General features: G+C 47.2%; 6 protein-coding genes across 8 annotated transcripts; 2 read left to right on the top strand and 4 right to left on the bottom strand.

Moving 5' to 3' along the window:
• Positions 1–33,426: 33,426 nt before the first annotated feature.
• LOC116453016 (dynein light chain 1, cytoplasmic-like) lies at positions 33,427–36,621 on the bottom strand. 2 transcript variants are annotated; one of them, XM_032128009.1, is made up of 3 exons: positions 36,486–36,621; positions 35,792–35,932; positions 33,427–34,033 (listed from the first exon to the last, which is right to left on the bottom strand). In XM_032128009.1, exons 2-3 carry the CDS (start codon positions 35,921–35,923, stop codon positions 33,896–33,898), a joined length of 270 nt encoding a protein of 89 aa, XP_031983900.1. In that variant the 5' UTR covers positions 35,924–35,932; positions 36,486–36,621; the 3' UTR covers positions 33,427–33,895. The 2 variants fall into 2 exon arrangements, with proteins under 2 accessions (XP_031983900.1, XP_031983899.1); XM_032128008.1 differs by having other exon boundaries at positions 35,792–35,929; positions 36,486–36,619.
• A 1,985-nt stretch (positions 36,622–38,606) lies between these two features.
• On the top strand, positions 38,607–43,577 carry COQ5 (coenzyme Q5, methyltransferase). The gene is made up of 7 exons (XM_032128005.1): positions 38,607–38,787; positions 39,155–39,304; positions 39,790–40,014; positions 40,748–40,854; positions 42,432–42,520; positions 42,728–42,839; positions 42,956–43,577. The coding sequence occupies exons 1-7, from the start codon at positions 38,640–38,642 to the stop codon at positions 43,055–43,057; spliced, it is 933 nt and encodes a 310-aa protein (XP_031983896.1). The 5' UTR covers positions 38,607–38,639; the 3' UTR covers positions 43,058–43,577.
• A 111-nt stretch (positions 43,578–43,688) lies between these two features.
• On the bottom strand, positions 43,689–45,959 carry DYNLL1 (dynein light chain LC8-type 1). 2 transcript variants are annotated; one of them, XM_032128007.1, is made up of 3 exons: positions 45,843–45,959; positions 45,162–45,299; positions 43,689–44,056 (listed from the first exon to the last, which is right to left on the bottom strand). In XM_032128007.1, exons 1-3 carry the CDS (start codon positions 45,951–45,953, stop codon positions 43,919–43,921), a joined length of 387 nt encoding a protein of 128 aa, XP_031983898.1. In that variant the 5' UTR covers positions 45,954–45,959; the 3' UTR covers positions 43,689–43,918. The 2 variants fall into 2 exon arrangements, with proteins under 2 accessions (XP_031983898.1, XP_031983897.1); XM_032128006.1 differs by having other exon boundaries at positions 45,162–45,302; positions 45,843–45,913.
• Positions 45,960–51,438: 5,479 nt separating this feature from the next.
• On the bottom strand, positions 51,439–54,680 carry GATC (glutamyl-tRNA amidotransferase subunit C). Its single transcript, XM_032127970.1, has 4 exons — positions 54,547–54,680; positions 54,107–54,273; positions 53,622–53,725; positions 51,439–53,243 (listed from the first exon to the last, which is right to left on the bottom strand). Exons 1-4 carry the CDS (start codon positions 54,643–54,645, stop codon positions 53,212–53,214), a joined length of 402 nt encoding a protein of 133 aa, XP_031983861.1. The 5' UTR covers positions 54,646–54,680; the 3' UTR covers positions 51,439–53,211.
• A 7-nt stretch (positions 54,681–54,687) lies between these two features.
• Positions 54,688–56,256, top strand: TRIAP1 (TP53 regulated inhibitor of apoptosis 1). Its single transcript, XM_032127972.1, has 2 exons — positions 54,688–54,897; positions 55,619–56,256. Exons 1-2 carry the CDS (start codon positions 54,751–54,753, stop codon positions 55,700–55,702), a joined length of 231 nt encoding a protein of 76 aa, XP_031983863.1. The 5' UTR covers positions 54,688–54,750; the 3' UTR covers positions 55,703–56,256.
• A 1,755-nt stretch (positions 56,257–58,011) lies between these two features.
• On the bottom strand, positions 58,012–59,702 carry LOC116452997 (cytochrome c oxidase subunit 6A1, mitochondrial). The gene is made up of 3 exons (XM_032127971.1): positions 59,557–59,702; positions 59,107–59,249; positions 58,012–58,279 (listed from the first exon to the last, which is right to left on the bottom strand). The coding sequence occupies exons 1-3, from the start codon at positions 59,657–59,659 to the stop codon at positions 58,199–58,201; spliced, it is 327 nt and encodes a 108-aa protein (XP_031983862.1). The 5' UTR covers positions 59,660–59,702; the 3' UTR covers positions 58,012–58,198.
• Positions 59,703–68,185: the final 8,483 nt, after the last annotated feature.

Below are 68,185 nucleotides of genomic sequence, written 5' to 3'. Positions count from 1 at the left end.
TTTCTCCTGTTTTGGTTGCTTTGGTTCACGACCAGAAGATGTGTGAACAGACTGCAGGAACACAGCCAAAGCAGACCTTTTCTGGTTCCCAGATCCCACCTTAGCACAGGCTTCGACCATGTCTGTTACCTCAGGATCCCCTGGTAAGGCATCTATGATTTTTCTGCACTCTTCATTTGCGTTATCTCTCACTAACTGCTTTAACAACATCTGTCTTAACCCGTCATCCTCAACCTGCTTCTCGAGAGAAGCAGCGACTTTCTCTACAAAAGAGAGGAATGACTCTGATTTCCCTTGAACTATTTCAGTATATCACTTTCTAGGCGCAGACAACTCTATGGTTTTCAACAGGGCAGCCATGCCAACCTGTTGAGCTTGCTGCAGGACGCTAGAGGACAAGGTACCCTGTAGACTGGGATCAGAGAAGGGACCAGTCCCCATCAAAGCATCCATTCCTGCTGTCTGTCTAGGATCAGCAGCAGGGAGCTGCATATTCCCTAATGCAGCCTTGTTGGCCAGCTTTCTCCAGGTTTTCTTAAAAACTGTAAATTGTACAGGTTGAAATAGAATTTGACCTAAGTGTCTGATATCAAATGGAGAAAGCAAATCTGTATTTATCACCCTTATTATCTGCATAACCTCAGCAGAACCTAGTCCATATTGTGCTATCTTGGATTGGAGGTCCTGGGCAACTTTCCAAGCAATTACCTCATGCTTATCACGCTCGCCAGAATCTGGGAGAGCCTTATACACTGGGAAAGCTTGGATCTCCCCTTTTGGAGAGTCACTACCATCCTGAACTTCTGGCACAGCCTGTGGAAGAAGTGTAAAAGCTCCCCGGTTATGCCCAGAATCCTCAGTTCTATTTGGCATTCCAAGTGTTTCCAATAACCTCCAGTCACCCTCCTCCAATGCTTGCATCTTAACTGACTCTAAGAAGCGACTGTAGTGGGTCGGACGCACTGTTACCGTGCAGTCCTGAAAGGTCCAGGGGTGAGACCGGCGCAGCCTTTTTCCTCGCCTGACAGCCTGGGGCCAGAACCTCATCTGCCTCACTGCCTGACGAGGAATCATCAGGCAAAGGCAACTCTGAGGTGCTGGGAGTGAAAAGAAATGGACGGGGAGAGGCACTTTGGCTAAGTTCGCTAGAGCCAGAACAGACAGTACAGACTGCAGTTGGCTGCGCTGCAGTTTGGACAGCAGCTTCTTTACAGGGTGCCGTCTTGGCCAGTTCCGACCGAGCCGGTACTGGAGCTGCTGCTGCCATCTCTGGGGCTACAGCCGCGCTCAGCGTCGCGCTTGTCTCTCACACCACAGCCGCATTTGGCGCGGTCGCTGCTGAAACCGCTCCTGTTTTGCGCTCCCTGGCTGCGTTCGGCGCCACTGCCGGCCCATGCTCCACGGCCGTGCCCGGCGCCGCTGCCCCCGGCCGCTGCTCCGCAGCTGCCGCCGCTTCCGGGTTTTCCCGTGGCAGTGCTGGTTCCGCGTTTGGAGCCGCGTCTCCCGCAGGCGGCGCAGGCGGCGCAGGCGGCGCTGGCGGTGCGGGCTTGGCGCACCCTGCGCGGTGGGATGCCTCAGGCATCTGCTGCAGTAGCAAGCTGAACAGGTCCTCCACCCTTCGGGATAGGTTCGGTAACTCTGTCAGCAAAGGCAGATGCTGTATTAAAAGGTCGATGGCTCGGTTCTGCGACTGCGCAGAACAGTCCAGCGCCAAGGAGGGCAGCGGACCACACCCAGGCAGTCTCAGGGCAGGCACGCCCAGCGCTACACCGGCTAAAAAGTTAGATCCAGGTGCATACGCAACCGAGCTAGGAGCTGCTCTGGGGATCCAGTTCGCTAAGCCGCTAATTCACGGCCCTGGATAAACCGTGGCCGCCGCCAAGCTGAGCGGTAAGGCAGGCTGTGCGCCCTCCTGCTGCCCCGACCCCCCCGCCTCTGCCGGCGCTGGGTCCCTGTGGGCCGCGGAGTCCTGCGATTGTGCAGGGTGAGGCAGTGCAGGCTCTGCCTGTGGAGCCGGGGGGGGTTTTTCCGAATCCACCATCATTTGCCCCGGAAGCCCAGTCAGCGGGGTCCCCCTGGACATTCTTCCGTCATTCATCACCGAAATAGGCGAGCCAGCCCTGCTATCACAGTCAAGGTCTGTCAGCAGGATAAATAACAAATGCCAGGTTTTGTATAGTTCTAACGCTGCTGGGTCCCCAGACGGGAGCTCGTGTCAGACAGCACAGCCGAGTTCCTGCCATAAGGCAAGGTCCAGGGCAGTATCTCTGTCCATGGAAATCCCTTTTAAGGTAGCCCAGTCTAATAATTCCCGAACTGAGTTTTCAGGAATGGAGGTGTGCAATATGCTAAACACACCTTTCCAGACCAGTACCACAGCGTCGGTTTGTGAGCTGCTGTTCGCCATTTCTCAGTCCTGTCGGACCTCCCGGTCCCGGGGGGGAAGGGGAACAGCGTACCTCTAGAGAAATTCAGCTTGGCTCACAGCGTGCAGGACACGTCAGAGAGTGCAGATGACGTCGGGCAGCACCAAATATTACCGCAGGCCTGGTTCCTACGGTATATCACCGTGTCCCGCAGCCATAGGGAGGAGGAGGAGAGAAGATCCAGCAGGCAGGAATTGTGCAGCAAGATTGATTTATTTAATTATTTTACAAACTCTTTTATAGACTTTTTTCTTCATAGTCTAATTGGACAAAGGATCAGACACCCCTTGGGGGTGATTGGCTAAAATCCTAAAACATCCATTGTCAAAATATTTTTCTACTATACCATAAACAAGACTTTTCAAGGTTGCAGGTGCCTTGGGTGTTTACATTCCCTGCTACCTCTTCTGTGAGAGAGAAAAGTTTCTCACAGACTTAGAAAATAGTAAGAAAATCCTTGCTAGCAGCATTTTTGTATCTACACGGATTCCCACTTTTGGACCGGTACATGGGTTATTTTTCTGATATTTTTGGCTATATCTAGGATGGCATCCCCATGGTCATCTATCTTCAAACAACAGTCTGATGTATTAAATTTTCCACAAACCCCTCCTTCTTCAGCCAATAGATAGTCTAAAGCCAGCCACCGCAGCTCTTGTTTGGCTTTGTTGGCTAGCTAGTAATTCCAATGCCTGACCAGTTTGGTTCATTATTATTTCTACAACTGCTTGGAGTCTTATAATCCGATTCAGCATGTAAATTGGGGTTCGATACCCCCAACTCCCATCTTGTGCCCAGGCGGCTGGCCCGTATGTTTCAATTATGCGCTCAGTGGGCCATCCCTCGTCTCCCCATTTTTGAGATCCTCCAATCAATTCTCTTTTATTCCTTTTCAGATCCTCGTACACTGGTATTCCTAGTTGATCTCCGTCTGGCTCTGGTAAAAAAAAGAATCCTGGGTGTATGATTCCCAGGGTATGATTCCCAACTCCCTTTCCACCGAGAGGGGAGCTTTGCATATGCCCTTTTTCCACATATCCAAAATAGGCCATCTGGTGCCTTCCAGTAATCAAATTTTTGTTGATTTATATTTTCTCAAAATTCTAAAGTCTGGGATCCCAAAAATAAGGATTTTTGTTTGTATCATTGCATTGAAAAAGTTTGACCTTATTATTGTACTTACAATTCTTTTCCTTTGTTTTTTCCCGAGTCCAGTACAGAGCTGGTTTCTCGGGGACGCACCATGTAAAAGTTCTATTACTGACCTTATATCTCCTACAGGGAGTATTTCCTACTTTGTTAAGGAAATTGTTTCCGGTACACCAGAGACACTCCTCTCCTATCACTGTTGAACTCAGTACCCACCCTTCTGGTCTGTTTTCTCCCCTTATCCTTGTCCGATTCCACTTAAGGAGTTCTGTTGGGTTTAAGCTACTGCCTTCCCATGGCCATTCCTCTGTCATCAGAGGCCCTCCACAGACCCAACAGTTGGTTACATTAAGCTCTTTACCTATCCTTTCCCCTAACTCCACAAACAGGCATGGCTGTGTCGGTATCCCCAGAGGGAAGAGACAAAAAAGGAGTGACAGATAAAGGAATAACAGAGGTCCGATATGGCTGATACCTCCACCTCCCATGCCTATGGGGTTGCTACCCACAGCAGGGGTATGTGATCTTCTTGGTGGCAGGTACAGTGGTCATTGGGCCTTGCCCTCTATTTCCTTGTCACTTCCTCTTCGTTAATTTCCAGGCAAATTGCTTTTGATCCTTCTTAATCGTAGCTTCCCACCATTCCTCAGGTATCTCCCATTCAACACTAGTAAGGCACTAGTAAGTCCCATCCACAAAGCAAGGTTACTATTTCAGCTGTTCTTTGCTCTACCTGGATGGGGAATATATTTGGCATTCGACACTTCATGCAATGAAAGTGTCATTTTAGTGAACTACAATACCAATTGTAGGTTCTGGGTGTGGGTTCGGTCTGGACCGGGCGTAGATGGTCGGTGACGAGAGATCTCTATAGGCAGATCTTGGAACATGCGGTTTATTGCAAAGGGCGTAGGTATAGGGGCACTGCTCAGAGCTGCAGCTGGCAGCTCTGAGCAGGCCCAAGAGAGCAAGAGAGTAAGCGGGTAAGTAAAGAGAGAGAGAGAGCGAGAGAGGAATGAGAGTGAAGAAGAAGTAGTAAGAGTGTGTAAGAGTGGAATGGTGAAGTCTTGGTTACAATACAATAAATCATCTTCTGTACTGAATATTCTAATTGTCACTAACCAATCTAATACAAGATACAAATCCTATAGCATTTACATACAGCCTGTAAGAGTTCTTATATTACCATAGAGTGTTACATCTTAACTTCTAAAAACTACTCTTTGGACCCCTTCTGCTGAGCTAGTAGGGTCTGCTCTGACCCTTGGACCTGCCTGCAAGCAGAGGGTATTGTTCAATCAAGAGGGGATTACCTTCAGTCGGCCATACCATTGTTTTCCAGTTGTTCAGTAACTAAGATTTGGTATTTCAAAAGTGGCTTTCATTTCGATGTCGCCTGTAGTTTTCATATTCCCAAAATCTTTTGTCAGGCAATTTCCTGTTTCATCTTCCCCAACATCTCCCCCTTTCTGATGAACAATTAAGATATTAGACATAGTCCTACTCGTTATTTTTTGCACACACTGAAGTATACAAGGTACTGCTACTAAAACTATAATTATTACTACTAGAATAATCAAGCCTATTTTACAGAGTTCCCTTAGCCAAGGTGCAAAGCTCCAACCATCAAACAAACTGTCTAGCCAAGACGGGTCATTTGTTGTAATTTGGTTAGCTAGGTCCCTTAGGTTTTGTAACTGTTTGTGAATGGAAACAGAATGATCGGATAAGTTCATACAGCATAATCCTTCAAAATCTTCACAGCCATGCCCATGTGCTAATAAAAGATAATCAATGGCAGCTCTATTTTGTAAAGTGGCATGTCTGACTGCCTCTTCATCGGTTAACAAGTCACTGATCATAGTAGAGGTGGCATTTACCTCCTTGCTGAGCCAACATCCCAACTTGTTTAACTGTTTTAATGCAATTGAGGAACTTAACTGAGGAAGAAAAATGCTCGCAACAATTGATTTTTCAGAGTTCCAAGGGTGAAAGTCACTATCACAGTCGCTCTCATACTGATGTCCCCAAGAAGATCTAATCTTTCTGTTTTTCTTTTTGATTACTTCTTTGACACTGGGAGCAATAATTGTAAGTTGTCCCAGAGCACAAGGGCCACCATCTATTTTTGAAGGTATACCTTGCCAGGCTCTGTCTCCACAGATGAGCCAAATTCCTCTAGGGAATCGAATAGGAAGTTTGTTAAAACGATCTGCATGAGGTTCGTCATATATAAGAAGCTTAGCTTGATTGCACCAAGAAGTTACATTGCTATAAGCTGGGTGATATGGAGTAACGTTTAAATGAGGACCGTTTTCTCCTAGAAAGTGAAAGAAATAGCAGGTATCCATAGTTAACAAGCCTAGGATTTCTAGCTCTGGAAGGTCAGATTTATCAATTTTAGAATTATCAATATAAGTTTGGTGTTTATGGCTGGTAGTTGGAGATACTTGATGATCGTCGTATGGCCAGTACTTATCAAGAGTAACATTATCAAAACCTTCTGGTAAAGGTATTCCAACTAAACAGGTTGAAAAAGGTTTGTCAGGGCTTGTGTCAGATAGACAGATGGTATCGGAGCCTGCAGATTTGGCTAAGGCAACCCAGACATTTGTCTTTGGTTGAATTACAGGTAAAGCTTCACTACAAAAACTAAAACATAAGAATAAAAGCAACATGCACGCGCGCAGATGAGAAAACTCCATTATTTTCTTGAGCTGTTTTTGGCAGATCACTTTCTTCTGGTGATTCTGCGCACTTCAGGTCTGGGTGCTTGCTTCCTGGCTTCCACTTGCAGGGTCACTGGCTGGTGTGGAGGCGTCGGCAGGCTTTGATGTGTGGTATGGCTTCATGTTTTTTGCTGGAACCCACTTGAGCTCTCCAACTGTGGAAACACACGCAAACCCCTTCCCCCATGTTATAAGATTGTATGGTCCTTCTATTTTTCCTGATTCTAGATTCTTAATTAAAACTGGGGGGTGCTCTTTCAGTTTTGCTTTTTTGTTGTTTAAGAAGTGTCTATAGATGGGGGGGTCAGGCTCTTCTGCAGAGCTATTCAAAAAATTATAAACATACAAAGCCTTGTTCAACCTCCTTTGAGGTGTATCCTGGGCTTCTCCCCCTTTCTGTTGATCTAAAATGCGTTTTAGAGTTTGATGTGTTCTTTCTATTATTCCTTGACTTGTGGGGGAGTAGGGAATGCCAAATGTATGGCGGACACCCCAGTCATTTAAGAATGCAGCTAATTCTTGTGAAACATACGAAGGACCGTTATCAGTTTTAATTTCTTGTGGGATACCCAAATAGGAAAAAGCTTGTGAAAAATGATGGCAAACATGCTTAGCTGTTTCTCCTGTATGCACAGAAGCGAAGACTGCATTTGAGAATGTATCGACAGAGACATGGATATTTTTAAGTTTTCCAAAAGAGGGGTACTTAGTGACATCTGTTTGCCATTTCTGTAAGCTCTCCAACCCCCGTGGGTTGGTGGCTCCTGAGGAGGGGACAGGTTAAACAAGCTGACAGTTTGGGGAAGCTCGTACAATATTTTGAGCTTGCTCTAGGGTAATGTGAAAATCTCGTTTGATTGCCTGTGCATTTTGGTGAAAGAACGCATGACTTAATTTGGCTTGTTCAATAGTGTTAGGCAAGGTAGTTGCAGCAAACACCAAGGTAGGATTTTCGATGTCTGCTGCAATTTCTCCATCAGATGCTGCTGATGCCAATGCATCAGCTCGTGCGTTTCCTTCTGCCATAAATCCTGGAAGACCAGAATGAGCTCTAATGTGGCAAACGAAATAAGGATTAGTTCTGTGTGATAAAATTTGGTAGAGACAGGTGAGCCAAAGACACAATTTGTCGTTGTTCACATCCTTTAAAACAGATCCTTCAATCCTCTTAATAATACCAGCAACATATGCTGAGTCAGTGATTAGGTTGAAAGGTTCTGGAAAGAGCTGAAAAGCTCTTACAACAGCCGCCAATTCAACAATTTGAGGAGAACCTTCAACTTTTTGAACATCTTGCTTCCAGACTTTAGTATCTTTATTTTGCCGTGTGACCACAGAATTGTGTGTTCGCCCTGACCCATCAGTGAAGATAGTGACCGCATCTAAAGGCTCTTCACTGATTAGGGGTTTTTCTTTGTAGCACAATTTAGCTTTCATTATTCTGTGTGCTGGGTAATGAATAGAGCAAACGCCTGGAAAATCAAGCAAGGCATACATCAAGTCCTCTGATTTTTGCATTGCCCAATCAAAATAGGATTTAATCATGGGCAAATAGATAATTGCAAATTCACAACCTGCTATTGAAAGAAGCCTTGCTCTGCCTTTGATGATGATTTGAGACATCATTTCTAAAGGTGTGAGGATTGTCTTTGGCGACCTGTAAGGAAGAAAAACCCATTCAGTTATTAACAGCGGTTCTGTTTGAGAGGAATCCCATTGAAAAATGAGGCCGTACAGTCTCAACTTTTCTCCTAAAACCGCAAGGAAAAAGGGTTTGTTAGGAATACAGCGATGTGCCTGCCTGTTCTGCAGAGCATCAGTAATTTTTTCCAGGGCCTTGCAAGCTTCAGGAGTGAGAGATTTAGGGGATTTAATGTCACTGTCTCCTCTCAACAAATCAAAGAGTGGAGCAAGTTCATCATTAGTGATTCCTAGCACAGGCCTGACCCAATTGATTTCTCCTAAGAGCCGATGCAAGTCCTGCAAGGTACGAACATCAGTTCGAATTTGTATTTTTTGAGGTGTAATAGACTGTTCTGTTAGTTTCCATCCTAGATATTTCCAGGGAGCAGTCTCTTGTATTTTTGATTCAGAGATCACCAGTCCAGCTTTTTTGATTTCAGCAACAACACTGTTACGAGTTTCTTCCATTTGTTTTTGTGTTGGCGCTGCGATGAGCAAATCATCCATGTAGTGGAGAATAACTGATTGCGGGAATTGCTCACAGACTGGGGACAAAGTACGGGCTACAAAATGTTGGCAAATGGTCGGTGAGTTCTTCATGCCTTGAGGCAAGACTAGCCAATGATACCTTTGAAGCAGTTCTTGCAGGTTTGTATTTGGAACGGAAAAGGCAAAACGAGGAGCATCGTCTGGATGCAGTGGGATGTTGAAGAAACAGTCTTTTAGATCGATAATTACAAGCGGCCAATTTCTTGGGATCATGGAAAGGTTGGGCAGGCCAGGTTGGAGAGGGCCCATGTCTTCAATTACTGCATTGATTTTTCTGAGATCATGTAACAATCGCCACGTGTCAGAAGTTTTCTTATGGATTACAAACACAGGTGAGTTCCAGGGACTGTTAGTAGGTTTAATGTGGCCTTTTTGCAGTTGTTCAGCCACTAGTTTTTTGAGGGCACTCAGCTTATGAGCTGGCAGGGACCACTGGTCGACCCAGACAGGGGTGTCAGTTTTCCAGGTCAGTTTTAAAGTACTGAGTGCTTTAGTGGCCCCTATGAAAAATCCAGTTCAATTTTGGCTCCCCATTCAGAGAGCAAATCTCTTCCCCACACTGTGATGGGTTTTTGTACTACATAGGGACGGATCAATGCCTTTTTCCCTTGTGGTCCTGTAATACTGATTACAGATTCGCTCCGCAGGCATGGAGTGACACCTCCAATGCCTGTGAGAGCGCCTGGGGGGGTTATTAATTTCCAATCTGTTGGCCAATGATAATAAGAGATAACAGAAACATCTGCCCCCGTATCAATCATCCCCTTGATGTTAACTTGAATCTCATCATTTGACAATTCACAAGTTAGCATTGGTCGTTGTTGACTTATGTGTTGAACCCATAGAACCTCAGGACTTTCAGGAGCAACTGAGAAACGGCGCGGTGGTATTTGTTCCGCAGTTCCCATGGGCAGTGCTATGGCAATAGCTATAGGGGTTCTAGGTGGGATATACAATGGGGGATGGCAGGCATTTGCTAGCACTAGCAGTTCTTCATTGCAGCTAGCAGATATTACACAAGGCAAAACCAGCAGTCCCAGGATGCCATTCCTCTCTTTACCAACAACCAAAAAGTCTTGTCTAGTTTGTGAAGTCCCTGTAATTCTTGTTGAAATATAGTCATAGCCATTATCCTTTAAAAAGGTTGTTGGCTTGGAGGTTGCCAAAGTGCACTGGGACCCTGGGGGTAGCAGGCCTGGGTCATTACTTGGGATTGCGCTGATGGTTAAGCGAAGTGGTTCTGAGTTGGGGTATTCATAAATTTTACCTTGGGTGTTTGGGGTGCCACTACTTGTTTCGTCACGCGATGGCATTGCGCGCTCGTATTGGAGTTTTTTGGACTGTGTTTTCCACTTGTATCTTGTCTGGATCGACACTGCCAGGCAAAATGCTTTCCCTTCTTGCAGATAGGGCAGCGATCTGGTGCTTGTGCACCCTTTTTGAGTTCTGGGCAGTTCTTCATGATATGGCCGGGTTTTTTACAAGAATAGTAAGGTCCTGAAGTTACAGCAGCTTGCATAACAGCTATGGTGTTGCCTTGTTGCTGGAAGTTTAGATGCAAGGCAGCCAGGATTTCAGTAAGTTTTTGGTCTTGTGCTTCTGCTTGTGCTGCCTGTGCAGCTGTTTGTACTGTTTGAGCTGTCAGAGCCCTCTCAATTTTTTCTCCTAGAGCTTTTCCAAGTTCATTTGCTTGGATAGTTGCCACCTGCTGTGGACCTCCTATTTTGTTACAGGCATCAATCATCTCAGGCACTGTGGGTCTTTCTTTTCCCAGAGTTTTGATAACTTTTTTTACATTCTGCATTGGCATTATTTTCAATAATGTCCCGTATCATTATTGGGCGAGCTATGTTGTCGCTGCATTGCCGTTCTGCTGCTTGGATGACCCGGTCCACAAATGTGGTGAATGGTTCAGACAACTCTTGGCTAATGAGATTATAGGCTTTCTCAAAACTTCCTGCAGGCTGAATTTGCAAGAAGGCTTTGCGAGCCATCTTTTTGATGTCATCTAATGCTGTTTTGGGTAAATTTATTTGATTGTCATTTTGATCATCAGGATGGTCACCAGTCAGCTTAGATATGACAAGGGTACGAAGGTCTGCGTCAGTACTTTGTTTATAAGTGGCTAGTACCCCTGCAAGCAGTCTCTTCCATTTGAGTTCCCATAGCATATATTGTGAGTCTGTGAGAATTATACTAGCAAGATTTTTACAGTCATTTGGTGTAAGTGTATGTCCTTCTAGGGTACTTTTCAGCAGTTGCTTAAAGTATGGAGAGCAGATACCACTGTCCTTTATTGCTTTCCGCAACTCTTTAATCTCATGGTGTGGGATAGCTTGCCATGTTCTAGGACCACCAGCTTGCTGGCTGAATAGTACAAGCATAGCTAAAGGATTTAGATTTTCCTCTTTGCAAATTTGGCGTCTGACTTCATGCCAGTCTGTTAATTGAAAATTATTAAAACTTTTTTGGGAGTTTTCTACTTTTGGGATTAATGCGGGCGAATTTTCAGGGTTTAGTGTCTCTTTTTGGGTTGAGAAGTCTGTCCCAAATGCTGGGGGGACACTGGAGCTGTTTGGGAACAGACTTAATTCTTTTTCGGAATTGTTTTGTATTGGGATTAAGCTGTTGGCATTTGCAGGGGCACAATAGTTCTCAGTCTGTCCTGTATTTATAAAAGCAGGTGTCATATTCCACCCTCCCCCTCCTCGTTGCACGGCTTGTGTGCCTGGCTGTGGCTGTGCGATCGATTGGTGATACGAAGTAGTCCCATTCGGTGTCAGGAGCGCAGAGGGCAATAGCGCAGCTGGGTGTTCGAGGGAGTTCGGGCGTGATTCGGTGCTGCTTGAGTTGGCTCTGGGATACGGCGGCGGAGGCAGGGAGGCAGGCGACGGAGCCGCGGGAAGATGTGCGGCTGGTCCCGGGAGCGGTGCTGTGGTTGGAGGAGTGTGAGCGGAGTGATATCGCTGATCCGGGAGTTGCAGCAATTGCGCATGTGTGGGTTGCGGCAATTGCGCATGCGTGTGTTGCAGCGATTGCGCATGCGTGGGTTGCAGCATTTGCGCATGCGTGGGTTGCAGCATTTGCGCGTGCGTGGGTTGCGTCATCAGGTCAACGCGGCAGGCTGTGATGGCGGCAGTCCGTGTGGCAGATGGTTTGGGCAGAGCGGGAGATGGCAGGACTGCAGAACCAGGGGCTGGGGCTGCGGCCACGGTCGAGGGAGGGGGCGATGGGACGATCATGGATGCCGGTGGCGGTGGGACCGCACTATTCAGCAGCTGAGAAGCGGGAGGCTGCGGTGGAGACAGCAGGGTGCGGTCTAGGGCTACGGAGGCGGGCGGCGGCGGCAGGGTTGCCCTGTCGGCAGGAGATGATCTCGAGGCGGCGGGAGGCAGGAGGGCTGGCGGCTGGATCACGGCGTGCTGCTGCTGGGAGCTTGAAGGCTGGGCTGGGGTGGGTGGTGGTGCGGCGGGCAGGAACGGCGCTGCCGGAGCGGCGGTGCCGGGAGACGGGGCTGGAGCAGCAGCAGGCACGGAGGGGGCTGCAGCCATCCGTGCAGACGCTGCGGCACCGGCACCAAGTGGCTTGCTGGGCTGGGGCGCTCCGCGTCCCAGCGCAAGCGATGGTGTGCCGGGATCGGGGAATTGCGCAGGAACGCTAGCAGGGATGGGAGTAGACACAGATGTCTGTGCTGCCGCGGGGCCGGGGGACAGCTCGGGGCATGCTGTGTGTGCTTGAACGGCAGGGTGGGGGGGTAGGATTCCTGCGGTAACGTGCACAGGGGTGCCGGGGACACCAGCGCGGCCGTGACAGGCGCTGTAGGCACCGGTGGTTCGGGAGCGGCAGGAGACTGTGAAGACGCAGCAGCAACGGACGCGGATGGAACATTGGCTACCACCGGCGCCGTGTCGGGGGGGGGGACCTGGGGGGCTGGAAGAAGGGTCGCCGCTTGGCTTTGCGGGGGGCCAGCTATAACGGCAGCCATGGCCATAACAGGCGCGGCTGGTGGAGCGGCAGCACCCGTAGGTAGCAGGGGTGTAGCCGCCGGCCCCGCAGGGGTATCGCCGGGGGGCAGGGCCACGATGATGCCAGCAGCGGGGGGTGGGGTAACAATGACAGCAGCAGTGGGGGGTGGAGCCGTGATGACGGAAACGGGGGGGGGGGGGGGGGCAGGTGGGGGCAGGGGCAAGGGGCGGGGCCGCGATGACGCTGGCAGATGGGGTGGTAGAAGCGAGGGGCGGGGCCGCAAAGACGCTGGAACCAAGGGCGGGGACCGCGGGGACGAGCGGGATGGCGGGGGCGGGGATGGTGGGAGCTGTGGGAGGGGCCGTAGGGTCCGGTGGGGTGGCTGGGGCCGGGGTAACGGGTGCCAGGACCGCGAGCGCGGGGGGCAGGGCGGCGCGAGTCAGCCGGACCGCGGGTACTGGAGCCACAAGGTCCGGCAGAGGGGCGGGGGCCGTGCCCCGTTGCAGGCTCGCGGCGGCAAGGGGCGGGCTCGCAGCAGGAGCCGGGCTCGGCGGGGTGACTGCTGCGGGCAGCGCCTTCGCAGCAAACAGCTCCACTAGCGCTCTGCAAGCTGGGATCAGCTGCGCGGCAGCCATATCTCGGTAGGAGACATTATTAAAGAGCTTAACCCCAACTGTGTCCCAAAAGTCTCTTGTAAAGACGGCTGAACGGTCAGCATTTGGGAAATTAACTCAAGTCCATTCTAAAAGATTTTTTAGCTCCTGTTTAGGTAATTGACTTGGACCGGAGCTTCTAAGTAAATGCTTAAGTTGCTTATAGAGATCTCTGTCATGGGCAGAGTGGATTTGTCCCATTATTAGACCAGTATGATACTCACTTAGATGATGTCTCAGGAGCAGTGTCCTTAGTCAGAGGTCCGTCGTGGGGGGCTGGCCAGGCACTCCACTCGGCGCTCAGGACGCTGCTTTTGGGTCCTTTCTCAGAGCTCCGGTTTTAGGCGTCGCGTGGCAATGGCTTTCCGTGCTCAGGACCTCACGGGTGGGTCCGCACTGAGCTCCAGTGCGGGCGGTGCTGAGCACTACTCGCCTGTGCTCGGGGCGCGCGGCAGGGTCCCTCCGTAGAGCTCCGGTAGGCACTGCTTAGCAGCGTGTCCGTGCTCGAGGGGTGCCACGGCAAACTTCCTCAAAGAGCTCCAGGTAGCCGCTGCGCGGCAGTGGCGGCCCGTGCTCGAGGACTGCCAGGCAATTCCCTCCAAGAGCTCCAGGTAATCCCCGTGCTCGAGGGCTGCTTCGGCAGAATTATAGAGCTCCGCCTTTTACGATGCGCAGCATCGGTATGCCGTGCTCACGACACGTTCTAGGTGGCTATAACTGGTCTTTTAGTTACCGTCCATGGAGAAGTCTCCCACAGATGGAGAAAGCTGAATCGGGCCTTCAATCACGTTGTGCGCCAGACTGCAGGTGCTGGGTGTGGGTTCGGCAATCACGATGGGCGCCAGACTGTAGGTCAGCGGGGTGGTTCGGACGGTCGGGACGGACGGTGACGAGAGATCTCTATAGTCTGATCTTGGAACATGCGGTTTATTGCAAAGGGCGTAGGTATAGGGGCACTGCTCAGAGCTGCAGCTGGCAGCTCTGAGCAGGCCCAAGAGAGCAAGAGAGTAAGCGGGTAAGTAAAGAGAGAGAGAGAGCGAGAGAGGAATGAGAGTGAAGAAGAAGTAGTAAGAGTGTGTAAGAGTGGAATGGTGAAGTCCTGGTTACAATACAATAAATCATCTTCTGTACTGAATATTCTAATTGTCACTAACCAATCTAATACAAGATACAAATCCTATAGCATTTACATACAGCCTGTAAGAGTTCTTATATTACCATAGAGTGTTACATCTTAACTTCTGAAAACTACTCTTTGGACCCCTTCTGCTGAGCTAGTAGGGTCTGCTCTGACCCTTGGACCTACCTGCAAGCAGAGGGTATTGTTCAATCAAGAGGGGATTACCTTCAGTCGGCCATACCATTGTTTTCCAGTTGTTCAGTAACTAAGATTTGGTATTTCAAAAGTGGCTTTCATTTCGATGTCGCCTGTAGTTTTCATATTCCCAAAATCTTTTGTCAGGCAATCATATTTATAAAGCTTTCCTGTTTCATCTTCCCCAACAACCAATAATTTTTACAGTCTAGACATTTACATTTAAACCAGCTAGCATGTCCAGTATTGGGACGAATTACACAGGGTATATGGTATGGCACTGTTGGAAGTGGCAATTCCTCCTTCTTTTAATAAGGATCACAGGCTAAGGCCAGAATATGAGAACTCTCAGACCGAAATAGTCCTGATCCTCCTGTTTGGAGTGGAAGGATTCCTCCCCAAGGAGGGTATTGGAGGTGTCTCAGGACTTGTCCAGGCAACACTTGAAACTACTGATATAAGCTTGACCTTATTTCCCAGTCAGGTGTGATTCTTGGTGTATCTCTTGGATCATTTGGGTCTTCCCAGTGCATTACCACCCATTCCCTTTTAAGAGTTAACTTGGTATCACCAGGCTTAGATGTTATAGTCCACTCCTTAGGTTCTTCCATGGGTCCTTTGATTCTGCTGGCATGGATCCACCCTCGCTCCTTGGTCTGGATCGCTGCTTCAGTTGTCAGTAGCACCTGAAAAGGACCTTCCCCTTGTGGAGTTCATATTTCTTTGAAAGTTACTTTCTCTCATAGTGGCTACCATAATTTTTTTGCTTCTACTTTGGCTTTTTCTTCATCTCTCCTGACATAAACTTTTTGAGCCTCTTTTAAGAAGTCATTTAATGATCTTTCATGCCAGTCTTCCAATTTTTCTAATTTCTTCCTAATATCTGGCCAAGCATGAGTGCCAAAATTGACTCTTAGTAAAGCCTGCCCAGCTACTGTCTCAGGATCTATCCCAGAACATTGTTTCATATTTCTCCTAAGTCTCTCTCTAACCATTCAGTTGGAGACTCTTCCTTTCCCTGTTGCCCTTCAAAAGCCCTTTTTAAATTCTGCTCTCGAGGTGCTGCCTCTTTTATTCCTTTGATTATTAAATTACAGTAATCATTCATATTCCTTCACCCAGCCCCTTCATTGTGATTCCAAGCAGGAGGTGTCAATGGCATCTTCTGGTCTCCTGGCAGTCCCTGTTGGTTCTCTCTTTCCCAAATTCTCATACCTGTAACTCTAATCATTTCTCATTCCTCTTCAGAAAATAATATTTTCATTATTGCTTGCATCTCTTCCCAAGTGAAAATGTTTGGGCCTAAAAAGTGATCTAATTATTCAGCTGTACCCATAGGATTGCTAATAATCCTTTGATCTCCTTTTAAAAATTTCTGACCTCTGAAGAAGTGAGGGGAACGTTTACAAATCCTGTTCCACCAGCCCCTATTGGAACTTCTCTTAAAGGGAACAAACAGACCTCCCCATCCTAGTTCTTGTGTCCTTTCTCTGTTATGATACTTCTTTCCTGTCTTGGGGGGGTGTCGGGAGATGGCTGTTTTGTAACTGAGCTCTCCGTACTTTGGTGTTTCGCTTCTCGTTTAAGAGGAACAGCAGAAGCAGTCGTTGCCAGGGGAACGGTGCAGGCGAGGGAGGGGGGGGTAGGAGGTGGGAATCCTCTCGGAGGCCGATTCCTCCAGGAGCGGGGGAGCAAAGGCGGAGACTGCTGCCGGAACCGCCAAGGGGACAAGCTCTGCCGGCCGATACCAGAGACTGGCGTGGACCCTCTGCACGCAGTCCGCAGCAGCCGCGGCGACAGGACTCCGAGCTGCCGGCGGGCCCAGCGCGGCCCGCGGGGCCGAAGCCGGGTTCAATGGAGCCGCGGCAGAGAACGCAGCGGGGGCAGGGGCTGCTGGAACGGCCGCGGACAGCGGGAGCGGGGCTGGAGCCGGGACTGGGGCCGGGGCGGGGCCGGGGCGGGCCCCAAAAGCGGCGGGCTGGGCTGGTGTGGAGCGGAGAGCCGGGCTGGGGCCGGGCACAGGGACACCGAAAGCGGCGGGCTGGGCTGGTGTGGAGCGGAGAGCCGGGCTGGGGACGGGCACAGGGACACCGAAAGCGGCGGGCTGGGCTGGTGTGGAGCGGAGAGCCGGGCTGGGGCCGGGCACAGGGACACCGAAAGCGGCGGGCTGGGCTGGTGTGGAGCGGAGAGCCGGGCTGGGGACGGGCACAGGGACACCGAAAGCGGCGGGCTGGGCTGGTGTGGAGCGGAGAGCCGGGCTGGGGACGGGCACAGGGACACCGAAAGCGGCGGGCTGGGCTGGTGTGGAGCGGAGAGCCGGGCTGGGGCCGGGCACAGGGACACCGAAAGCGGCGGGCTGGGCTGGTGTGGAGCGGAGAGCCGGGCTGGGGCCGGGCACAGGGACACCGAAAGCGGCGGGCTGGGCTACCGCTGGAGCCGCAGGGGCTGGAGGGGGTGGCGGGAACAGCGGGGCTACCGGCGGAGCCGCCGCCGCTGGGACAAGCGGTGGAGCCGCGGGCGGTGCCTGAGAGCCGGCACAGGCGGGACCTCGGGCTCCGGGAGCGGCGCTGCAGCTGCGAGCGGCGCCACAGGAGCCTGGGCTTGGGGCGAGGCAGGCGGGAATGGAGGGAGCGATGCTTCCAGGGGCTCCCAGCCCTTCTCTTTCTTGCTTTCCCTTTGCTCCTTTCTTTGGGTCTCTGACAACTTAAAAATTCTTATTCCCTTAGACTCTATGTTTCCCACCCAGCATGAAGCGTTCTTGCCTTCTTCTGTGTTAAAGGGTTTTTTTGAATTTACAGATACTTTTAAAGCCTGACAGATCCAAACTTCAAAAGAGCCATATCTGGGCCAGAAAACATGGTCAGATCTTATTTCCTTCTCGGCCCAATCAAACATACAAAACTGTATCATTTTGACTTTGCTTTTTTTCTTTGTATTTGGGTTAGTATTCCAGTTAGCTAACATAACTCCCAAAGGGCTTTCCTGGGGTATCTCCGCTGGCACGCCTCTATTCCATTTTTATTTCCTGACTCTTGCTTACTAGTTTTATGTCCCATTTTCTCAGAATCTTATCTATCCGTCCCAGGCCTTCGTTTCCCACTTTTTTTTTATAAAACCCAACAAAACAAACAAGTATTCAAACCCTACCACCTCCTTCCCCTTTCTTTTCCTAGAATACAAAAGTTCCCTCCTCTTAATAAAATACGCCTCCCTCCAGAAAATAAAGTTATATTTCAAGGTTTAACATTTCTATCACATACATTTTCATTCATTCTCACTCACTCCTTTTTATTGTTCCAATTTCTCTTTCTCAAGTGCTATCAGTCACAACCGCACAAGATTAAGGTACCTTTTAATTTCAAATTGTTGGCCAATATTCACCCCTGAGCCCAAAGTTCCAGGTTTCTTGGAGTAATCCTCAATTTGGCAGAATTAAGCCTGGAGTTCTTGAATTTTGAGCCCTCAATCCGGCAGTCTTAAAACCTAAATTTCTCGGATCCAATACTAGGAAACTCTTCACTCCCCTCCTTCAAGGAGTCCAATCCCTCCCCTGAAACCCAGTCCCAGTTAACCTGGGGCTTCTCTCACTCCTTTTTTCTTTGGCTTCGCCTCTTTACTGACTGCTTCCCTCGCGGGAGAGCAGAACTGCAGCCTCAGAGGCTCCACACTCGCTTCGCAGGTCTGGGGTAACCAGCCCACGTCTCATGCACACACTTTCATCCCCCGTATCCCCCAAAAAGAGGAAAGAAAAGATACTCGCCTTTCTTGGAGTTTTCGTGCACAAGATTTTACGTGTATTGTTACCACGGTATCTTAGGGAGCCTATTCTTTCCTTTCTTTTTGCTTTGTCTCCTCTCGTGTCCTCCGGGTGTTTGACCTGCAAATCCCCTGACCACACCGGGAAACACAAAGTGAGGCCGCCAAAAGCGGGCAGGGGCACCCCCCCGCTCTGGGTTCCCCAGGAGATCTCAGAGGTGAGGCCTTTTCCCCATACAGGCCACCAAATTGTGAAAAACGAGGTTCACTCTTAGTAAAATTTTAAGGAAAGTTTAATAAAAGGGACAATTAGGAGACAATAGCAAAAAGGGTATTACAGTTGGGTGCTTTGGCAGAGATCCAAAGGCACACCTCTACAGCCAAAAGATCGTCTTTAAAAGTACATCTCTTATTCCATATTCATCACAATCATGCATGATTCATAAATTCTTTGGAGTTTCTGTGTATCATCCATCAGCCTTATCTTCCTCCTTGGCTCCATTCCGTCTCTGCTCCCTCCATAAATTCTTCTCTCTGGTTTCGGGTCTTCTTCTTCTCTGATAAGATACTCCAGGAATGTGAAGGCTTTCTCTGTCTATCTTTTCTAAATTGACTACATAAACAATGGACATTCTATGTCATGTATTACATTACAGAACCTAGGTAAAGTTTTTCTAACATTAAGGAACATGAAAAAGACCAACATCACGATACATTCATAACAATTATGTAACGTGAAAAGCCAACATCACAATACATTCATAACAAAACAAATCCTCTATAAATATTAAGAAAAGCCTCATAAAGGCCTTATTTTAACACCTGATTGTTCCCTATTAAGGTCTATTATTCTTAGAATTACTGACCAAACTGTGAGTGTAGTTACCACAGTGTTTAGATCTTCTGGATTTGAGGGGGAAAAACCCTCAACTTATTGGAGTGAAGGCTCCCCTGGACTCAGGCCCAGAGGGAAGCCAAAGCACAGGGGTTGAATTAAAACCTTTGGATAAGCTGAGATACATGAAGCCACACCAAAGTGAAATAGAAATATAGATTTTTTACTTTTAGTAGAAATATATCCTAAGTGCCTTAAACATTAAAAAGCTGTAGCAGAGACCTTAAACACAGTTCTTGCTGCAGCAGTGTTACCTTTTCACAGAATTCTTTACTTTAGACAAAATATACATAGAATTATACTGTTCACTTTTTTAAAATTGAGTGTTCACATAAATAATAAGAACTGATAGAAACTGTATACGCAAATCTGTGTAATACCTATGTAACACTTGTGTAAGACTTACGATTGTTAGAATTAGACCAGGACAGGTTAAGAAAACTAGAATTGCGTGTTAATCTTATTGGTCAATTAACAAATATAATCCACACTTCTGTAAGAAAAAATATATGGAGCATATAGAGCACATAGAAGAAGAAGAAAGTGTTTTTGCCTGTTGTTGCTGTTGCTGCTTGGCTTTATCATGTAACCTCCTTCGAAGTCTGCCTTCAAGAAAGCTATGAGCAGAACAGCAGCCTTGTCTGCTCTTTTTACCCTGGTCCGAGAAGGAAGGGTACCCCGTCAAAAGCTCAACAAATGATGCTTCTATTTTAAATAATTTCCGGTTGAAGCATCTTCAAAGTAGGAAGAAAAAGGCTGTTTGGAGGAAACAGAAAAATCCCGGGAACAAGTGGACCTTGAAACGAAAGGTGACATGTGCTCTAATGAATGCTGAAATGAAGCATAAATCCCGAGTGGCAGGACGAATCGGAGAGAGACACGTTGAAGCTTGCCTTACAGGAGTTAAGGTAAGCATCCTTTGAAGTAATCTAGATGGGGAACAATATATCAAAAGAGCAGAGGCAGATTTATGAACTTCTAAAGTATTTATTAATATGTAATGATTATGAGGTCCCAAGCAAAGATTTGAAAGATCTTTTAATATATGCTCAAAAAAACTTTCCAGAAGTTAAAGCAGGCTCTGCATTAAATAAAAAATTATGGGACCAAATTGGTATAAAATTATTTGATTATTCCACCTGTGGAAATAAATCTGTATCAAATATATTGCCCATATGGCGAATAATTGTTGAAATAGTGAATAATCCCTTCTCTAAATTCATAATTACAGTTCCTGCAATAGAATCTGATAATGAAATATTGCAAACTCCAGTTTCAAACTCTGTATCGCAGCTGGACATTAACGTGGGCGGAGAGGGCTCTCAGCCAGACACAGCACATACGGGAGACACAAATGCGCGCGTAGTGATTCGAACGAGGGTGGCCCTACCCCGAAACCTCTGCATTCTTTCACTGCTCCTAGCCAGCAACCGCGGGAACACTCAGGTGTTGCAGTGGGGATACTGCAACATACACATATCAAACCAGGAGTCCCGTGGAAAGGAAATATATATGGACAGACAGATTCTTGATAGCTGTTTCAGAGAGATGTTTATTTCTCCAGCCGCATGGCCGGAGCTCTGCCCAGGAACTGTTCCAGTCACGGGACCAAGGGTCCTTCTGCCCGCGCAGGGAACACAAACCAACCAATGGGAACGAGGCTGAGCAGGGGCAGGGACGCCCCGTGTCTGTGCCCTCAGGGCCCCTCTCCCAGGGCTACACGGCGGGGGAGGAGACCCCAACACTCGGGACCAGAGGACAGGGCACAGGCGTGTTCTCTGCTTGCACAGCTAGTTCAAACAGCATCGTGTGCAGCCCCGGTGCCTCCCCACGTTCCCCCGAGCGACGCAGGCGGCATCCCTGCGGACGCTTTGGAGGTCCCCGCTCGCGAAGCGGCTCCCCCCCGCTCCTAGACGCTGCAAACTCCGCCCCGTCAACTACGGGCAACGGAGCGGCCTTCTGCAGGCGCTGCCCTTACTTTTTCATCAGGTTTCCCATCCCCCTCCCGAGCCGTGAAAACAGGAGGGGTTCTGCCTTACTTTTCTGAAAAGGTTTTACCTTTTGCTTCTACGGCTGAGTCAATCCTGCAGCCCGATCCAGGCGCCGGACGCGGCTCAGGCAGGCTCTCTGCTGCTGCCGTTCGCGTCTGCCCCCCTGCTCGCCGCGGCGCAGGGAGACTCCGCTGCTGCATTCGGCACCTCCTCCCCCATGCGGTGTGGTGCGGGCAGGCTCCTCTCAGCTGCCAGGCACGGCTTTCCCCGTGCCTGGTGCGGCTCGGGCAGACTCTCAGACTCCGAAGCTCGCGTATTCCCTCCCCTGCGGATCTGCTGTGGGATCCGGCTTGCAGCCCGTGCCGGAGCGGTGCTCGGCACCCGCCTTGGCTTCGCAGTCATCCGTGCGGCCGCTGCCTGCGCTGGCCAGCCAGTGGCAGGACCACCCTGACTACAGCCCTCCGCCCATGGCTCCTAATGCAGATTAAACCTCCTTTGTTCGGGCCGGTGCCAGGCCGAAAGACAATTTCACCACAAAACTTTGACCATGCTGTCCTGAAGAACTACAACAACATGGCGGCCTCTCGTCACTTCCGTAAACAATTCTACGTACTTCCGCCAGCGCCATCTTGCAACCAAAGAGAGGCTCATCCTCTAGCTGCAGCGCCACCTGTGGCTGCTTCTGTTATTGCACCCTCAAATACTTAAAATACACAGACACGGATACAGCCTGCTTTGCAACAACGCATTCTATTTCACAGAGAAGGGGGAGATGGACCAGAAGGAAACAGCTGCTGGAATAATAAAGACAGAAGAATGGACAATGATTGTTCTGCTTCTGATGAAGAAGAAAACCTATCTCTCCTTCAATCAAGACACCCTCCAAGGGAAAGTCAAAAGCCAGTGACAACAGATTGGGCAGAAGTTAGATGAAAAACATTAAAAGAAAAAGATTTTGATTTAGCCCAAGAGCCACTTCTAGCTCTGCCAGTCAGATACGGCCGAGGGAATGCCAAACCAAGATGGGTGAAGGTAGACCATGATGACATCAAGGATTTGAGAAAAGCAATTTGAGAAAATGGGATAGGCTCACCGTATTTTAAGTCATTTCTAAAAGCAGTAATTGATAATGCAGATTTAATACCTCTTGATTGCAGATACATTGCTTCCTCAATTTTAACAGAATCACAATACATCTTATGGGACATGAAATGGAGGAAATTCTTGAACAAAAAATTGCAACATATGCGGGAGGTCCTCACGCAGCACTTACAATAGCACAGTTAGCAGGCGATTCTCCCAACGATAAGCCTGAAGAACAAATAGATTTACCGAGAGCAGTATTAAAGGACATAAAAAAAGCAGCCTGCAAAGCTCTTTTATTGACATAACTGGTGGGGACCCCAGAAGGGACTTATATATCAGTAAAGCAGGGGCCATTAGAGCCCTATACAGCATTCATCAATCGTCTGACACAAGCCTTGGAAAGGCAGTGTGAAGATGATGAAGCCCGATCACTTCTGCTTCGCAACCTTGCATATGTGAACGCCAATGAAGAATGCAGAAAAGTCATTCTAAGTCTACCTGAACAGGAACCTACTTTATCACAAATGATAGAAGCCTGCAGCAAAATAGGCAGCCCTCAACAAATAGCTACCATACAAGCAGCTACCTTGGGAGAGTCACTTGAAAAGGCTCTCAAAAGCCAGTCAGAAGTAATAGACCAGAGACTTGCAAAAACTCTCGATGCTCTCAATTTAACAATTCAACAGAACAACAAGGCTATGCAAGAAGAGCAGGATAAAAAAGAGTGCTATCATTGTGGAAAGCCTGGACATGTGAAGAAAAATTGCCCAGAATTGACAGGAAACTCAAAGCCATTCAGTCGTTGTCCAAGATGTAGAAAAGGAAGACATCACGCTAGCCAGTGCCGCTCCAAGTATAATGTAGATGGAAACCTCATATCGGGAAACTACAAAAGGAGCACGAATGGTCACCGTGTGGGGAAACAAAAAGTGCCATTTCAACAGCCAGGGAATTTCCAAGGGGCTGAATTTGTGAATTACTTGGGCCAAACCCCATTTAACGGATTGCCACCTACTTACCAGGTGATCCCGAACTACTACCACCAGGGGCCCAATGCGAATTTGCAGCATTGAAACTAGTTTATTTCCTACGTGATTGTCATGCTGTGATATCCACAGGGGTGACAGGAACATCACAAAAGAGACACAAGATTTCCTGATTATAGGCAAAGAAAGAAATCATATTTTGGGACTTGTGGTTTTTCTTTCCATTGTTTCTGCTAATTGCAATGAAGAATTAACAGTTTTAGCACAAACATGGAACCCTCCGCTTGTCATTCCAGCAAAAACTCCAATAGCCACAGCTATTGCTTTGCCAGCCAACATAATAGAACATCTCACAGAATGCCAGGTCTCATCTGGAAGCTCAGGTGTGACTCCAGAAATCTTTTGGGTACAACATATAGGTCACAGTTGACCACAACTGACCTGCAGTTTAACATGTAATAACAAAACGGTCCAAATTACAGGCCTTCTGGATACAGGCGTAGATGTTACAGTGATTTCTCATATGTTCTGGCCAAAAGAATGGACTCTAGTAGCACCTTTGGACTCTCTCTCAGGTATTGGAGGAGCCACTGTTTGTCTCCAGAACATGATTACAGTTAAAGGACCTGAAGGGAAGATAGCAACTATTTGTCCCTTTGTTGTGCAGAAACCAATCACAGTATGGGGAAGAGACTTGCTGTCCCAATGGGGAGCAAAATTAGAAGAGGAGAAAGCTTCTGGCTCCTGGAGATTGCTTCATGATCTCAGAAGGATCAACGAAGTGACAGAGGACATGGGACCTTTGCAACCTGGACTTCCATCTCTTTCAATGGTTCCAAGAGATTGGCCTCTTGTTATCATAGACTTGAAATACTGTTTTATCAATATTCCACTTCACCCAAAAGATGCCCCGTGGTTGCATTTTCAGTTCCAAACATCAATAGGTGAGAGCCACTGCAAAGATATCATTGGTTGACTCTTCCTCAAGGCATGAAGAACTCACCAACTATCTGTCAGTGGTTCGTGGCTCAGGCCCTTTCTCCAGCTCAACAGAAGCATCCACAAGCAATGATTCTACATTATATGGATGATTTGCTTATCGCAGCAGCAACTCAAAAGGAAGTGGAAGAGGCCCGTGACAGTGTTATCACAGCAGTCCAAGATGCTGGGCTTGAAGTTTCTACTTCAAAAGTACAAGAGACTTCTCCATGGACGTATTTAGGATGGAGAATGACAGAGCAATCAATCAGACCGCAAAAGATACAGCTATGAACCAAGATCAACACTTTGCAAGATCTGCAACAACTATTGGGAGAAATAAACTGGGTCAGATCCACTTTAGGGATCACCAGTGATGAACTTGCTCCAGTCTTTAACCTACTCAGAGGGGACTGTGACATTACTTCTCCGAGATCTCTAACACCTGAAGCTCAGAAAGCTCTCAAGAAGGTCACTGAAGCTTTCCAACAAAGACAAGCTCATTGACGTGTAGAATCCCTACCCTTTTTTCTTGCAGTCCTAGGAGAGAAGATGCAGCTGTATGGTCTCGTATTCCAATGGGACACTTCTAAAAGAGAGCCTTTGTTGATAATAGAATGGATCTTCTTGCCTTACAGGTTGCCGAAAACAGAATTTACGACCATGGAAATGCTGGCTCAAATTATAATCCGAGCCAGAGAAAGGCTGTTGACCATGACAGGTCAAGACTTTGCAATAATTTATATGCCTTTAAAAAGAGAGTATTTTGATTGGGCTTTACAAAAATCAGAAGATTTACAAATTGCATTGTTAAACTACTCAAGTGCCTGCTCTATCCACTTTCCAAGTCACAAGCTGTTGCAAGCAAAATTAAGCTTCAGGGAAAAACCTATTTTAAGTGAAGTGCCTTTAGAAGCTGTCACGGTGTTTACTGATGGTTCAGGCAAGACCAATAAATCAGTAATAATGTGGCAAAACCAAACAACCAAAAGATGGGAATCAGATATTCAAATAGTGGAAGGTTCTCCTCAAGTGGTAGAGCTGGCAGCTGTGGTCAGAGCATTTCAGCTCTTTCCAGAACCTTTTAATCTGATTACAGATTCTGCATATGTTGCAAATATAGTTAAGAGAATTGAAGGGTCAGTTTTAAAGGATGTTAGTAAGGACAGTTTATATCGTTATCTTACATGTCTTTATTCAATTTTACAAAACAGAAAAAGTCAGTATTTTGTTTCTCATATCAGAGCACATTTTTCGCTTCCAGGATTTTTGGCAGAAGGAAATGCGAGAGCTGACGAATTGACAGTAGCTGTTGTTAATACTCTGAATAACATTTTTGAACAAGCAAAACTGAGTCATGCTTTTTTCCATCAAAATGCGCAAGCACTTATGCAAATGTTTCATCTTTCTAGGGATCAGGAAAAAGCAATCATAAGTGCCTGTCCTGACTGCCAACGTGTACAGCCTTCTGTCTCAACAGGAGCAGTCAATCTACAAGGATTGCAAAGCTTGCAGTTATGGCAGACAGATATAACCAAATACCCCTCTTTTGGGAAATTTAAAAATATCCATGTATCAGTGGATGTTGCAGTGACTGCTACTGACCACAGCCCAAGCTAGCTCCAGCGGTGTGTGGCAAGAGTGGGGAGCAGCCGAAGGCTCGTGGCTTTAAAGCTGCTCCTCTGGAGTTCAGCCCTGCCCAGGGGAGCTGAAGCCTCAGGTGCTGTGGCTGTCAGCAGCCCCAATGAGGGAGAAGATAAGAAGTTGTGGGGAGGCTTGCCTCTGGATACAATTTCAGGTTTACTGCCCAAAGTAAGTCCAGGGAGCACAAGCACAGAGCAAGGGCATGCAACAACTTATAAACGGGGTGTTACAAGGGGGAATGGCCCAACTATGGGCCAGTAGGGATTTCTGGGGGAGGGATATGGATAGGGATGGACATTCACACGGATCAATGGTCTTAAGGGGTGGAGGGAAAGGGATCACATGCCCCAATGGGGCATCGAGGTTTAGGGGACTTCCAGAGGGGAGGTATCAGAAGGGGCAGGATCTCAGGGGAATTGACAAGGGCCATATAAGGATAAACAGGGAGGGCTTAGGTGATGGACACCGAACTTTCAGGAATAACAGGAGGGGCGTCTTGGTTTGAAAGACAGGTGTCTGCTAAGGAAGGCAGAAGCCTCCCTTGGAATGGCAGATGTAACCCCTTTCCCTCCGAGTTATTATGATTTTGAAATCAAGGGCTTTTAGGCAAAGACGTGGGAAATAGGAATAACAGTTCTTTACTATTATATATATAACAGGGCAAACAAAACAACAACAACTATGGCAGTAACAGCAAACACAAACCCAGTCCCAGCCTTCTCGGCTGTCAGGCCCTTTCCCCTCGGGTGCAGTTCCGCTCGCAGCCGGCAGGGGCGCTGGCGGCTCCCGGTGAGCAGGGCAGGTGCGATGGTTCCCCCGCGGCTGCAGGGGGCGCTCCGGAGCGAGCTCGGGAAGCACGTGGCACTGGTGCCCTGGGATCCCGGGGAGGGATGGAACAAAGGCTTCACAAACCCCTGGGCAGCCGATCTCGGTGCCCCAGCTGGACCCTCGGGAACGGCAGGCTGGAACAGCAGGGATGAGCACAAATCCCGGGTGGCAGACGTGATGTATCCAAATGGGGAACCCCCCAGAGGTCTGGGCAGGCAGGGCGAGCACGGCTACAACGTAGTGAAGGCTCGAAGCAGCAGCGGGGCAGGGCAGCCACGGCCTGGCTCCGAGCGGGGCAGGGAAAGTGGGCTTGGGATCCCGGTGTTTTTTCCAGCAGAAAGAAAAAGTGGCCATAGGAAAAACAGCTTCCTCTCTCTCTGGACCAGAGACCCAACTGCCCACACCCCCAGCTGAAACAAAAAGAGCAGCTAGGTCCTTTGTTTTCCTTAAGTACTCAGCAATTTGCTCCCCTAGCAACATGTATGGGGGGGAAAATTCCTTTAACAGAAAAAAAAACTAGGACTAAACTAAAACCCCAACAAGGGGTTTGGGTGATGGATGGAGAACCAACTAGAACAAGGGGAGGAGAACAACCATGTAGGGAGCATTGGGGGAGCGGCTAGGATTTGCGGTATACCAACTGGGAATGGAGGTTAGGGGAGGGATAGGGATAAACCATTTGGGGTACAGAGAGCATACAAAAACATAATAAAACCTCACACCACTACAAGTGGATACTTTTTCAGGTGCAGTCTTTGTTTCAATACATACAGGTGAGACAGCCAACCACGCCTGTCAGCATTTTTTGCAAGCATTTGCTTCATTAGGGGTACTTCAAGAGATAAGAACAGACAATGGCCCTGCATACACAGCAAAGAAATTGGCTGATTTTCTAATGGATTGGGAAGCGCGGCATGCTTCTGGTGTTCCTTACTATCCCACCAGTCAAGCCATTATTGAAAGAACACATCACTCTTTAAAAAGGAGGGTTGGCACAGCCAGCACCACAGAGGAGGTAGAGCAAAGCTCTGTATGTCTTTAATTTTTTAAACAGCTCTTTTGTAGAGCCTGATCCACCAATTTTCAGACATTTCTCTAACAGTACAATAGAAAAGTTACAAGAGAATCCTCTAGTGTTAATTAGAAACCCAGAAACAGGGCAGATTGAAGGTCCATTTCCTTTAATGACATGGAGCAAAGGGTTTGCTTGTGTTTCCACAGGCAGTCAACTCAGATGGCTTCCAGCGAAGAACGTGAAACCGTATCAAGTGTGAAGAAACGCTGACAACCCCACAAGTAAAGAAGCAGGCACACAGACGTGAGCTGAACAGAGATTGGAATGTCTGTCTGAAGTATTGCACTCTATCTACAGAAGATTGTGAACTTTGGGTGTGGGAATCAATAGTATTATAGAATTCTTTGTTAGATGATGGTATAAGAAAAATATAGAACTTAATCGAAAATTATGCTTATGCTTTTTTCTTTGCTTGCTTTTAGCTATGCAGATTTACCAGTTAAGCAACATAAAGCTAATGTGACTTTAGCTAATGCATCAGGTTTAGATACTATATGTTTGTCCAACATGACCCCTGAGAAACCATTTTCCACCTGCTTGGTTGGCATGCCAATGGATGCTTGGCCAATCCCAATAGAAATTGATGAAGTTATTCAAGGTCCTTTCGTTAAGACAAATGTGTGGAACTACTACAATTGAGTAGATGCATGGGATTGATGGGTTCCTCACCTTCCCAAGTGTCATAGGTTAGCAAGCTGAGCCTCAGAAGTGACGTTCTTCTCACAGCTTCCTCTATGACCTAACAGAACCTATCAGCTGGCCAGTTTGAATATGGACAATTCTTTGAGCCACTTAAAATTGTGACCGCCTCTGTGATAAACACTTAAGAATAGACAACCCCCCCCTACAGCTCTCTCTCTTGTTTCCGGTGCTGGGACAGGTGGCTGCGGGCCCCATGCGGGGGCCAGTGGGCCCGGCCCAGGCCCTGCTCAGGCTGGGCTGGGCCACGGCCATCCTGGAGCCGATGGGCCCTGTACCACCCACAGACCCCCCCACCCCCCAGCCTTGCTGTGGGCAGCCGGAGCGGCTCGGCTCCCCCCCCTCTCTGCTGTGATAAGCAACATTCCAGCTGCAAGGCCGAGGTGAGATTAACCCTTTTATTGCTGTGAAGAGCTGAAAACCTGAGGGAAGAGAAAGAGGAGATGCTTAAAGCTGAAATTCTGTTGAGAAGCTATGATATATCAGAGTATCCTGTTGTAATTTCATGAAGATATGGGGGGTGGAGTGTTCAACTCATAAGCAAAAGCACCTGCGCTGAGATAGGCGGATGCTGATGCAGCTGTAATTTCATGAGAAGTTTGGACAGGGAGAGATGGAAGCGATGAGGACTTTTGCTCCAAATGGGAAAGGAGAAAACCTCAGTTCCTAGAGATGCTCTCAGAGATAGTCCTAAAGATAAAGATGAGGAAGACCCTTTGCTCCCAGGGAAGGAGAAGGGCCTCTGTTCTTAGAGATGAAATGCTCCCAGAGATGGGTGAAGAGAACTTTTGTTTCTGAACGGCTCAACCTTAAAATTGTACCCCAAAAAACTTCAAGAGTGGACCCTCGAAAGCAGTTGCGGGAAAAGCTGCGAGTCGGGGGAAGGGACTCACACGCAGGCAGAGAGACTCCTCTTCCTAAATGGACTGAACAATATTTGGAAGTGGGCGGCTGTCTCGTTGTGATAATGTTTTCATAGCACGAGCAAGAAGAGACTTCTCTTTCTAAATGGATGAACAAGGTTATTATGGAAGTGGTAAACAGACTGAACATCTTAAGGGTTGTCTTTTTACATTGTCAGTGGGAAAAGGAGGAAGGTGGGGGGGAGAAGAAGAGTTCTGAAGGTGTGGTATAATTTTTTTTCCTTCTTTTAGGTCTGTTAATAAACTTCTTTATATTCTTTCAAAGTTGGTGCCTGCTTTGTGTTTCTCCTAATTCTTATCTCACAGAAAGTAAATAGTAATTAGTATCTTAGACCAAACCTCTACACCAAGGCATCTTCTGAACCTCAGGAATTAGAGATCCTTGGTTCTACATATATGACCTTTTGTGTCAAATTTAATTATACAAACAAGGCTCAATCTTTAATTAAAGATGTCACTCCTTATCACAATTTATATAAAAATCAGACCTCATGGTGTAATTATACTTCTCTAATTCATTCTCCCTTTTGATTACCACGTGGAGTATTTTTTATTTGTGGAGATCGAGTTTGGCCTGCTATCCCAGCATACATCACTGGTGGACCAAGTAGCGCAGGAAAATTTACTCTGCTAACACCCAGTGCAAAACTGCTTGCTTTTATGAGACATAAAAAGTCTATTCTTCCGTACAAGCCAGATTGTAATGATGGTTTTGTACCCTGGGGTCCTGTAAAAAGGCTCTCAGAAGCTCTTCTTTTACCACAACTTGCTTCAGGAGTTGCACTGAAACAATTAGGCCGACTAGGGTGTTGGCTGAGTAAGGAATTCAATGCTACTTCCCTTGCATTAAGTGATATGCTAACAGACAGCAAAGACGTCAGACGTGCTACCTTGCAGAACAGAGCTGCGATTTCCTTTTATTAGCACATGGACATGGGTTTAAAGACTTTGAAGGAATGTGTTGTATGAATTTATCTGATCATTCAGAATCTATTCATAAGAGTATTCCACAACTAAAAGAAAGTGTGTCAAAGATTAGAGTTGATGATGGAACTTAGATAATCTGCTTGATGGATAGAACTTAACAACATCGGTGAAAGAGCTTTTAAAGATGGGTTTTTACATATTAGTTGTAATTATAGTTGTGTTAATAATGGTGCCTTGTTTGCTTCAATGTATCAGGCAAATGATCAACAAAGCTATTAAAGGAGTCTTCATGGTTCAAACAGGAGGGGGAGATGCTGGAGTGAAGGCTTCTCTGGACTCAGGCCCAGAGGGAAGCCAAAGCACAGGGGTTGAATTAAAACCTTTGGACAAGCTGAGATACATGAAGCCACACCAAAGTGAAATGGAGATTTTTAACTTTTAGTAGAAATATATGCTAAGTGCCTTAAACATTAAAAAGCTGTAGCAGAGACCTTAAACACAGTTCTTGCTGCAGCAGTGTTACCTTTTCACAGAATTCTTTACTTTAGACAAAATATACATAGAATTATACTGTTCACTTTTTTAAAATTGAGTGTTCACATAAACAATAAGAACTGACAGAAACTGTACACGCAAATCTGTGTAATACCTATGTAACACTTGTGTAAGACTTACGATTGTTAGAATTAGACCAGGACAGGTTAAGAAAAGAAAAATCAGAATTGTGTGTTAATCTTATTGGTCAATTAACAAATATAATCCACACTTCTGTAAGAAAAAATATATGGACCATATAGAGCATATAGAAGAAGATGTTTTTGCCTGCGGTTGCTGCTGTGCTTGGCTTTATTATGTAACCCCCTTTGAACACTGCCTTCAAAAAAGCTATGAGACTATGAAATAGAGAGCTTAGCAGAACAGCAGCCTCGTCTGCTCTTTTAACCTGGTCCGAGAAGGAAGGGTACCCCATCAAAAGCTCAACATCCACTTTCTAACAAAGTTGCTCCTCCATATTTCCACATTTGAAAGGAAATAAGAAATAGCACATGCAATACTAGAAAAAGACTATAGGGACACAATACTTTTAAAAGCAAAATACGACATTTTTATTAGCAAATTAGCTGGCTGTGGAAAGAAATTAAATACAAGGAAGTCTTCTCCCCCACCCAGCACCGAAATAAAAACAACCATATAGTCCAAATAGTGTTTAATAGCAAGATATTAGGAGCAAACAATTGTCCTCATTATAGGACCTGCAGTGCCACACTCAACACTGCATTCCTCCAGAGACCGACTGGCACCCTGCAGAGCATCTCTTTAGACAGGTCCATATCCTTTATCACAGTCCTTTATCACACATGGTCACCTATAATAAAAAAGCATTCAAAGTTGCAGGAGCACCTGCCAGAACCACCTGCCAAGCAGCCCCACAGGTATCGTCATTCCCAGCGCGCTCTCGGGCGCTGCGCGGTACCACCGCCGTGGCCGGGCAGCGTCGGCCGGGTGTGCCGGGTGCGGGAAGGGCGTGGTTGTGGAAGGACCCGCAGCTCCTCTCACGCCCCGGCCGCGCTCCGCCATCCCCGCCCCACGGATCCGGCCCCTCTCGCTCCGCCGCCATTGCTCCGGAGCGCCTCGACCACACCCGCTGCGGGCCGACCGCCAGCCATTGGTCACCGCCAGGAGTTCGCCGGGAGCTCATTGGCTGCGGCGCGGGAAGATGGGCGGGGCGCTCTCCCAGCCCGGCGTGCCGCGCGCCCGCTCCCGTTTCCATGGTGACGGGAACGCCGCCGGCTCTGCGGCCGCTGCAGCCACGGTGACCGGGGATACCAGGGAGATCGGCTGCTGCCTAACTCTGCCTGAAGCAATTCTAATGCTGTGGACGCTGCAATGAACAGGGAGGCGATTAGGCTAAAAGCTTCCTAGAAACACTGTTTGCTGTACAAGAGCAAGAGCCTGGCTGGGTGCTCTCCAGTTCGTCAAGGAGCTTTGAGCCCACACTGGGAAGAGTTTCTGAGTTTTTTCTCAAAAAACTATCGGAGAGTCTGCTATCAGCAGAGTCTGTGGTTAGTGGAAAAACACAGAGGAGACTGGGCTTGTCTTCAAGGCTCCACATATTTTCCTTGCCTGCAGCAAATCACCAGGAGTAGGGCATGGGATAGACAGATGGCCTTCAACCCAGGCCAAGGGCTGCTGTAGCTCCTACTTGTCCCTGACAGAGGACAAGCCTGTCTAACCACAGTGCTCCTTGGTGCTGCTTTGGGTTACTGACTTACGTATTTAGCTCAGCATTCAGGTATTCCAGAGTTCAGAAGAGATTTCTTTAACAGGTAACACCAGGCCCCAGGAAAAGTCCAAAGTATCTTGTGAACATGGTATTTCACTTTTCTGAAGCGTTGTAGCACCTATCCCGCTTGATGTCTGGTGTGGATAGTGTTCAATGAAAGGATATTACAATCAAACATTTACCATCTTTATAATGGCTATGATTTCTCCACAGCCCAAATGGACATTGCAGAGACTGCTGCTGCATCTCTTTGGACACATCTGTATCCGCTACCATAGCTGCTTGATCATACATGGATGTCTGTATCAAGGAATGAAGAGGGTTTAGTTGCAGGAGCAGCCCCCTGCCAGAATCACCTGCTAAGCAGCCCCACAGGTATCACCATTCCCAGCACGCCCTCAGCACCACACAATGTGGTTGGGCAGCAGTGGCCAGGTGTGCCAGGCACTGGCACAGCCCTGGGCACAGCCCAAGCAGAGGTGGCTCAAATGCACGTTAAGCACCCGCTCTCCGGCCGGCAGCCCGTCTCACGGCTCTGGGGCTCCCCCTCCCCTGTACCAGCCTAGGCCAGTCAGAGTGCAGCTGTTGCTCTTCGGTGTCGGCCCGCAGGGGGGGTGGCTCTGCTCCATCTCCAGGACCACGACTGATGCCTGGTAATGGTGACGAGTTGCCTGCAGCCATGGCCAGATCCGGATGGAGCTGATCCCAGGGGACCCCCAGGCACAGTGGGAACTCATAGTCATCGGCTACAACAGGAACACCTCGAGCCCGGCATACCCCTTTAGGCAGCATATGCCCTGAGACAGCACTCCCCACAGCTCACTTGGACTGAGTCATCCACCATCACCACAACATTACAAATCAGCCAGAAATAACAACCTGGCTGGGGCAGAACTCAGCTTTTATTCTCCAGCACATTTCTCCAGAGACAACAGAAAAAGAAACAGCTCAGGTTTTGGGACAGCACATCCAGCAAAACAAGAGGGGGAAAATTATTTTATAAAAGTAAAATCAGAGGAGTAAGAGAAGTTTGGAACATAGAGAACTAAACACTGTCAGTACTTGCATAGCACTAGCAGTAATCGGGAAATACAGTAGATGGCTATAAAACTCTCAAAAGCAAAACTGCTCCAACAGCTCTAGTAGCAAAGGATGAGCCTTCTGAAAAAAAAATAAATACACGGAAGACGTTTTTGGTACTTTTCCTTTTTATATCCACAATGTAATGTCATCTGTTACAACATAATCCCTGCCATTGCCCTTGAAGATCAAGGCCTGTGTCCTCAGGAAGGCTGCAGTAACTAGTCAGAGAGTCCTGTAACTGGATGCAAGTTTCAGTAACAGTCCATGGTTCTAGCCAGACTTGAAAAGAAGAATAGCAACTTGGCCGAGGTAGAAGTAGATGAAGTGCTTGGTCTCATGAGTCACGTAGCTGCCAAAGTTCCTTCCCACGATGCAGTGCCAAGTGGGATTGTATTTCTTGTCAAACTCCTGCAAAACAGATCACTACAAATTAAGAACTCTTCTAATAGGTATTCACTTTCTGAGCAAGGCAGTCAGAGGAAGAACAGATGCTCTTAAGTACTAGAATTATCTTATTTACATCTTATTGTTCACCTGCTGCTTAGTCAGACACACAAAAACCCCACAGTGCTTCCCAACTAAGCAGTAGCAGGTTTAAAACATTACTTTTGTTGAAAGCAGTCTTTAATCCCCATAATTCATAACATGACTGAATATACAATCCTCAAGTAAAAGATTCACCATTAGTTTTGTACCCACAGAGCCGTAATTTAGACTTCATTGTTTATCAGCAGCACAGCTGCTAAACAGAAAATTCTCTGCCACATGCTCTGTAACACCAGTATGATCAACGCATCTTAGTAGTTGTGTTTTACATATTTTCAAACAAATCCTCTATAATTTCTCAGTAGTTGCTGCAAAGAATATCTGAAAAGTATTAAACTTTCTTTTTAACTTTCTTAGGTACTTTCTGCATCTGGAGAAAAAAGCCTTTCTGTATTGTGGTCATAGCAAACAAGTATTTCTTTAGCAGAGGCAATCATTCTGCATAGCTGAATTACTTCTCATGGTAGAGAAGCTTCTCCACCCCAAGTATCCTGTATTTGAAAGTTATCTCCACCCCAGGTGTCCTGGAGCAGAGCCTCAGGCTTTGAGTGGTACAGCGGTAGAACAGCTCGAGCTGGGTACCTTCAGAAGGACCTCAACGAAGAAATTGCCACGCAATTATACCCTCCCAATCTCAGCTCCCCACCATTCACGGTTCAGACCAATAAGAACATTAGGGTCTGGGGACTTCTTTATCGGGTCTTTTCATTGTCTCTGGACAGTCTTTATTATCTCTTACTGTGGCTTCTGCTGACAGTTATAGCTTCCTTATTTTTCAGCCTGAACTAGGTCTTGAGGCCCTTTTTCACAGTGCTAGGTAAAAGTTAATGTATCTATGTGAAAATTCTCAGCTTGTGGCCTAAAGCTTTATCACTTTAGCTCCTCATGCCAAGCAGTTAAATCTAGACAGTTTCAGTCCAAGTGGCCTTAACATTTCAACAGCTCTTCCACTCAGATCAGTATAACTTCTACTAACGCACTTTGATTTCTCCGTTCTCCCAATCTGACAAAGCAGGAAATATAATCTGAACTAGATCTTTCTGATGTATTGTTAATCCTACATAAAGGACGACACAGATGTTGCAAACAACAGATAATCAGTGCCACCAGAATTTTTTTTCTTTTGTGCTTGTATCACTACATAAGAAGAGGTGTGATTACAGAGAATTGCAGAAAACTGCTTTTCCCTGCTATTTTTGATCCAGCTGGCAAGAACTGTAAAGAGATCCTTAAGATTAAGTTAAATACAATTGAAACAAAGGAGAACAGGGTTCCTGTCAGACAAAAGCCACAGGAGAGCTCAACAGAGTCCCTGTGTTTTGTAACAGCTCATCAGTCACAGGGAAAGTCAGCTGCCACTCTGTCCTCACGTGGACAATGGGACAGTGGCAAAAAAGGGCTTAAACTGAACGTACTGTAAGAAAAAAGCAGGACCTAGAAAGGTCCACATAAAGGGTGGGGAAAGGAACACATGGACACCAGCCTAAAGAGAAAGTCCAACTTGATTATCTAGTGCCTCTAGAACTTGTTTTTCTAGAGCTACTTGACTAGCAGCGTTCTCCCCAATTGATTTTTCATGCGCATAGAGATATCATGAGTACATTACAAGCCAACATCTACCTTCTTTATGTGAGCAGCGATGTCCTTCTCAATGTTGTATTTCTCCAAGGCCTGAGTAGCACATTCCACAGCATCTTGCTGCATTTCCTCTGACATGTCCGCATTTTTGATCACTGCCTTTCGATCACTCATGATTGCCTGCTTGGAGAAAAGAAGAAGGAAATTCAAAGTTGCAGGAGCGCCTGCCAGAACCACCTGCCAAGCAGCCCCAAAGCTCATTCCCAGCGCGCTCTCGGGCGCCGCGCGGTGCCACCGCCGTGGCCGGGGAGCGTCGGCCGAGTGTGCTGGGCACGGGCACAGCCCGAGCAGCGGCGGCTCAAACGCCGGCTCATGTTAAGCACTCGCTCTCCGGCCGGCAGCGACACAAGCACCGCCGCAATCTCCGCCCTCCCCAGTCCCGCTCCGGCCGGGAGCTCCGCGAGAGAGCGCGGGCGCTCCATCGCCCGGCCCCGACGGCCCTTCCCTCCTCTGAGGGAGGCGAAGAAAGCCCGGCACGCGCGGCCAAGGGCTCGGAGCCCCGCGTGGCTGCAGGGTCCCGCCGGCAGCTGCCGGGGATGCGGAAAAATCGGAGGCGGCGGCCGGGGTAGAGCCCAGGCACGGGGCTACCCAGTCCCAGACGTCCCAGTACCCGAAACGGACCCAGCCCCTCTCGGCAGCTGTCCCTGCCCAACGTTCAAGGCCATCAACACCTTACCCTCACCGTCGAGCGGGCGCCGCGGTATCGGCGCGGTGCGGATGCAGAGCCGCTGAAGGTGCGCGACGTGCGGAAGGATCCACACACTCGGCTCCGGCGCCGCGGCTGTTTAACCGACCCGCGCGGGCCGCCGGCGCCCCCGAGCGCCCCCAGCCCCGCCCCCTCAGCCCCGGCGGCCAGCCATTGGTCATGGCCACCATCACCCCGAGATCTTATTGGCCCCGGTTCGGCGCTCTTGCAGGGTTTTGCCGCAGCAATTTCTTTCAGCCCGGCATGCCTTGCGGCCGTTACCACAGCGACCGGCGGCCGCGGTGATGCGCGGCGGGGCAGCACGGCCTTGGCGCAACCCCGGAGCCCCGCCGGGCCAGCGCAGGGCAGGCCAGGACTGGTGGCCCTCAGGCCGTGCTCAGCCCTTCCCTGTCGCTTTCTTTCTTGCTTCACGGCAGAGCTGCTTGAACGGAGGAAGGAGGGAGGGGAAGGAATAACCCCAAGCACCGGTACAGGTTGGGGGCTGACTGGCTGGAAAGCAGCACTGTGGAGATGGAACTTGGGGTCCTGGTGGACAACAAGCTGTCCCTGAGCCAGCTCTGGGGCACAGAGCCAGTAGTCTGCCTTGGGGGCCAAGAAAGCCAATGGAATCGTGGGGAGCATTAGGAAGAGCATTGCCAGCAGGTCAGGGAGATGATCCTGCCCCTCTCCTCAGCCCTTGTCAGGTGTATCTGGAGTGCTGTGTCCAATTCTGGGCTCCTCAGCACAAGAGAGACATGGAGCACCTGGAGTGGGTCCAGTGGAGGGCAACAAGGATGATTGAGGGACCAGAGCATCTCTCTTATGAGGGAAGCCTGAGGAAGCTGGGCCTGTTCAGCTTTGAGAAGAGATGGCTGACAGGGGACCTTATTAATGTATATAAATACCTAAAGGGTAGGTGTGAGAGGGTGGACCAAGTTCTTCTCGGTGGTGCTGAGAAATAGGACAAGAGGCAGACAATGAGCAGAAACTGATGCACAGGAAGTTCCACCTGAGCACGAGGAAGAACTTCACTTTGCAGGTGACTGTGCACTGGAACAGGTTGCCCAAAGAGGTTGTGGAATCTCTCTCAGTGGAGATATTCCAGAACCGTCTGGACACAATCCTGTGCCATGTGCTCTGGGATGACCCTGCTGGAGCAGGGAGGTTGGACCATATGACCCACAGTGGTCCCTTCCAGCCTCCCCCATTCTGTGACTCTGTGCATGCAGCTGGTCACTGGTGTCTGTGCAGTGTCTGTGACTACAGTGTGAGAGGGACTCTCCCAGTCACTGCTCTGGTAGGCAAAGATCATCTGTCACTACAGCTGAGGCTGAGAAAAATACCCAACAAAATCAAATATGATGCTTTGGAGGGCATCCTGCTGCAAGGAACATAGAATTAAAAAATATTATATGAGAAAAATAGGGGAAAATCATGGTGTGGTCTGATGACGGTGCTAAAAGTCTCAATATGGCAGGAAGATCCTGGTGAGGGACCCCAGCTCATGCCCTGGGAATGCAGTCCCTGGGCTGATCTTAACAGCATGATGTCATCTCTCCTGAGAATAGGTTAAGTAGCTTCTTTGTATCTACAAGTTGGCAGAACTCCTGAATGATTCAAAAAAAAGTGATAAGCAGGCCGGGGGGGGGGGGGGGGGGAAGGGTAGAAAAGGTTTCTAATGTGTCCTAATGCTCTTGACAGGAATCAAGGCACCTTTCACTCCTTGCAATTCATCAGAAGCCACAAACTCTCCCTCCTGCTCCCCACGAGGCTTCACTTTAAGTGAAGGAAAGTCCAAAATTAGAAATCTAAAGAAAAACTAAATAAAGTTAAAGAAAATAAAGAAAAGTTAAAGAAAACGATTTACAAAATTAGTCAAGTACACCGTGAGGATTGTGTTCGGTTTGGGTTTTGGGGGTTTTTTTCCCTGTCATGTTAGTCCTCGCAGCACAGGTTCCGTCGTGCCGTAAGCAGCGGTGGGACCGAGGGGGGTTCGGTGACCGTGTCCGGCAGAACTGGCGTCCCGTGGGGCTGCGGAGAACGCGCCGCTCCCCGGTACGTCCCCGGTAGGAGCAGACACTCGCCGGAGCGCGGCTCCCGCCCTGCGCTGGCCCGCGCCGCCCCCGCCCCGCCGGTGCCCCGAAGATGGCGGCGGTGCGGCTGTGGCGGTGCCGCTGCTGGGCGCTGCTCTCCCGGCCCGCCGGGAGATTGCGGGCGCGCCGCGGTTTGGCTGCGGGGCCGGAGATGCACTTCGGCTTCCAGACCGTGACGGAGGAGGAGAGGAGGGAGAAAAGTGAGGGCGGCGGCGGGGGCGGGAGAGGGGAGGCTGGGCCTAGAGCCGAGCTGGGCTCCCGGGCAGCCGGTGATCGTTCTCCAGGGTGCTAGGGACGTGTTTGGGGCTGGGCCCTTGTTTGAGGCATTACCGGGAGTCAATATCACTGTTACTCCCTTCAGCTCGGGAAGGCTGTGTTTCTCCAGAGACCTTTGTCAGGCAACAGGTTCAGTAGGATTCAGTCATATTATTTTGTAATGAGTTTTCGTGTGGTATTTTTCAGCTCCACGTAGCGACAGACTTCTGCAAGGCAATGAAGGATACATTTTACTTCGACATGAGCATTTTTAAGTAAATTGCATCTCATTCCCATGTCCTTTCTTTGCAGTTTATCAGGTCTTTGAAAGTGTGGCCAAGAAATATGATGTCATGAATGATTCAATGACTTTAGGAATTCATCGGGTATGGAAAGATATCCTCATGCATAAAATGAACCCTTCCCCGGGAACACTTCTCCTAGATGTTGCTGGGGGAACAGGTAAATAATTTTGGTGAGTTCCACATGACAATGCCACACTGTTTTTCAGCTGTTTGAGTCTGCTCAGAATTATGTTGCCTGTTGGGGTTTCCCCCCCCCCCCCCCTTAGCTCCCTGTCTTTAAAACTAGTGAAGCATCTACTTGACTCTACTTGACTTTCCCAGAGAAGGGTTGAGAGCTATTATTTTAGTGTTTTTTAATATCTTGCTTTAAGGGTCTGAGAGTGTTATAGTACTGCAATGATATGTTGTGGAACACTGTGTGAATTTGTAGAAAGTCATGGACTCTGATTTTAATAAGTTCCCTTATATACATGTACACACAGTCTTTCTGTGTCTATGCAGTGTGTCTGAGGGGGTGTTTTTATAAATATATATGACTGAAAAGAAATATTAACTCAGTTGGATGTTCAAAGCCTTATGTTTCAACTTCCTGGAGTCAGAAAACATTCCAAAATGTGTTTCTTTCCTTTTAAACAATTGCAGGTGATATTGCCTTTCGATTCATTAACTATGTTCGCTCTGTACGAGAACGCCAGCTCCAGAGGAAGCTCAAGCACCGTCAGAATTTGTCATGGCAGGAAATTTTTGAGAGTTACCAGAAAGACAAATTTAACTCACTAGGAGATTCCCAAGTGGTGGTCTGTGACATCAACAGAGAAATGTTAAAAGTTGGGAAGCAGAAAGCACAGCATCTTGGCTACTCTGAAGGTAAGTAATGCATTGTACCGTGGCAGTAACATTCCTGATAGCAAGAAATTTTAAGTGGCAGAGTTTTTTTTTCGCTGTTTCCCTGTGTACATTCACCAAGAGTGGGAACTGTGCATGGGGAGAAGGAACATGAGTTACACAGTCAGTGATTGTGCATTTTGTCTACATGAGTGGTGGGCTTATCAGTAACCTGGACATCCATGTCCCACAGATAGACATGGTCTTGATCCTTTGGAGACTGGGAAGCAACACAGCTGCAACTGCATCACATACTGATAGTCCTTATGGAGGGAGTGTGGCTTTTCATGTTCCTCAGACTTTGGAAGCTTTCTAGCAAAATGTATTAAGTGTTTGGTCAGTGTTGCATGGCAAAACATTAGTAGTTGTCTATAGTTACACTTTGAGCTGAGATTTTCTTTTTACAACTTTGCCACAAACAAATGGCAGCCAACAATGCTTTCCACTATAATGCAAGTTTTGGGTAAAATCTTTCTGGCACATACATACTATGTGTTTATGTGGAACAGTGTTTTGGCTGATCTGCAGAATTAACTACTCTGTCTTGAAAGATTTGTGAGTATAGGTCAAGGTGTCTTTGCTCCAACAAAAGTGCAAAATGGAAACATTTGGTTTAAATATCACTTTAAAACTAATGAATTCCTTCTAGAATGGGTAAGTTCTAGCCTTTCTGGAGCAGTCTGAGTTCAATTCTGGGACTTGTCTTTCACTACAGGCTTGTCCTGGGTACTTGGGAATGCCGAAGAGTTGCCCTTTGATAATGATAAGTTTGATGTTTACACAATTGCCTTTGGAATCCGAAATGTAACTCGTATTGATTTGGTAAGTTACTAGAATGTATCCTGACATATGGTCCTTATGATTTTTTATTCTACAAAGGAAGCAAAGTAGGAACTCCTTTGGATAAAGGAAGGTCCTAGTCTACTCCTGAAACATTTAAAATAAGTGGCATGTAGTATGCAACTTCTTTGAATAGAGAATGCAATCAACTGCCCCACCTTTGCCATAAAAATGTAGATTTATACCAGTTGCACCCAATCCTTACAGCTTGGCAAGCCACACAGTCTCTTCCTAAGGCAAAGGGCTGGATGCTACAGTCATTCCCCACCTTCTCCTGACCTATGGCATGGCTGGATATACACATGCACAGTGCAGTAGTGTGTATATCTCAAATCTTCCTGAAGCACCTGATCTATATCCCACTGACAGTGGGTCCAATGCTTCCTGTCCCCTTCTGTTTCCCTGCCTGAGCCAACAGAACTGCCAGAGCAGAGTGGGAAGGAGGCTGCTGCCCCCACTGCTGGTGAACTAACCTGTTCAGCCCACTTCTGCTCAGTGTCTTTACACTGGCTGGTGGCAGAGCTCACTATAAAGAACAAGTATGGTTTTAATTAAGATAAGTCTTACCCTATAAACCATCTCTGTCCTTTGAGAAGGACTGGCTGTGGAGGTGACACCTGACTGGATATGCTAGTTGTCTGTTTTGGAGGAGTGTGTTACAAACTTGGCAGAGCTCCTGTGGAAGGTGTAGCATTTGGATCCAAACCACCTTGAACCATATGCATTTGAACTTAATGTGGATGGCTTCTCCTGGTGCTTTGTCTGCACCCTTCCAAAGCAAAGGCTCTTTGCCTTCATGCATACAGCAGTCTGGTAGCAGAGCTCCTGTGTAGTGTTTATATTTTATCCTGTAGGAACAGGACAGTTGAAGTCAAGCAGATGTACAGCCTTCAGAGGTTCTGGAATACAACTCTGCTCTGCTCTTGTATGAAAGAATATACAGTTTTAAACAGAATTTTGTCCAGATTCTTGTTAGGTATTCTATTTCAATGCAGGATGGAATTTTCAAAGTAGCCAAAGATTTTCTTCTTCCTTCTCCTTCTTCCTGTTCTTGCACATTGCTCATCCGAAACCCAGTATCATTCCTTCTTTGAACCTTTGGGTGTGCCTCACAGTAAAATCCTTTCTTTTGATTAAAAAAAACCTATCATGCCCTTTTTTCATTTTCAGTTTCTTGTAGGTGAGTCACCTTCTCCCTTTTCTGTTTGGTATGTAATTAGAAGAGCTCTGCCAACAAACTTTCATCAGATGGGAGTAGGGAAAGAAAAGAAAAATTGCAAACCTGACATCACAGTTTTGACACAAAGCCTTGTAAAAGTCTATTTATGTAGCAGCAAGAGTATTTGTGCTTTGGGTTTGTGTCATGTTTGGTTTTTTGTTTTGTTTTTTTTTTTTTTACTTGTCTTGAGATCCTTCTCTACATTAAATATTGTAGATTGCCGGTCAGGATACTCTTAATTCCCCTCAGTTCATCAGAGCTGCATGATAATATCACGTGGCATGATAATAGGCAGGTGCTGTTCTATAGAAACAAACTTATCTCATCTGCTTTGTCTCAGGCACTTCAAGAGGCCTATCGTGTGCTGAAACCAGGAGGAAGATTTCTCTGCCTTGAATTCAGTCATGTCAGCAACCCTCTTCTTTCCAGGTAGGAACATGGTGACACTTTGTGCTGTGTCACAAGGCTCTCTTATTTGTACTCAGAATAAGACATGGAGACACTTTGAGGCTACATCTTGGTGCACTTTTAAAATCAGCTACAGACTGCATAGCATAGTGGCAGAGAGACCAGCTCATGTTGGAGAGGGTTTAAAATTTGTTTCTATTGATCTGTATTTGTTGTCTCTCTCTGCAGGCTCTATGATCTCTACAGTTTCCAGGTTATCCCTGTCCTGGGTGAGGTTATTGCTGGTGACTGGAAGTCTTACCAGTATCTTGTGGAGAGCATCCGACAGTTCCCCCCTCAGGTAAGGTAGTATTTCCCCGAATTCATTAACACACAAAACACAATTCCAGCATAATCTTGTGGCCAGCTGGTTTACAGGCCTTCAGGTTGTTAATAATTATGGCACTTATTTTTCAGGAGGAGCTGAAGGCAATGATAGAAGATGTAGGCTTTTTCAAAGTGGATTATGAGAATTTAAACTTTGGCATTGTTGCCATTCACTCAGGTTTCAAACTGTGAGTCTGTGTAGCAAAACACCAAAAGTATTATTTTCATGAAGGTTATGAAAGCTGTGGAATTTTAATGGCATCAAGAGGAGTTCCAAGAACTTGTGCAGCAGATACTTGCTCACCAGCCAAACTCAGAAGAACACAAGTTACCTATCCCCACCAAGAAACCTGTGGAGTGACTCCAGTGGTGTTTCTTACACTTGCATTTCCCTTCAAGTGCAATGTAAAAGACATGGCCAAAACTGAGCAATGCTAACAAGTGAAGCAAGTTGGCAGTGGGTGTGGATACAGAAATAGACAGATTAGTCTTCAAATACGATGCCTTTCTTTTTACTAAGCTTTAAGGAGGATATTATACTTGCGAAAAGTAACTTGGATTTATGAAGTAACTATGGACTTCTATGAAGCTGTTATTATCTTTGTCATGTGGAGTTTAGGGATTTTTTCCTATGACTCCTCTACTTCTTTCAAAGGCAAATGGAAAGTCTTATGAAATAAAAGGGCTCTGCATCAACTTTTTTCCACTTAAATCAGTCTTGTAAGAAGGTTTGCTAAGAAAGGATGGATTTGGGAATAGAGTTGGGGATGTTCATCCGTCATTCACAAGGTAATAAAGAGAGTAATGCAAGAGGGCAAAGGGATAAACTTGTTCCAACAGTTTTATTAGCAAAGAAGCCGTCTTTTGAAAGAAAATAAATACAAGGAAGACATTTTTGCTTTTTTTTATAGCCACAATGAAAATACCAGCTGCTACAGCAAAATCCCTGACTATTAACGATACAACAAAAGACCTGAAGATCAGGAAGGCTGAAGGTGGGAGTCAGTGTGCAGTCCTGTACCCAGGTGCAAGTTTCAGTAACAGTCCACGGTTCTAGCCAGACTTGAAAAGAAGAATAGCAACTTGGCCGAGGTAGAAGTAGATGAAGTGCTTGGTCTCATGAGTCACGTAGCTGCCAAAGTTCCTTCCCACGATGCAGTGCCAAGTGGGATTGTATTTCTTGTCAAATTCCTACAGAAGAGAGAATTAGAAACTCAGCATTTTCATGGTAATTATTCTAATATTGTCTAACAGTTGGGGGGGTTTTTTGGCAATGATTTGTCACTTGTTAACAAGTATCACTTTGGTAAGAAGGCAATTAAGGAGCAGCATATGTTCTTAAGTACAAGGATCATCTGTCACTTTATAACTCATTTGCTGCTTAGTCATATTAAAAAAAAATAGTGCTTCCAAGAAGAGCAGGAATAAGCTTAAAACATATGGTTGGGGAAGTAGCTTTTCCCCTAAAGTCATGCCATGATCTCAAACCATAACTTCTAAGAACTTCACTGCTTGTTCAGAATCTCCAACAAAACTGGTATTTTGACTTCATTAGCTGTTTTTTGCAATAAGGATGTTGAAAGGACACTTAATGGCAAATTCTCTGCCACAACCTTGACACCTGGTCATCAGATGATGCTGTGACACACTGTTGTCAGGAGCCTGCTACAACTTATAAATAAACTCCTGTTTACAGGTCTACAGTGAGCAAACCCATGCAGTCAGTAGATTTATACTCCAGTACCTAAGAGCTGTCATCTGAAGATATTTTTGTGAGGACATGGGAGTTTCTGTTCTGCTCAACCAAACCCTTCAGTTACTTGCAGCTCAGTCAGGCTCTCAGTAGGAGTGAAGAGAGAAAATGTGACGAACTGTAAGCTATGAACCATCTGTTCAGCGTTAGCATGAACAGCTTGTCTTACATGTGGTGGGAAAGGGAAAAAACCAAACGCACTTATTACATGGTTGGCAAACCACCACTCTTTAAATAGGCTGCACAGAGCCTATGTCTTGTTACCAGCTCATCAGTCACAGGGAAAGTCAGCTGCCACTCTGTCCTCACGTGGACAATGGGACAGTGGCAGAGAAGGTGTAAGGCACTACAAGAGAAAAGCAGAAGGACCTAGAAAGGTCCACATAAAGGGTGGGGAAAGGAACAGAAAGAGAGAAAGTCTAAGTTGATTATCTAGTGCCTCTAGAACTCGTTTCTCTGGAGCTACTTGCCTAGCAGCCTTCTCCCCAATTGATTTTTCATGCGCATAGAGATATCATGAGTACATTACAAGCCAACATCTACCTTCTTTATGTGAGCAGCGATGTCCTTCTCAATGTTGTATTTCTCCAAGGCCTGAGTAGCACATTCTACGGAGTCTTGCTGCATTTCCTCTGACATGTCCGCATTTTTGATCACTGCCTTTCGATCACTCATGATTGCCTGCTTGGAGAAAAGAAGAAGGAAATTCAAAGTTGCAGGAGCGCCTGCCAGAACCACCTGCCAAGCAGCCCCAAAGCTCATTCCCAGCGCGCTCTCGGGCGCCGCGCGGTGCCACCGCCGTGGCCGGGGAGCGTCGGCCGAGTGTGCTGGGCACGGGCACAGCCCGAGCAGCGGCGGCTCAAACGCCGGCTCATGTTAAGCACTCGCTCTCCGGCCGGCAGCGACACAAGCACCGCCGCAATCTCCGCCCTCCCCAGTCCCGCTCCGGCCGGGAGCTCCGCGAGAGAGCGCGGGCGCTCCATCGCCCGGCCCCGACGGCCCTTCCCTCCTCTGAGGGAGGCGAAGAAAGCCCGGCACGCGCGGCCAAGGGCTCGGAGCCCCGCGTGGCTGCAGGGTCCCGCCGGCAGCTGCCGGGGATGCGGAAAAATCGGAGGCGGCGGCCGGGGTAGAGCCCAGGCACGGGGGAGCCGCCAGGACACGCGGGGTCCCCGGGTTCCGGAATGGTTGAGTCTCTCTCGGAGCCGTGCGCGCCCCGTCCCTCACCGTTCGGGCGCTGCGGGACCGGCGCGGTGCGGAGCGAACAGCGCTGCGCTCTGGTCCGTGCGCGCCTCGCAGCGCCTCAACCCCGCCCCCTGCGCGCCGGCCGCCAGCCATTGGCTATCGTCACCGCCCCCCGAGCGCCCATTGGCCGCCGCTGCCGGCCCCCGAGCGCCCATTGGCTGCGGCGCGGCGCCCGGCAGGCCTTTACTGCAGCGTTGTCTTGCGGCCCGGGATGCCTCGCGCCGCGTCCATTCCCTTAGCGACCGGCGGGATGCGGGGAGGTAACGGGAGCACAGGGCGCATGTTTTGGGATGATCACGTAGATTTGGGCTGTGTATGCAAAGCTTCAGTCCTGGCTCCCGTGCTACTCGTCTGCTGCGCCAGGGGAGGGTTAGGTTGGACATTAGGAGGAATTTCTTCACAGAAAGGGTGATTAGACACTGGAAGGGGCTGCCCAGGGAGGTGGTGGAGTCACTGTCCCTGGAGGTGTTTAAGGAAAGACTGGACATGACACTGAGTGCCGTGGTCTGGTTGACATGGTGGTGTTGGACTCGATGATCTCAGAGGTCTTTTCCAATCTATTTCTGTGATTCTGTGTGGCATCAGCAGGTGATCCTAGGTAAAAAACTTGTTCCTTAAAGTATGCTCAGTCTCCAAGGCATTGTAATATGTCCACCAGCTCCTGTAAAACACCTTTCCATAGTTGATATATGGGCCCCAAAAGCCACTTTATTACTTGCCCCAGCCTGGATCACAGAAATGCTGACGTTAACCAATTATCTCTGCAACAGACTTTGTTTCTCTTTGAAACAAGCTCTTGTTGGGAATAGCCCTTTCAATAGTATGTGATATTACTGAAAGAATACTGGGATATTACCTGGGGTAGCTGTTTCAGTAATATGCCCTTTACTGAGAGTGAAGCCCACCCATGCTGAAGGAAGGAGTTCCATAGCTTGTAAATGACACTTGATCATCTGTCCTGTTCACTTGTCTGTTTTCAGTTGTGTGTTTTCAATTCAGTGACCTCTGATCGAAATCTCTGACCCATATTTACTGGGTGTCGCGGGTTCGGTTTGTAACCGGGCAGAAACACCAATTTAGTGTAGTGGTTTGGTCCAAAATACTCATTACTGTTTATCTGCTGTGAGATAAGAATTAGGAGAAATGCAAAACAGGCACCAAACTTGAAAGAATATAAAGAAGTTTATTAACAGACCTAAAAGAGGAAAAAAATTATACCACACCTTCAGAACTCTCCTCCTCCCCCCACCTTCCTCCCTTCTCCCACTGACAATGTTCAAAGACAACCCTTAAGATGTTCAGTCTGTTTACCACTTCCATAATAACCTTGTTCAGTCCATTTAGAAAGAGAAGTCTCTTCTTGCTCATGCTATGAAAACATTATCACAACGAGACAGCCGCCCACTTCCAAATATTGTTCAGTCCATTTAGGAAGAGGAGTCTCTCTGCCTGCGTGTGAGTCCTTTCCCCCGACTTGCAGCTTTTCCCGCAACTGCTTTCGAGGGTCCACTCTTGAAGTTTTTTGGGGTACAATTTTAAGGTTGAGCCGTTCAGAAACAAAAGCAGAGGCCCTTCTCCTTCCCTGGGAGCAAAGGGTCTTCATCATCTTCATCTTTAGGACTATCTCTGGGAGTATCTCTAGGGACTGAGGTTTTCTCCTTTCCCGTTTGGAGCAAAAGTCCTCATCTGGTTCATCTCTCCCTGTCCAAACTTCTCATGCAATTACAGCTGCGTCAGCATCTGCCTATCTCAGCGCAGGTGCTTTTGCTTACAAGTTGAACACTCCACCCCCATATCTTCATGAAATTACAACAGGATACTCTGATATATCATAGCTTCACAACAGAATTTCAGCTTTAAGCATCTCCTCTCTCTTCCCTCAGGTTTTCAGCTCTTCACAGCAATAAAAGGGTTAATCTCACCTCGGCCTTGCAGCTTTGCAGCTGGAATGTTGAATTTTTCTTATCGCAGTGGAGAGGGGGGAGAGCCGAGCCGCTCTGGCTGCCCACGGCAAGGCAGTGGGGGGGGTTCCATGGCTGGAACAGGTCCATTGACTCCAGGATGGCCGTGGCCCGGCCCGGCCTGGCCCAAGCAGGGCCTGGCCGGGCCCGCTGGCCCCCACACGGGGCCCGCAGCCACCTGTCCCAGCGCCGGAAACGAGAGAGAGCTTGGAGGGGGAGTTTGCCTATTCTTAAATGTGGATCACAGAGGTGATCACAACTTTAAGTGGCTTAGAGAATTGTCCATATTCAAACTGGCCACTGATAGGTTCTATCAGTTCCCAGAGGAAACTGTAAGCACCCCTTAGCAAGGACGTCCCTTCCGGGACTATGCTTGCTAACCTATGACACTGGGTATGATCAAGTCAGCTGCAAACTTTATTCCTTTAGTGAAACAAATCTATCAGACATTTACACCATCTTTTGCAGACCTCACTATTTCTGCAACTCTTGCCTTTTTTTGTTTGTGTTTGGTTTGGGGGTTATTTTGGTTGGTTGGTTGGGTTGGTTTTGTTTTGGTTTCTTTTTTTGTTTAAATGAAGCAAGATGTTTTGGTAGGTCCCCAGTGGTCTGTTTTCTTAGTTTCACTCTCCCTGGGGCACTTTCTACTTACACTCTTGTCAGCAGATAGAACATTGCTGTTCGAGTCTTCCACAGCTGGTGATCTGTTAATAATAGGACTCTGAACCATGTCTATAGCAAACAGCACAGGATGACTTAAAATAAATTTTCAAATACTGCTTGGTAGGACTCAGATTTCCTTGTAGAAATTAAAAAAAAAAATAAAACCAAAACACCTCAAGAGCATTTACCTCACTTGAAATGTATATATTTTTCATATTCATACAGTGTAGTTACCTGCTCAATCTCATTCAGAGCAAAAGTAACATAACTGCAAGCAACCCTTTGCTTTCGCAAACTCTAAGGCAACCTCAGATGTTGGGGTCCCTCCCCCGCCGTGTAGCCCTGGGAGAGGGGCCCTGAGGGCACAGACACGGGGCGTCCCTGTCCCTGCTCAGCCTCGTTCCCATTGGTTGGTTTGTGTTCCCTGCGCGGGCAGAAGGACCCTTGGTCCCGTGACTGGAACAGTTCCTCAGCAGAGCTCCGGCCATGTGGCTGGAGAAATAAACATCTCTCTGGAACAGCTATCAAGAATCTGTCTGTCCATATATATTTCCTTTCCACGGGACTCCTGGTTTGATATATGCGTGTTGCAGTATCCCCACTGCAACATAATGGTGGAGAATTGAGAGCAGAACGATCCCCGATCCCTAAGCGACTGATTTGTGTGAGTAAACCCTGGAAACTTTGGATTCCTCTTCTTGGTTTTGCTTTGCTATTCCATATCTAAACTATGGAGGAACCGTGGGAAGACTCTTGGCACTCAGAGCCGCATATGGACATTTATCTTAAACTTAAAATGATTCTTGAACAACGATTTGTAAATTTTAGCTTGATTCAAGCTCAAAAAGAACTGAAACACTTCCTGGCATGGTTGTTTAAGAACTTTTTCTGTGTTTCTTGGGATTTAATTCTTACGAAGGGCTTTTGGAAAACCGTTTGGACACAGTTAATACTGGAGTCAAAATATATGCCGATGGAAGAATATTTTCGTGAATATTATTTAATTACCGAGACTGTTGAGCAATGTCAGCTGTGTCTTGGCGAAGGGAAGCCTGGCGCAGGGACCGTGCGGCCCAGGCCACGTGCGCCGAGCGCTCTGCGAGCAGCAGCGAGGCAGTTCCCGCGCGCGGGCGGAGCCACACGAGCCGCAGTGTCGGCGGCGGAGTGAGGAGCGGCGGGACCCGGCGGTGCCTGCCCGGCCCTGCGCAGCGCGTGGTGGAGCGAGCCCCGGGAACGCCCGACCGAGAGGGGCGGCGCGCGGGCGGCGGCTGGCGGCGGTGGCGGTAGAACGGAGCCGCGCCCAGCCGAGACGCACGCTGGAGCAGGGCGCGGGGGGGTTGTCGCTCGGGGGCCCAGCCGAGACGTGGGTACAGCGCCCGGCATCGGCAGCGAAGCTGCGACCAGAGGAGGCGACGCACGGAGAACTGAGCGGCGCGGCCCGGCCCGGCCCAGCAGCTCCGACAATTCCAACACGGGAGCGACTGAAGGAGAGAGCAAAGACGCAGCGAGACAGAAAACAGCAGCCACTCGGAAAAAGGAAAAGATCATAGTAACTAAGACCTTAGGGATAGTAAAATGGTATAATGTTAAGCAAAATTATGGTTTTATAACAAGGTGTGACAACCAGCAAGACATATTCGTGCATAGAACTGCTATTAAAAAGAATAACCCTGAAAAATGCATCCCAAGCTTGGGAGATGGAGAGGTAGTGGAATTCAAAATTATACGAGGTAGAAAAGGGTTACAAGCATCGCAGTCACTGGGCCTGATGGTGTTTCTGTGAAAGGCAGTATATATGCTAAAAATCGTAGTCATGTTAGACAATATCTCCCTTGTAAACCCCCCCTACAGTCTCCCTTTCCTAATCCCACCTTTCCCTTTTACCCTATGTCCTATTACCCCCAGTGTATTCCCAATCCGTTTTTTCATCCATGGTTTCCCTCACAAAACCATGCTTTTGCCAATTGTTTCCCCAAAAATCCCTTTCCAATGCCGAGTGGGGGATGAAAAGGGGGAGGGAAGAAGTTAAACCCTCTCCTGCCTCAGTTTCCCCACAAAGCATGCTCAGAGAGTCCTGTCTCCCTTCTGTCAGCCCTAAGATGTTCCACAGAATCTGATTGGACATTTAAAGACTCAGGAGGGCGGCTTGTTTTGTTTTGAAACTGTTCTTGTTATGTTTATCCAGTTGTTTTCATTCTCCTTTTATTAAAATAAAACGGGTGAGGTGTTGGGGTCCCTCCCCTGCCATGGAGCCCTGGGAGAGGGGCCCTGAGGGCACAGACACGGGGCTTCCCTGCCCCTGCTCAGCCTCGTTCCCACTGGTTGGTTTGTGTTCCCTGTGCGGGCAGAGGGACCCTTGGTCCCGTGACTGGAACAGTTCCTCAGCAGAGCCCCGGCCATGCAGCTGGAGAAATAAACATCTCTGAAACATCTAGCAAGAATCTGTCTGTCCATATATATTTCCTTTCCACGGGACTCCTGGTTTGATATATGCGTGTTGCAGTATCCCCACTGCAACACTCAGAAGAATATACTGCCCCCAGAAATATTGAAACTGGATAATGTAATACTTTTGTCACTCTAGAATATCTCAGGAGTAACTCCTGACTCCCAGATTTTAGCATTCCAATTAGGAGAGATACAGTTCACAACTTTGTGTGCTAGAAATCTGAAGAAATTTTGAATGGTCTTGCGGCCACAGTAAGTAATTAATTTACAGAACTGTGTTCAGTATCTGCAGCATTTGCAGTAGTTCTTTGAGTATTGGACAGTTTTGTGCTGACAGAATGGAACCATTTAACAATCTTCCAAGTGCTTACACTGAACTTCAGAAATACCCATGAATCTCTGAGGAGGTGGTTGTGTTTGGTAGCTGCAGGCAAGTTTCTCTGCATTTATTAAGAAATGGTTTGCTGAAGGAACAATTGCAATGACGACTGCAGGAAACGTCAGTGTGGGTGAGATACATGTCATTAATGAGAAACATTAAAGCCTGAGATACATGGCTTTACAGAGAGACATTAGAGTCCTACTTGTTAATCAGGAATATAAAACTACAGTGTCCCTCAGGACAGAGCTGCAGGGAAATGCAGAACAAACACAGGAGATGATAGCTGGGGTAGAGGAGGTGCTTAAGAAATCTGGGTAATGGATAAGGCATATGAGATTCCTCTCACAGATGGAGGTTAGCCTGTAAGCACTTTTCGCGTGAGCTGTTTTTTTAGTCTGTCTTGCACAATGTATCACTGTATTAATAAAGATTTTTACTGGGGCTCCTAGTTAATACCAAAACATAAAATAATCATTATTAGCAATAAAACAATTTCCATTTTCTTTTTCTTTCCACAAAAGTGAAGCAATCCCCACATTGAAATTTTCTTTGTAAACCTGGGATTTATATGCAAGGGCTTCCAATCCAATTTTATATGTACAGATTTGTGGTGGAAACGTTAGCAGGTTTAAGTGAGGTTATCTCCATGGTCTCCAGAGAAACTGGATCCATTTACTGAGTCCTGCAGTGAATGCAGGTGAACCAGGACATGAGGGGTGTCTCTCCCTCTCTCAAAGTGCAGCCAGGGCCCAGTGGGGTTCAGCACCATCCCGTGGGGCTGAGCACCACCACATTAGACCCACTAAGACACTGACTCGCCCTGCCCCACAGGCAGCTCATCCGCCGTCTGTGAGCTTTTCTGTTTTGGTGGTTGCAGGTGTCTGAGTCAAGGTTGCAATGCCCTTACTCGTGTAGTTGCATCAAACCCCTTCATTAAGGAAATGTGTGTTTTCCACTTCAAATGCAGTTTGGGCTGCAGGGAACAAGCATCAGGCAGTCTGTTCTCTCCCTGGAGTGTGTGGGAGCAGCACTGAACTGGCAGTTTTAAGTTTGGCCTGTGCTGCATTGGGAATGTGGAATCATCTTGTCCAAATTGTTGGTTTAGCTGGTGCCTTTAAATAGTTACTTGATGCTATTTTGGGTTAAAAGCTCCTGCAGCCATGCAGTTCACTTTCAAATTCCTCTTCCTTCTTCTATGTAAATAATATCGTCCCCATTCTCTCTGGTGGTCAAAGGAGGAGGCCAAAATGGATAGAACAAGGGGGAACTTCTCAAAGCGGGAATTATCTGCTAATATGATTGTGGTATCAATCATATTGATTGATTGACAGTCTTTCCTTGTTATGATTTATATACACATTATAAATTTCTTTTAGGCTGAGCTTGTATATTGGTAAAACTTCAGCATTTGCAGGGTCTGAATCTTGACAAGTCTGACACTAAAGCAATAATACAGTGTTACAGCTTTGCAGAGGATTGGATTAGTGGTGTTAAACAAAGGCTTTATTTTAATACCACTGAAAGAATTCAGGTATCATAGTAATTACATGTTTTATGCATATATGTGACTATATTATGGATGCTTAAACAAATAATGAAGTAATTGCACAGAGTGGGACAAGGGTTTGTTCTCACCTCCAGACAGCAAATTCACTTTGCCAAATAAAAGCACCAAGGTCATCTGCCATGCTGCCTTCCAGCTGCACAGACATTGAATATTTCAGCAGCACTACTAGACTTTAACATCTTCATTCTTCTGTCTTGCAAGTGCTCTTTTGACCAAAAGGTGTGCCAGGGTGTTTCAGCTGTGACTGCACAAAACTTTGCTTTCCCAAATAAAATACTGAAAGGGCATTTGGGCTCTGGGCTGTCACTAAAAGCCCTGCAGAAAAGTGTCTCATTCTTCCAGCTTTGGTAAAGGGATGTTACCTGAGAGAAAACAAAAAACAAGTTGTGTGGGACCAGCTGTAAGTTACCTTGTGGGCAGGACACTCTGGCACGGAAGTGCTTCTCCAGTTTACTCCATGTACAGGCAGCTTAAATATCCTGAGAAAGTCAGGAAAGTAAGTCCTGTCTGACTTCCTCTAAGGAATTTCACAACATGTGCAGAACTTCAGAATCAGGTCAGCCTCTGTACTGCTTCTGGACCAATAAATTGCACATTATTTTACATAGATGGCTACAGCAATTTATTTTAGTACTCCCTATTATTAACTAGTATTTCTGAAAGTAAATGCAGCTATGGCAGGTTATATTCTTCAGATTAATTCAGGTGAGATTAAGAGATTTTTGTAAGAAAGTCAATACCTGGTGGAGCTACAAAGTACTCCTCTACTTTCTCTCTGGCATTTTCCAGCAGGTCTTTGGTGCAGTTGCCTTCTGTCACATCATCTTCTCTAAGATACAGACATCTGAAGGACAAAGGTTACTGGCTGTCTTTCAGCTATTCTGTAAATATGAGGTAGGAAGGGTGGCTTATGTCTAAACCTGGTTTTGGTCTCTTAAATAAACACTTCGACAAGTACTGGAACATTTTGAAGCACCCAAGAATGCCACTAGCAGGTATTTGGGGAGCAGGGTGACAATTAACACAGATTAAAGAACTGAAGTTCACCTTCACTTTGCTCACACATAAAAATCATGTCCCAGTGACAACTTTATCCCCCACAAAAGCACAGTAAGACATTCTGAGCAAAGTGGCCACATGCATCATGATTCCCAGGGAAAAAAGGTCACAAAAGCTAACAGCTTGATGCATTAACAGATAAAAGGAGACTGCTGTGATACACCACCTGTCCTCCAGCACTGAATCCATCGGTTCCACGCCGTCGGTGTTTACTTCACGAAGCTGATCAGCAAACTGGACAGCTTTCTGCAGCCGCTCCACGGCCTCCGAATCCCGGAAATCCACCAGGGCCAGGTGCTCCAAGTGGTCCAGCACTTCCACCGACACTTTCTGCTGCACAAAAGCACCAATATGGACAAAAAAGTCAGAAATTAACAAGTTTAATAGTGCTACTTTCTTTTAAGAAATAACTTATTATACGTCAAACCCAGAGTTTACCAAAAAATCCTAAAATCGTTAAGGGTGGAAAAGACCTTTAAGGTCATCAAATCCAACCTACTGGTAGGGACCCGCTGGTTCCTGTTACTTTCGTGGAAAATTAACCCTTGTTTTATCCTGTTTCTACTGTCCTGCCTCGCGAGGGGCAAACCGGCTCCGCGGCGGTACCTGCGGCCGGTGCCCGCTGTGCCACCTCGCCGGGCGTGAGGGGCGTCGCGGAAGGGCCCGCCAGGCGCGGAGCCACCGCTCGAGGGACAGCGCTCGCATTGCGCCACCGCCGCGTGACCTCACATATCCGCGCGTGGCGTCACCCGCGCGCCGGACGCGCGTCACTCGGCGGCGCGCCCGGCCCGTCCCGGCGCGGCCGTCGCGATGAACAGCGTGGGCGAGGCGTGCACGGAGCTGAAGCGCGAGTACGACCAGTGTTTCAACCGCTGGTTCGCCGAGAAGTTCCTCAAGGGCGACAGCGCCGGCGACCCCTGCGGGCAGCTCTTCAAGCGCTACCAACTTTGCGTGCAGGTGCGTCCGGCCCCGGGGCCCCGGGCCCCCTTCGCTCCCTGCCCGAGCGTCCTTCCCCCGCTCTGACCCTTCTTACCGGCGTGCTGGTACCCCAGGAGCAGCCTCAGCCTTCACCAGTGACCCCGACACGCAGCTCTGGGTTTATCTCGCCCTTTGTCGATCATGACATGGAATATTTTACAGGTGTCTCCTAATTTTATTGTACGTAAGTTCTTAAGGCTGCTTCTGTAGAGGCTGCAGCACGTTTCTGTTATACGATCCGGACTATAGTTCAGTGAGTTCTCAGTACGTCCTTCATTAACACTGAAGCTTTATTCAAACCAGCTTTAAGACTACTTTTTCTAGGTCATTTCTTTTTAGATAATTTCTATTCAGGCAACAAGCGATAGGACAAGAGGTTATAGACTTAAGCTGCACCAGGGAGGTTTAGGTAGAACATCAGGAGGAATTTTTTCACAGAAGGGGTGATCAGACATTGGAATGGGCTGCCCAGGGAGGTGGTGGAGTCAGTGTCCCTGAAGGCATTTAAGGAAAGACTGGGCATGGCCATGGTCTGGTTGACGTGATGCTGTTGGGTCATAGGTCGGACTCAATGATCTCAGAGGTGTTTTACAACCTAATTGATCCTGTGATTCTGTGTTTTGTACCAAAGATTACATCATGTAGCCCTATAACGAAGCGTCAAGTTGAATTATTTGGTTTTCTTTTTTCCTCTTTTCAGAAAGCAATCAAGGAGAAGGACATACCCATTGAGGGCCTGGAGTTCATGGGCCCGAGTAAAGGAAAAACTGAAAACTCCTCTTGATGTTGGCTGTACGGGTGGAGTCCCTAATACAAGCCTTTGGACTAAGCACCATCACCAGGTGTACCGTGGATGCCACCTGGAGAAGACCTTTGTTAACTCTCTTATAGGAAGTGAGAAATGTTCTCTGCTTGTGAAAACAAACAGTTAAAAGGAAAAAAAAGACTGGATCATGTGCTAACTGCTGCCTCCTTTCCAGTGAAAGTTGTTGGTGGTTCAGCATCTAATGGCTTAAAAATCCATGTGAACTAACTTCCTACTGAATGTAATGGGGGAATGGGTTGGAGTGGGCTGAGATAGTTTCTTTGTGGCTGATTTCTTTTGCTTATTTATATAACACTTGAAAGTGTTTAAGAAGAATATGGAGGGAGTTGATATACTTTGTGTCATCTCTATGCTGCTGAATTTTGGTGAAGTTGGTTTCATGTGATCCTGAAAGCTGAAGGGCTTAAGCACTGTTCTGTGTCAGCAAGAGAGATGGTTTAAAAGCACTACTGGACCTGCAACAGCTTGGCTAAAATAAATACAACCAGGTTATATTTTGTTCAAGTAGGTAACTGTGCAGTAGAGTCTGATTGTGACCTCTAGGAGTGACAGAGCTGGCCTGCTCAGAAGCTGAAGAGAAGACTTTTAATGCAGAGGTTACTTCAACCTTTTCTGAGGTACTGACGCAACCACAAACTTGAATTCTCTCTCCTTTAGCTTTACACATTCATGTGGTTTGATCCTCAGACAGGGATGGCACAAAGCTTGCTCCCCTACTTACACCAACACAGGTGGAAGAGTAAAAGATATTACGGCCTGGGGACAAAAGATCGGTCAGCTTCCTAATTCTAGAATTAGAGTGAGGAAAAAAGAAAGCTTCACTCTCTGCTTTTAATTTCTACTAATTATTTAAAGGTTTTACTTTTTAAAAAGCCTAAAAAAGGTGCAGTTCTCAAACATTATAGTTGGCCTGCCTGCACCACAGCCCCCTCACAGACCCCCACAGTTCTGTGGGCCTTGTGCAAAGCATCAGGAACTGCTGCAGCCTGAGGCTGTTGTTCCTATGTCAGTCACATATTCAGGTGAGCCACACTCCTGTTCTCAGGTGCAGAGAGCTCCTAGTGTCAGCACAGGGGGTAAACATAGCACTGAAGAAACAAGCTGTTGGCAAAGTGCTGTGTGACTCAGATATAAATGAAAACAGTGATCTAAGGGAATGATCTATAAATAGCATTCTGAAGACAGTTAATTATGTAGGTTTTCTTTTTTAAGGAGTAACACACAAAACCAGTTTGCTCTTCTGTGATCTTCATGTAGGGCTACATGTAATGTGATTTTGTCAGCTTTAAAACAACTGTGCCCATCAGTGCCTTGTACTTTCAACACAGCAAAACTTTTCTCAGCAATCTTTTACTGGTAAGCAGATGAAAAAAATCATATGGAAACATGGGGAAGGACATCCTGCAGTACCCACTCTGAGATTCTCTCTTGCTATCCACCACTCCTTTCAACAGCAAGATGCCAAAGCAGCTGCTGCAATCTACCTTTTGGGAAGAACCAAATTAATGGTAGCTGAGAGAGAGCTCAGTTTCATACCGTCCAAAAAATACAGAAGTTATAGAAAGAACTGGGAAATGGTTGACTTGTAGCGAGCAAAAACTTGAAAATTAAGGTTGTACTGGCACAGGCCCAGGCTGTTGGCTCATTAATCCCTTCTACTTTAAGCAGCTTCTGCATGACACAGTACACATTATACAGACATAAGCAGTAGAGCCAAAATTGTGTTTTCTTCTGCAAAACCTGTGTGAGAGACTTTGGTGCAGACTGCAGCTTTATGGAAAGCAGAGTGGTGAGCAAGATATGTGCTGATGTACCTGAAAATTTCAGAGCTTAAGGTGAACAGTGTAAAGGCAGAGCTTAAGGTGAACAGTGTAAAGGCAGAGCTTAGCTCAACATCTTTGCTGCCACTCCATCTGCCAGAAGAACCAAGAGAAGACCACCTTCATGACTGTTAATAAATACTGTAAAAGCTGATGATGGAGAATGTGCTTCAGTATATATTGAATTTTAATCCACATATCTGTTCTGGCTGTGAGTTTAGAGTCATCAGCTAAACCAGACATGAAGAATATGAAATTGATTCATGTCCTATGCCAAGTGCATTCCTGTTGTTTGTGTTATCAGACACAGGAACATATGTTAACATTCAGGCAGTCAACCCCCTTTGCTCATACACTGTGTCCTCTGGGAAATCTTAATGCTTTATGCAAACACTGAACTAAAAAACTTCTAAGAATTCAGGTTAACAAAAAAAGTCAAATCCGAAATTCATGTCCAGAGTTGTTTATTTAAAGGACCCCATCACAAATACACATGGAGACCACCACCACTCAGCTTCATCACAGAAGAAATGCAGTTTCTGAAACTATGACCCCATGAAATGATGGATCCCACTCAACTTTCTCGTTCAAGATGGGGAGAGCCAAAGTTCTGGCTGTGGTCAGGATCTTGGTTTTAATCTTCATAACCAGTTGGAAGAGGGTTAGTGTGGGGATTGTGAAACAGAGTTTTATTCCCATCACCCCAGGGGAAACGCTGTTGAAAGAAGAAAGAAAATAAGCCAGTGGCAGCTCCTGAACAATCCCTCAAGCATCAGAAACCAAGAGCAATACAGACTCAAACATCAATTCTCCCAGGCCATTAGTGACAGAACAAGAGGAAATAGCCTCAAGCTGTGCCAGGGAAGGTTTAGGCTGGACATCAGGAGGAATTTCGTCACAGAAGGGGTTGTTAAACGTTGGGATACATTGCCCAGGCTGCTGGGCTCACCATCCCTGGAGGTGTTTAGGTATAGACTAGAGGTAGCACTTAGTGCCATGATGTGGTTGACAGGGTGGAGATGAGTCACAGGCTAGATTCCATCTTGGAAGTATTTTCAAACCTAAATAATTTTATGATCACACAGCTCAACAGGCTGGTGAATTAAGCAAGCTGGCTCCCAGGACATAGGAAGCAAGAGTTGGAAAACTGTCTCCCTTAGCTGGCTGGGAGTCACAGTCTATAAACAGCACAGTCTTTGCTCTTACTTAAAGATCAACTTTAAGCTGTATTATGAGGACCCCAAGTTTGAGTATTTAGCATCTCCACTGCTAGCTTTTAGATCTGTATTAGTTTAAGTACAGCAGCTTTAGGACTGAAAACTTTTCAGCAAGACATTGGGAGGATCACTTTGAGGTGGGAAGGCCTGTGAATACCATGGGTACTTCATCAGAGCTGTGACAAACTTTTACTGCCTCAAAAACAGCCATGAGTTGATATCACAGCCAATGTAGCAAATGAAAAAGAAATGCTGTGACAATCTCAGAGGAAGCTCTGCAGCCATGGAGGAAACGAGGGCTCCTAAACATTGCAGGTGGAAGTACCTTGGTCCTGATCCTAAGGTGGGTGTAGGGCACAAACTCGGGCCTCTCGTGCTCCCCGTGCTGTGCGTTCAGGTAGGAGTTCAGCATGCACACGGCCACGCCGGGCAGCGCCACCACGAAGGTCAACGTCTTCCACATCCGGGCTGGGCGGGGGCAGCGGGACAGCAATTAGAACAACAATCACCATTTTCATTAGCATTACTGACCTGATAGCACGTTAAATACAATTAGCGCATTAACGAGGCGCTAATGAACGCTGTGTCCCACGCTCAAGCGCGTGTCTCCTCCCCGTCTGTAACAGGGATCCGGGCTCACGGTTTAAGCCCCGGTGCCCCGGCGGGGGCTCACACCAAGCGCCTGCTATGCCCCGTTCCCCCAGCGAAGGGCACCGGCTGTCAAGGGCAGCGCCGCGCGCCCTGGCTCCGCCCCCGCCCCGCAGAGCCCCGTTACCTCCGCCGCCCTCGTGTGCCGCGGCCGCCATGCCGCGCGCCGGGGGGGAGCGCGGGGCAGCGGCGCCGAGCAGCAGGCGGGACACCCGTCCGAGCGCCGCCATGTCCTCCCCGTCCGCACACCGGAACCGGAACCGCGCTGGGCGGAACCGACGGCGGCAGCGGCCGCGCTGACCTTGAACAGGGCCTCCCGCGCGCACGCGCCGACCTGGGCGGGAGGGGCGGGGCAGTGACGTCACGCGCGGGGTGTCCTGAGGGGCGGGCCGGCGCCTTCTTGGTGTTGAGGGCGGAGCGAGGCCGGTCGGGGTTTGTGGAGCTTGTGCGGGGGGCGGTGACAGAGACGCAGACTCGCTTAGGTGGGTGGTGGCCTCTGAGAGCGTCGTATCCGTCCTATGACGGAATATCACCGTGTCAACCAGACCATGGCACTTAGTGCCACGTCCAGCTTTTTCTTAAACACCTCCAGGGATGGTGATTCCACCACCTCCCTGGGTAGCCCATTCCAATGTCTGATCACACTTTCTGTGGAGAAATGACTCCTGGTGCCCAAGCTAAACCTCCCCTGGTGCAGCTGGAGGCTATTTCCTCTTGTCCTGTTCCTAGTGCCTGGGAGAAGAGGCTGATCCTCACCTGCCTACAACCTCCTGTCAAGTAGAGAGTGATAAGTAGTTAAAAGAGTGAGAAGTCCTGGGGATGTGAAGACAGGGAGAGCTGTGGCGATGTCCCAGGCATGAGGGGATCAAGGGGCCCCTCAAGTGGGGCAGTTCTGTTACCACGATTGTGTTTTTAATTACATGTATTCCTGGGATGATTCTATTGAAAAATTAACATCACTTGAATGAAGACAAGATTTCCAGGAAAAAAATAACAAATATCTAGGTTCTCTTTTAGTTCTTTATTGGAGCCTTATGGTTAGCTGTTTGACTTTCAGCAGAAGCTGTGTAGGTATAGAGTACATTTTTCAGCACTTAAAGCATCAAGCAATGATGAGGGTTCCCATGGTGGATGTAGAAACTGTAACAGCAGAAAAGCAAAGAAACTTAGCTGTTGTGAAGGACAGTGGTAGGGGCTGGTCTGAGAAGAATGACATGAAGGAATTGTGTTTTACTCCAAATAAGGTTCAGTTGTTGTTGGAAGGAGGAGGTTTGTTGGTAATGTGCACACCTTGGTCCCATGGAATTGGTCACTTCTCTTTTGCCAAGACCAAGGCATGCAGTGTGGCATGGCTGTTAGATGGTGGGAAGCTGTGTTTGCTACTGGGGAGCAGGATTTCTTTACCCTTTTTCACCTAGAGCAGGGCTTGTGTCCAATTTACTATATGGCATAAAGGAACGGTAAGATAGCCAGAACCTTGGAAGGCTGTTGTGAAACACACTTTGGCATGAAAATACTGCTACAGTTGTTTACTGTATCTGGGCACTGTAAACTGTTAAAAGTGCTTTGGTTTCTCTGTTCTTCTCTTATTTTATTTTTTAATTACAATTAGCTCTTCCAGTAATTTGTTTTAATATTATTTTATTTAATAAATAATTTTAAGGACAGCTTTGCTTCCATACTGAAAGAAGTTATTCCCAGGTGGTACTGTGTGTATCTGCAGAACTGTTCTGTCATCATGGACATGATTCATTTTGTACAAAACAGCCCTCAAACCACTGGGGCTTGCCATGTGCACACACACCTGCTTTGCTAAATCCACACTGGAGGTAGATTTTGCCTTTCCACACCTTCATCCTTTGGATTCGGGCTTATGGGACATCTAATATATCAGACTTTTAATTTAAAAGTAATTTGCATGTGTTTTTTGGGGGGAACAGAAGATCCGAGAATTATTTTGTACAATATTTCAGTGATGAAACCAAGATTAAGTTCTGTATCCTAAAGCAAATTTGTAGTGGGAGCTACGTAAGCAAAACTACTCTTGTTTGTAGCAAAAAGAACTTTAAGTAAGCAACAGACACTAATGTTTACGATGAGAGAAAACAAAGAATCAGCAAAACAAGAAAACATCTGTCTAGGATGAGGAAAAATTCTCTCTAAAATAAAACAAATTTGTGAGATGTGCTGCTGCTGCAGCAGCCTCAAAACACAACATACAAGTGTTCAGCAGGAGGTGAGAGCAGCCAAGGTTTGCTTCTCCCTAGTTCTCTCTGACACCCTTACTCCTCCAACAGTCTGGAAAATGCTCTTTGGAGAAGGCAGTAGTGGCAACTCTTAGCATAACTGTCCCAAGTGCACCTTGTCCTACCCATGGAGCTCCAAGGGGCTAATGGAGAGCAACTGAAAATGGGGTTTGAGTCTGTCCTGAACCTGAGCATGGTAGGAGGTTCATTATAGTCTGCGATAGACTGATTTAAAATGAGTCTGTCTTAGTCTTTATAATTCCAACAGCTGTGATTAATCTCTGTATGAGGTGTATCAGGAGTCTAGTGGGTCTGATTCACATCTTTAAATGTAAATTAGGAGTGACTGCTGGAAGACACAAAATATTCCAGAAGAATAATTTCTTTTAGTTGAGGGAAGACAGGCAGGTATTGAAAGAAACCTAGATATTTTAAGAGTACTGTGAATAATGTTTTGATGTAGTTGTATGAAATGTGTTTAACTGTGCAATATGTGATGGTTATTATCACTGTGATGACTGCAGTCCTCCTGACAGCATGTGTTTTTACAAAGGTGTGTGGAAAATGAGTGAACAGTCAACTCTGGCTCTGGAGCTCTGTCTGAATTACTGACCCATGGCATGGGAAACCCCTCTTGTACTCACTATTGTGCCTTGCAGAAAGGGCTTCAGGTGGGTTTTCCCCAAGCTGACCTGAGGGCCTAGAGCTTGATTTAGAAAATAGCTGATCACCTTTAAAAATCCAGGCCTAAATCCAGCATTTTGAGGAATTTTCAACAGGTACATTTTTACAAAAGATCCAGCATCCCAGGAATTTTCTGAGTGCAGAAATGCTACAAAGTTATCTCTGAAAAAAAAAAAAAAAAAAAAAAGTCTATAAAGTGGTAGTATCCAGTCACCAAGAGAAGGGTGTTTCAGAGTAGTGGTGGGACAGGTGGAGGTCAGGCCAGAACTCCTGTAACCTGACTTGGCTGCCCAGTACTCCTCTCCTGCTGGGTGTGCAGCAGTGACATGTGACACTTTGGATCATGTCGCTGTTCTGTTTAGCACAATTTGAATGATTGCAGCAAGCTGGTAGAGGTGGAGTTCAGTAGAGGGGAAGCTGACACACTACGGTGAAAAAGAATGTTTGTTGTGCAAAAGCAAGCTCGGGTTTATATGGACTGTGCACAGAAATGCTTGTGGGAGCAGAAAGCTTTGGCTTTCAGGTAATGGTCCTAAATGTAGTGAGTTTTAAGAACCTCCATTCCACTCTGATTTAGAATCAAAGGTCACTTGCCAAAGACTCGTCTCTCACCTTTCTTTCTGTTACTTTTCCCAGCTGCAGTGGTGGGTGGCAGAGAGAGGGCACGGATACCAGCATGAGTCACGATGAGATGGGAGGGCTGTATCTCCGGCGCTCAGAGCAATGCCGGCCCGGCCCGCCTGGTGGCAAACTGCTTTCACTGGAAGTGCCTCTCCGTTCAGGTCTGGGAACAACAAAATGCGCTCTCTGGGATTGGAGGCTGTAATCTCATCCCCCAGCATTTTCGCGTTTTCAGGGTCCTGCTCATCCTTCTCGAATAGCAATATTGTCTCCATCGGATACTGTCTTAACAAACGCGGAATTCGTGCTGCAGAGATAGCGTCTGTGTCTCAAACTTCAGAGAGTTTCTGGGGGCAAAAGTTTTCTTCATCTTCTCCCTGTAGTCCTGGAATGGCAGAAATCAATATTCTGACATCTGTAAATCCTTTGTTCCCCTTTTCACCAGGGCTTTATCAGCTTTGGGAGGGAAGGATGGGGGGAAGAGGACGTTGAGAGAGCCATTGTCCCTTCTCTCAGGAATGATCTGGAACAACTATGCAAATCTTCATTTGAAGACCCTGGGAACTGGGGGAGGGCTTTAGCTCCGAGCTCAGTGGGAGGGGAGCTCTGAATCCGTGCTCACACACTCCTGCCTAGTGCAAGGAGCTGGGAAGTCTTTTGAATGAGCAGAAGAGACATTTTGTGCTTTGTGCGCTCCTGTGAGGCTTCGCACTCTTTATGTCTCCTGATTTGTGCCTTTTTTTCTGCCTACTTCTTCTAAATGTTTGCATAAGAATTGGCGGGCGGGGGGGGGAGGGGTGGAGAGAGAGAGAGATCCAAGAGCTGCGATTAGCAGCGATGAAGTCAGAAGGGTGCAGCACCGCTCCTGCCCCCCTCTCACACCCTGGAGTCTTCCATCAAGCAGTGGAGCAGCTGCAGTGGTTCTAACATACCTACATCCCGATTGCTAGCATTAGCATATGGCACAGGCACAGTTTCAGTAAAGCAAATGATTCAGCTGGTCAGGAGTAGTGGAGTAGAATAATTTGCAGTTGTGAAATTATCATTTAGCCAGGTCTTAAAAAGCCACCTCTTACAGGGGCAAAGACCCACAGAGCAGAACTTGCTTTGTGAATTCCTATGGTCTGTCCTGGCTTGGCTCTGAGCTCCTTGTCACCTGTTTTGTATTAGGGCAGGGTCACAGTAACTGCCAAGTTTCCTGGAAGTTATGTAGAGTCCTCCGCAGGCCTCATGGAAGGGGAGAGATCCTGACTTTGTAGCCACATGGATGAACAGGACAGTAGGGGAGGGATAGTTCAGATACATATCTAGGCATTTTTGTGTTTATAACTACTGTAAAGGCAGTCATAGTCCTTTTGATTTCCTGACCTTCATTTTCGGGTCATCTGTCTTGCTGTTTGTTTTTCAAACTTTGAGGGGTTTAATGTTCCAGAAAACTAAAAATTACTTTTGAGCAATGACAGCCCTGGAAAATGCAACACTACTCTCTCTCCCAAGCAGCTGAGAATATGTGGCCGTTTAAAAACCCCACCTTCTGTCAAAATCATAGGAACACACACCCTGAGACCTGAGTCTATGCTACCTCCCTCGTTAAAGCCAAAGCAGTGTAAACCACTGGTGTTTGTCCTCTAAGTACTTTACTGCTTTGTGGAGGGAAAGTGCATCACAAGCATGGTCTCATGCACAATTGGGTCTGAATCTGCTCTCGCTTTTCCATGTGTAACTCTAGAATGACTCAGCTGACTGGGGCAAACCCCTGGGATTGTGCTAGCTGGAAACCAGCCTGGATATGCCTTCTGGCTCCTGTAAGTGCCCCCAGCACCTGTGCACGCTCCCATATCCATGCAGATGCTTTTCTGAGTACACTTGTTTGCATGAGGGCTGGTGTGTGAATGCACATTCTTCTTACCCACGCCTCACATACGCATGCAAACACACACCCTCGAGTGCACACAGCCATTCCCTTTCTCTCATACACATTTGTGCACATACACAGACCTTTTTGAAAGCTCCTGTTTTCAGAAAGGTTTTATTTATAGGTCCTGCCTGGTTGTGAATGTGAAAGGGAGAAAGCCCCTCAGAGGGTTCCTTTCATGTGTAAATCAGCCTAGGCTGAGAGCATTGGGGTCACTGAGAGGAGGATTTCACTCTTAATTACTCAGAGAGAAAGCAGGCAGGGGACTTTCTCAAATTAACAGGGTTGTTCTCTGCTGGGGAAATCAGCTTGAGACGCCCAAATTTCTCTTGCATCAGACTTCGGGCTCTGATTCACAGTCCGCTTCTGCCAGTAGCAAGAGCTGTCTATGTGGCATTTGGAACAAACTATTCAGCTTCCAAAACAGCTTAGTTACTAAAGATGATTATGCTGACTCTAATAATTGGGTGTTCTTTTGAGACCAACAGAAGAGCTGACCTAGCTTGCTTTGTTTTTATGCTACTTTTATTGACAAAGATACTAGTCTGTGATACATATATCTGTGACTCTGTCTGAAGACCTCAGTATTCTTTCATATCTGACAACTCACACTTCTCTGCCAAGTAGAAAAAGTGTCCAGAGATTTGTCCAGTGAGCAGCACTCTGAACTTGAACTTGAACTTGAAACCAGCACTGAATTCCCAGTTCAGCCACCGAATGCCTTTGTATCCTTAGCTGTGGAATGGAGTAATCTCTCTAGAATGGGGCTGTTAAGAACAAAAGTCAATATGTATTGTGATACTCTTGGTAATAAGGCTGTGAATGCCAAGGAAGACGGGTGTGTCTGAAGAGATGTATGTTTTTCCTGGGATGCAATACAAGCACGGGGATTCCTCTGCTGAAGTAGCAATGTCATCTTTCATCCCTGGTCATAAAACCGAGTCTGGAAACCTACTGCAGAGGTGAGAACTCCCAGTCACAAGTCACTGAGTTTTCTGGAGGGGCTTCAGAGTGCTTGAGGCACCACACACTAATAGGAGGTGTAGCTGACAGGAGTTGCAGTTGCAGGGAAGAAATCTGTGTTGTCAAGTGCACACTCATACAAGCATGTGAGTGTGCACTTATATGTTTTAACTTCACTTGACAAAGAGAAATTTACACCTCCTCATCTGTACCTCCTTGTCATATATGGCCTCTGCTTTTCTGAACAGGAAATAAATCAGTTGAGGGCTGAACATTCCCAGCCCATGCACAAATAATCTCCTGAGAGCCTTGATTGGGGATTCTTGGAGCTGTGTTAGTTCAGATTGCCTGGGAAGGTGGAGGGTTTTATCTGGGAGCACCTGTTTGATGATGCTGGCTCATAGTGGTGGGAACCATTGGCAGATGAGGTCAGCAGTCTGAAGTATCTGCAGAGGTCAGAGGGAAATGAATGGGTCATTTCTCTTGCAAATGAAGAGTTGCAGCCTGGAGCAGCCCTAGCAGAGCCCAGCATGTGAGTCCAGGCTGTTCCTTTTATGAGCTAATGGAAATGGGGCCCAAAAGGACTTCTCTGATGGAGTTCTGTCACAGCCTTTGTTATCTTTCCCTCCTGCAGCATGCACTGGGTATAGAATATGGATTGGTTATCCTGGCTACCAGCACAGTCAAGAAGATGAAGGTTTTATGGCTGCATAGAAAACCTTGGGCTGCAGGGTATCCTTATTGCCATTCCAGGAGGAAAGTCTTGGTTTAAGATGCAGAACACATGCATATTTCTGCTTTAGTGCTCTTTTTTTTACCCAACCTACACTAAAATGAGTAAATCTAAGGGCTGCTTTAAAATAATGCACATAACTGACTAATAGATTAAAAAGCCTGGATTCTTTTCTTCATTCTGGTGGCAAATTGTCAGTTAATCTGCAAAACCCTATGAATGCCTCACTTTTTCTGCAAAACACTGAAGAAAGGTTACTGTTAGCACTGTCAGTGAAATCTCTTTTAGTCTACTTTTATGCAACATTACTTTCTCTGAATCGTTGATTTAGAATTAATTTTAATGTTATATAAACAGTGTCAGTTCTCTCTAGCCATTTGCTGTTTTGCTTCTTTGCAGACCACCAGGGAACTCCTTTAGCTGTGACATTGTAATGGGAGGTGGAGACACCTCGAGGAGAAGGTCGACACAGACAACAGCAATTACAGTCAATAACATCTTGACTTGCCTCGATTACAGGTTTATGTGTGCTCTGTGCATGTCATCTTTCCTATGTACAGGTATTTGCAATGAGGCAGGACATGAAAATAACTGTTTCCTTAGTAGGAGCTCTAGGAGCAGCTTCCTATTATTATCATTGTCTTTTCACAGCCTCAGATAGAGTAGGGCAGGGTAAGGGTTTTAAGGGAAGGCAGCTAAGGTTGGAGTAAATGAGTTTTTTCTCACTGCTGTGATGTTGCAGCCATGACAAGCAGCTAGAAGTTAGAACAGCCCTGGGACTGCCAGAAATTACACTAAAGGGAAAAATGAACTTATGTTTAAATTTTACTTCTCAACCTCTGCTGTGTGTGGAGGGTTGTTTTTTATGGCTTTCATCTCTATTTTCCTTTAGAAACCTCAGGAAAACTGTCCACCCTTCAAATCTGTTTTGATGTGTTTTAAATGCATTATATGGAGCACATCCACTCTCAGTAGGTTGCAGAAAGAGGCCATAAAATCATAACACATCTTTGGAGGAGTAAGCTTGTTCTTTATTTCCTAGAAGCATCAGCCAGGTTTACACCACTTTGTGTAGGAAGAGCTGCATGAGAAGATGAATGTTCCTGAGGGCTCAGAGACAGTTTCATGTTTGGGGTAAGGCTGAAGTTAGCTGTGGAGCCTGTGTCCAGGCAGTAATTTGACAGCAGATATGGGCACACAGTAATGCAGGCTCTGAAAACCGCAGAAGCCTGCTGAGTTATTGTGAGGTGGAGGAGCTTTTCTGTTTGTGGGCACATGAGTCTGCCTGCCTCACATCGTGCAGACGTAACTGAGATGTAAAAGAGGCTGGCAAATTGCAGAACACTGATGGAAGGGGAGACAGGGGGCTGAAGAAGAGAAGTTAAGAGTGTGTAGACCAAGGGCTCAAGCCTAGTTGTGAATTCCTAGCAGGTACTTGGTCTTTAAATGAAAACGTTTGTCAAGCAACATACTGATTTAATGTGGGAATTGGATAGATATCTGCAAAGGTTTTTTGGTTTGTGGTGTTACCAGAGGAGATTTAACAGAGAAAGCAGTTTTATTTTCTCCCAAGGTATGTATTTGTTCACGTACC

Source organism: Corvus moneduloides, chromosome 18 (genome assembly GCF_009650955.1).
Source record: "Corvus moneduloides isolate bCorMon1 chromosome 18, bCorMon1.pri, whole genome shotgun sequence".
In the NCBI taxonomy this organism is placed as follows: Eukaryota; Metazoa; Chordata; class Aves; order Passeriformes; family Corvidae; genus Corvus; species Corvus moneduloides.
The sequence above is the reverse complement of the archived record's forward strand: the minus strand, read 5'-3'. Positions and strand labels throughout refer to the sequence as shown.

Excerpts from the sequence above, each read along its gene's own strand:
- LOC116453016 (XM_032128009.1), bottom strand. The coding sequence starts at position 35,923 with ATGAGTGATCGAAAGGCAGTGATCAAAAATGCGGACATGTCAGAGGAA. Across the intron at positions 34,034-35,791 it reads TCGCTGCTCACATAAAGAAG|GAGTTTGACAAGAAATACAA; the intron begins GTAGATGTTGGC and ends TCTGTTTTGCAG.
- COQ5 (XM_032128005.1), top strand. The coding sequence starts at position 38,640 with ATGGCGGCGGTGCGGCTGTGGCGGTGCCGCTGCTGGGCGCTGCTCTCC. Across the intron at positions 40,855-42,431 it reads ATGTAACTCGTATTGATTTG|GCACTTCAAGAGGCCTATCG; the intron begins GTAAGTTACTAG and ends GCTTTGTCTCAG. Across the intron at positions 42,521-42,727 it reads AGCAACCCTCTTCTTTCCAG|GCTCTATGATCTCTACAGTT; the intron begins GTAGGAACATGG and ends CTCTCTCTGCAG.
- DYNLL1 (XM_032128007.1), bottom strand. The coding sequence starts at position 45,953 with ATGGCTGGCGGCCGGCGCGCAGGGGGCGGGGTTGAGGCGCTGCGAGGC. Across the intron at positions 45,300-45,842 it reads GGTCCCGCAGCGCCCGAACG|GCAATCATGAGTGATCGAAA; the intron begins GTGAGGGACGGG and ends TTCTCCAAGCAG. Across the intron at positions 44,057-45,161 it reads TCGCTGCTCACATAAAGAAG|GAATTTGACAAGAAATACAA; the intron begins GTAGATGTTGGC and ends TCTCTTCTGTAG.
- GATC (XM_032127970.1), bottom strand. The coding sequence starts at position 54,645 with ATGCGAGCGCTGTCCCTCGAGCGGTGGCTCCGCGCCTGGCGGGCCCTT. Across the intron at positions 54,274-54,546 it reads ACAGCGGGCACCGGCCGCAG|CAGAAAGTGTCGGTGGAAGT; the intron begins GTACCGCCGCGG and ends GCTTTTGTGCAG. Across the intron at positions 53,726-54,106 it reads GATTCAGTGCTGGAGGACAG|ATGTCTGTATCTTAGAGAAG; the intron begins GTGGTGTATCAC and ends TTTGTCCTTCAG.
- TRIAP1 (XM_032127972.1), top strand. The coding sequence starts at position 54,751 with ATGAACAGCGTGGGCGAGGCGTGCACGGAGCTGAAGCGCGAGTACGAC. Across the intron at positions 54,898-55,618 it reads GCTACCAACTTTGCGTGCAG|AAAGCAATCAAGGAGAAGGA; the intron begins GTGCGTCCGGCC and ends TCCTCTTTTCAG.
- LOC116452997 (XM_032127971.1), bottom strand. The coding sequence starts at position 59,659 with ATGGCGGCGCTCGGACGGGTGTCCCGCCTGCTGCTCGGCGCCGCTGCC. Across the intron at positions 59,250-59,556 it reads GGCACACGAGGGCGGCGGAG|CCCGGATGTGGAAGACGTTG; the intron begins GTAACGGGGCTC and ends GCCCCCGCCCAG. Across the intron at positions 58,280-59,106 it reads ACCTTAGGATCAGGACCAAG|CGTTTCCCCTGGGGTGATGG; the intron begins GTACTTCCACCT and ends TTCTTTCAACAG.